Source organism: Rhinopithecus roxellana, chromosome 6 (assembly GCF_007565055.1).
Source record: "Rhinopithecus roxellana isolate Shanxi Qingling chromosome 6, ASM756505v1, whole genome shotgun sequence".
NCBI lineage: Eukaryota > Metazoa > Chordata > Mammalia > Primates > Cercopithecidae > Rhinopithecus > Rhinopithecus roxellana.
The window spans coordinates 96,936,274-97,007,422 of record NC_044554.1 but is presented as its reverse complement, the minus strand read 5'-3'; the positions used below and the strand labels follow the sequence as shown (position 1 = coordinate 97,007,422).

Sequence of the window (71,149 nt, the reverse complement as noted above, 5' to 3'; positions counted from 1 at the left end):
AAAAAAGGAAGAAGTAGTTTCACTCTTGTCACCCAGGCTGGAGTGTGATGGCATGATCTCGGCTCACTGCAACTTCTGCCTCACAGGTTCAAGCAATTCTCCTGCCTCAGCCTCCCAAGTAGCTAGGACTACAGACGCCCACCACCATGCCTGCCTGGTTAATTTTGTATTTTATTAGAGATGAGGTTTCACCATGTTGGTCAGGTTGGTCTTGAACTCCTGACCTCAGGTGATCCACCCCCTTGGCCTCCCAAAGTGCTGGGATTACAGATGTGAGCCACCGTTCCTGGCCTTTAATTTTATTTTCTATAGAGAGGGGTCTCATAATATTGCCCAAGCTGCTCTCAAATTCCTGGCCTCAAGAAATCCTCCCACCTCAGCCTCCTGAGTAGCTAGGACTACAGGAGTGCACCACCATGCCCAGCTAATTTTTTTTTTTTTTTTTTTGTAGAGATGGGGTTCTCATTATGTTGCCCAGGCTGGTCTTGAACTCCTGGGCTCAAGTGATCCGTCCTCCTGCCTCAGCTGCCCAACGTGCTGGGATTACAGGTGTGAGCAAACATGCCCAGCCTAATATTATTAATACATCATGGCTGTTCATATTTATAGGATGCATGTGAAATTTTGTTACGTGCATAGAAGTGCGATTGTAGGACCCAAGGGAAAAGCTTCTGTTTTACCATCTGAAGGTTTGCTGATAAATCAGCTCACAAAAGGCAGATTAATTGGGAAAAAAGGCGTACAAATTCCATTACGCGTATACGGGGAGAACCACAGTGTGATTACCCACCACCCCAAAGGCGTTCAGAAGCTTATATACTATCTTTTTTTTTTTTTTTAAGTAGAGACTGGGTTTTCGCCATGTTGCCAGGCTGGTCTCGAGCTCCTGCACTCGAGTGATCCTCCCCCTTGGTCTCCAAAGAGCTGGGATTACCGCCATGAGCCACTGTGCCTGGCACTATATGTGTGTGTGTGTGTGTGTGTATAGATATATGTACACACACATATGAATATATAGATATATATACACACACACACCATCTTGCAGTTACAAGAAGAATAGGGGTTCGGATCCTGGTAAAACAGATTATGGGAGGGGGAAGAAAGAGGAATTCTATTGAGGGGACATAAAGGATTACTGGGGACTAGGCAGAGTGGCTCACACCTGTAAACCCAGCACTTTGGGAGGCCAAGGTGGGCAGATCACTTGAGGTCAGGAGTTCGAGACCAGCCTGGCCAACATGGCGAAACCCCGTCTGTACTCGAAACACAAAAATTAGCCAGGCATGGTGGCACGTAGATTAAATCCCGGCTACTCAGGAGGCTGAGGCAGGAGAATCACTTGAACCCAGGAGGAGGAGGTTGCAGTGAGCTGAGATGGCGCCACTGCACTCCAGCCTGGGTGAGACTCCATCTCAATAAAAATAAAAATAAAGTATTAGAGGCCAGGCGCGGTGGCTCAAGCCTGTAATCCCAGCACCTTGGGAGGCCGAGACGGGCGGATCACGAGGTCAGGAGATCCAGACCATCCTGGCTAACACGGTGAAACCCCGTCTCTACTAAAAATGCAAAAAAACTAGCCGGGCGAGGTGGTGGGTGCCTGTAGTCCCAGCTACTCGGGAGGCTGAGGCAGGAGAATGGCATAAACCCGGGAAGCAGAGCTTGCAGTGAGCTGAGATCCGGCCACTGCACTCCAGCCTGGGCGACAGAGCAAGACTTTGTCTCAAAAAAAATAAAAATAAAAATAAAGTGTTACTGGGGAGAATGAATGGATTTAGGAGCAGAGATTAACTTGTACATAATTCTCTTTGGAATTTCAATGAGCCTGCAGGAGACATTATCTTGCGGAAGAGTCTGTTCAGGTGTGTTTCCATTCTTGATTTTATAGAAAAGGGAAGAAAAAAAACAATTGTTTTCACTGGGCGAGTGGGTCTGGAGCTGAGGCAGAGAAAGTAACTTCAGCTTCATCCTGTGCTGTGGGAGAAAAGGTGGTCTTTTAGACACAGTTTATCGTTACTGCTGCTTTTCCTGTGTTTGGGCTATACCTTCCTGCTTCTTTGAAGGGTGGGTGGACCAGAGTTTGTAAGTCAATTTGCATTAGCTGTGTGATCTGGAGCAAGCTACTGTTGTCAGAGGAGTTTGAACCAGAGTGACTCCATCTTGAACAGGGGGTGGGTAAAATGAGGCTGAGACCTGCTGATAGTGACAGGAGGCAGCCAAGTGCCTAGGCCATTGGGGGGGGTCCCCAGTGAAACCCCACCTCCAACCCCGAAGATAGTTTAAAGCCTGAAACTGAAGCTACGAGTTAAAACCTCAGATGGGATTGAGAGCTTAACTTCCTGTTTGTTGTGCTTTGCTCTGATCCCCACCCTTCACCTATGTTACATATACCCACCCTTTCCTACTTGGTTTTCTACTCTTTCTTTTTTTTTATTTTTCAGACAGAGTCTTGCTCTGTCGCCCAAGCTAGAGTGCAGTGGTGTGATCTCGACTCACTGCAACCTCTGCCTCCTGGGTTCATGCCGTTCTCCTGGCTCAGTCTCCCGAGTAGCTAGGACTACAGGTGCCCGCCACCACGCCCAGCTAATTTTTTGTAGTTTTTAGTAGAGATAGGGTTTCACCGTGTTAGCCAGGATGGCCTCAATCTCCTGATCTCATGATCCACCCGCGCTGGCCTCCCAAAGTCTCGGGATTACAGGCGTGAGCCACCGCCCCTGGTGGTTTTCTACTCTTTCATGTCCACCTTTGAGTAGTGTCTTTGCTTTAACTCACCTCATTAGCATAAACTCCAGTGTGATTGAAAGGACTCGTTACAAATAACAAAAGACCTGGACTTAAGGGATCCCTCAAGCAAGCCTCAGCCTCCTGAATAGCTGGGACTACTCCTTTTTGCATACTCACAAGCCAATCAGCACACACTCCCCAACCTGTGCCTATAAAGGCCCCAGACTCAGTCAGTAGGGGAGGAGACAGCCTGACTTTGGGGAAGGCAACCTGCACTTCCCATCCCCTCTCCAGCTCCCCTCTCCACTGAGCGTCGCTGTCATTGCTCAGTAAAATTCTCCACCTTCACCATCCTTCAATTGTCCATGTAACTTCGTTCTTCCTGGATGCCGGACAAGAGCTTGGGACCCCGCGAATGAGGGTACCCAGAAAGGCTGTCACGCTGGGCCTTTGCCCTCACCGGTGGAGGGCAGCTGTCCCCATGTGATGACGCAAGGGGCCAGCTGAGCTGCTGACATGTCACCATCTGTGGACGGCAGAACTAAAGCTGCACAGTAATAACACCCGCTCTGGGGCTCCAGGGACACAGGCACCCTCACCTAGGCGTGGCTGCATTCCCCTCAAGGTGACGTGCCGGCTCTGGCTATGGGCCCTGCACAGAGTTTGCTCCTGTGTTGGTGCCTGGAGAGGCCAGCCGGCCGGATCCCACACTTGCTCACTCGTGTGCTCCCTCCTGCAAGGGGTTGAGCACAGCGGGCTGAGTAGATGGAGCATCCCTTCCATGAGTTTGGCGAAGGGGGCCTGGAAAAACCCTGCATCACTACTGAGCTACAGTCCCAGGAGGTGAGGCATTTGCAGTCACAGGATGACACAGGAGGGTGGCACAAGACACAGGTGACAAAAAACCTTGCTGATAAAACAGGTTGCAGCAAAGAAGCTGGCCAAAACCCACCAAAACCAAGGTGGCGATGAAAGTGGCCTCTGGTAGGCCAGGCGTGGTGGCTCAATGCCTGTAATCCCAGCACTTTGGGAGGTTGAGATGGGCGGATCACCTGAGGTCAGGAGTTCGAGACCAGCCTGGTCAACATGGTGAAGCCCCGTCTCTACTAAAAATACAAAAAATCAGCCAGGCGTGGTGGCACATGCCTGTAATCCCAGCTACTTGAGAGACTGAGGCAGGAGAATCACTTGAACCCAGGAGGCCAAGGTTGCGGTGAGCCCAGATCGTACCATTGCATTCTAGCCTGGGCGACAAGAGGGAAACTCTATCTCAAAAAAAAAAAAAAAAAAAAAAAAGAAAGTGACCTCTGGTCGTCCTCACTGCTCATTATATACTAATTATAATACATTAGCATGCTAAAGACACTCCCACCAGTGCCATGACAGTTTAGAAATGCTGTGGCAACATCAGGAAGTTACCCTATATGGTCTAAAAAGTGGAGGAACTGGCCAGGCACAGTGCTCATGCCTGTAATCCCAGCACTTTGGGAGGCCAAGGTGGGTGGATAGTGAGGTCAAGAGTTTAAGACCAGCCTGGGCAAGATGGTGAAACTCCATCTCTACGAAAAATACAAAAATTAGCTGGGCATTGTCGTGGGTGCCTGTAATCCCAGCTACTCAAGAGACTGAGGCAGGAGAATCACTTGAACCCGGGAGGCAGAGGTAGCAGTGAGCTGAGATTGCGCCATTGCACTCCAACCTGGGAGACAGAGCAAGACTGTCTCAAAAAAAAGTGGGGAGGAACCCTCAGTTCCAGGAATGGCCCATGCCTTTCCCAGAAAACTCATGAATAATCCACCCTTGTCGGGCATGTAATCAAGAGATAACTGTAAAAAATAGCCAGCCAGCAACCCTAGGGGCTTCTCTGCCTATGGAGTAGACATTCTTTATTCCTTTACTTGTTTTTGTTTGTTTTTTGAAATGGAGTCTCACTTTTTCATCCAGACTGGACTGCAGTGGCACAATCTCGGCTCACTGCAACCTTCACCTCCCCAGCTCAAGTGATTCTCCTGCCTCAGCCCCTTGAGTAGCTGGGATTACAGGCGTGTGTCACACGCCCAGCTAGCTTTTGTATTTTTTAATGGAGACAGGGTTTCATCATGCTGGTTAGTCTGGTCTTGAACTCCTGACCTCAAATGATCTGCCCAACTCGGCCTCTCAAAGTGCTGGGATTACAGGTGTGAACCACTGCGCCCAGCCTATTCCTTTACTTTCTTAATATACTCGCTTCCAGTTTACTCCATGGACTCGCCTGGAATTCTTTCTTGTGTGAAATTCAAGAACCCTCTCTTGGCTGGGTGTGGTGGCTCAGACCTGTAATCCCAGCACTTTGGGAGGCCAAGGCGGGTGGATCATGAGGTCAGGAGTTTGAAACCAGCCTGACCAACATGGTGAAACCCTGTCTCTACTAAAAATACAAGAAAATTAGCCAGGCGTGGGGGTGCACACCTGTAATCCCAGCTACTCAGGAGGCTGAAGCAGGAGAATCGCTTGAACCCGGGAGGCAGAGGTGGCAGTGAGCCGAGATAGTGCCATTGCACTCCAGCCTGGGCAACAGAGTGAGACTGTGTCTCAAAAAAAAAAAAAAAAGGCCGGGCGCAGTGGCTCAAGCCTGTAATCCCAGCACTTTGGGAGGCCGAGACGGGCGGATCACGAGGTCAGGAGATCGAGACCATCCTGGCTAACATGGTGAAACCCCGTCTCTACTAAAAAATACAAAAAACTAGCCAGGCGAGGTGGCGGGCACCTGTAGTCCCAGCTACTCCGGAGGCTGAGGCAGGAGAATGGCATAAACCCGGGAGGCAGAGCTTGCAGTGAGCTGAGATCCGGCCACTGCACTCCAGCCTGGGTGACAGAGCGAGACTCCTTCTCAAAAAGAAAGAAAAGAAACGAAAAGAGAAAAGAAGAAAAGAGAACCCTCTCTTGGGGTCTGGATTGCAACCCCTTTCCAGTAACAGTGTGAAAGAAAAATCAAATCACTAGACCCCAAACTCACTATGTCAAAGGGAAAAGCTAAGCTTAGTAATGGAGTCGTGCAGGAAACTGCATTTTCTTTTGTTCCTAACCAGATGGCTGCAAGATTGAAGGCCACATATCTCCCCAGGTGGCCTCCCTCACCCTGACCATGTAAACTCAGCTTACCTTCACAGGTACAGGACAAATAAAGAATGGAAATCTGGCCAAGCGTGGGGGCTGACACCTGTAATCCCAACACTTTGGGAGGCTGGGGTGAGAAAATTGCTGGCGCTCAGGGGTTGGAGATCACCCTGGGCAACACAGTGAGAGCCTGTCTCTATGAAAAAGATTTAAAATTAGCCTGGTGTGGTACTGCACAGCTGTAGTCCCAGCTACTCAGGAGGCTGAAGTGGGATTATTGCTTAAGCTCAGGAGGTCGAGGGTCCAGTGCACTCCAACCTGAGCAACAGAATAAGATCCTGTCTCAAAAAAAAAAAAAAGAAAAAAAATCATGGCCGGGTATGGTGGCTCACGGCCGTAATCCCAGCACTTTGGGAGGCCAATGGATCACCTGAGGTCACGAGTTCAAGACCAGCCTGACCAACATGGTGAAACCCCGCCCCTACTATATACAAAAAATTAGGCATGGTGGCACATGCCTGTAATTCCAGATACTTGGGAGGCTGAGGCAAGAGAATTGTTTGAGCCGAGGAGGCAGAGGTTGCAGTGAGCCAAGATTGAACCGTTGCATTCCAGCCTGGGCAACAAGAGCGAAACTCTGTCTCGAAAAAAAGGCAATTTTTTTTTTTTTTTTAAATCATACTTCCTCGCTGGGTGCAGTGGCTCACACCTGTAATCCCAGCACTTTAGGAGGCCGAGGTAGGCAGATCACAAGGTCAGGAGTTCGAGACCAGCCTGGCCAAAATGGTGAAACCCTGTCTCTACTAAAAACTACAAAAATCAGTCAAGCATGGTGGCGCACGCCTGTAATGCTAGCTACTCAGGAGGCTGAGGCAGGAGAATTGCTTGAACCCGGGAGGCAGAGGTTGCAGTGAGCTGAGATCATGCTACTGCACTCCTGCCTGCAGGACAAAGCGAGTCTCTGTCTCAGAAAAAAAAAAAAAAAACTAAAAAGTCATACTTCCATACTTCCACCCACCCTAAGACAAAAACATAATTGACTTCTTCCTATTCTCTGTGTTTACTTTATCTTGTGTAAAATACAGATATACTCAGCACCAGATGAATTCATAATTGACTGTTCTTTTTTCCCTCCTTTCACGTGTTAAAAGAAAAGCTTCAGCCAAATTAAATTTAAAGGTGTTTAATTGAGCAATGAACAATTTGTGAATCGGGCAGCCCCCAGAATCACAGCCAATTCAGAAAGACTCCAGTGCAGCCACGGGATGGAAGAAGATTTATAGACAAAGGGAAACAACATACAGAAATCAGTGAGGTACAAAAAACAACTGGATTGGCTACAGGTCGGCATTTGCCTTATTTGAATACGGCTCAAACAGTTGGCTACATCTGATTGGCCAAAACTCAGTGCTTGGCACAGGTGTGGGCTATGGCCGGGTTACACCTCCACTTGTTAGAGTTCACAATAGGCAGCTTTAGGCTAAACTTGATTAATATATGTAACATGTGGATTCAGTGATCCTGAGTGAAAGCCTCACTACCTTCCCTCCTTTTTCATTTCTCTCCTCCTTCCCCTCCTGCCTGCTCTTTCTCCTTTAAATATTGAAGTCCTCAAAACTCTCTGGAAAAGGCACAGGTCACAGATTTTTCTGTGGCTTGGGTCTCTTTTTCCTGGGCATGTCCTCAACCTTGGCAAAATAAACCTCTAAATTAATGAGTCCCCTCCTCTCCCCTCCTCTTTCCTTCCCTTCCCCTTTCTTTGAGAGAGGGTCTCACTCTGTCATCCAGGCCAGGGTACAGTGGTGCAGATGATAGGGACGGGGGCAGGGAAATTCTGAGCAGAAGAGGGTGGGACCCCAGAGAAGGCCCCACCCTCAAGCTAAAAAACCCGGAACTGCAGCCCAAAGTGAGAACTGACATTCCTGCTTTCTTTTTCTTCCTCTTCTTTTTCTTTCTTTTTTTTTTTTTTTTTTTTTTGAGATGGAGTCTCCCTCTGTCGCCTAGGCTGGAGTGCCATGGTATGATCTTGGCTCACTGCAACCTCTGGGTTCAGGCAATTCTCCTGCCTCAGCCTCCCTAGTAGCTGGGATTACAGGCACCCACCACCACACCTAGCTAATTTTTGTATTGTTATTAGAGAAGGGGTTTTGGCCGGGCGCAGTGGCTCAAGCCTGTAATCCCAGCACTTTGGGAGGCTGAGACGGGCGGATCACGAGGTCAGGAGATCGAGATCATCCTGGCTAACACTGTGAAACCCCGTCTCTACTAAAAAAATACAAAAAACTAGCCGGGCAACGTGGCGGGCGCCTGTAGTCCCAGCTACTTGGGAGGCTGAGGCAGGAGAATGGTGGGAACCCAGGAGGCGGAGCTTGCAGTGAGCTGAGATCCGGCCACTGCACTCCAGCCTGGGTGGCAGAGCAAGACTCCATCTCAAAAAAAAAAAAGAGAGAAGGGGTTTCACCATCTTGACCAGGCTGGTGTTGAACTCCTGACTTCATGATCCACCCTCCTTGGCCTCCCAAAGTGCTGTGATTACAGGCATGCGCCACCACGCCCAGCCAACATTGCTGTTTTCCTGCTTGAATGCTGCCTTTTCCAAAACCACCCTTGACCTGCCCCGCCCCCAATCCTGTGCCCATAAAAACCCCAGGCCTAGCCAGCAGAGAGAGGAGAAGCAGCTGGACGTCAAAAACCATGGTTGAATGTCAGAGATAAATGGCCTAACTTCAGAGGGACAGTTTGCTGGAGTAGCTTTGGAGGAGTATGGCCAGGGACAGCTGGACTTCAGAGAAAGATTACCTTCCTGCTCTATCCCCTTTTCAGTTCCCCTTCCCGCTTAGAGCCACTTTCATCAGCAATAAAGTCTCCTGCATTTACCATCTTCAGTTCGTTTGTGTGACCTCATTCCTCCTGGACACTGGAAAAGAACTTGGGTGCCATGAGTGTGGATGCAAAAGGCTGTCACACTGATTGATCCTCTACTGAGCTGTTAACACTTAAGCCATTCACAGACAGCAGAGCTAAAAGAGTACTGTAACACTGCCTCTGGGGCTTCAGTAGTCTCAGGCACCCTCCACTAGACGCTGTCATGGGGCTGGTATGGAGATGGCACTTGCTGGCACCTAAAAGTGCTCACCCCATCTCCTGCACCTGCTCACCTGTGCTTCCTCTCCTGTGAAGGGTGGAGTAGTGAGTGAGTGGAGTTCACCCCCACTGGCACCAAACCAGCTGGCTAGTTCCAGCGCCCATGCACTCCAATTCCTGCCCGCTAAGGGGTCAGGTGATAATCCTGCTTCACAATCACAGCTCATTGCAAACTCCCGCCTCCCAGGCTCAAGTGATCCTCCTGCCTCAGCCTCCCAAAGCACTAGGATTGCAGGCAGTCGAGTCAGTCATTTTCTTTGGTTTACACTACTTTACCTCCCTGAGGCTTATTTTCCCCAAATGAGAGGTAGAAACTGCTCTGTTGGGAGGATTAAATGAGATATGTCTCACATTTTTGTTGAAAACTGGACATTTTATTTTATCTTATTTTGCTTATTTTTGAGACAAGGTCTCGCTTGCTCTGTCACCCAGGCTGGAGTGTAGTGGTGAATCTTGGCTCACTGGAACCTTAACCTCCTGGGCTCAAGTGGTCCTCCTGTCTCAGCCTCCTGAGCAGCAGGGACTACAGGCTCCAGCCACCACACTTGGCTAATTTATTTTTGTATTTATTTTCTGTAGAGACAGAGTCTCACTATGCTGCCTAGGATGGTCTGGAACTCCTGGGCTCAAGTGGTCCTCCTGACTCGCCCCCACAAAGTGCTGGGATTACAGGTGTGAGCCATGGCACCCAGCAAAAACTGGACAGTTTAGCCGGGCGCGGTGGCTCAAGCCTGTAATCCCAGCACTTTGGGAGGCCGAGGCGGGCGGATCACGAGGTCAGGAGATCGAGACCATCCTGGCTAACACGGTGAAACCCCGTCTCTACTAAAAAAATACAAAAAACTAGCCGGGCGAGGTGGCGGGCGCCTGTAGTCCCAGCTACTCGGGAGGCTGAGGCAGGAGAATGGCGTAAACCCGGGAGGCGGAGTTTGCAGTGAGCTGAGATCTGGCCACTGCACTCCAGCCTGGGTGACAGAGCGAGACTCCTTCTCAAAAAAAAAAAAAAAAAAAAACTGGACAGTTTAGATCATGTATTGTAATTCTAAATTCTGATGTCCTGGTGGTAGCTGTTGCAGATTTTGACATTGTTGTCGTTTGCTGGTTGTCTGGTTGGTTAAAAACTTGAAGCCACTAAAGGAAGTCTCTGTTTTGTTTTGTAATTCTTGCTTTTATTATCAAGCCCGGCTTCCTAGGGGCCCATTTCTGAATCAGCATTGCTTAGTACCCAGCCATTGTTTGGTCAGAAGGTTTCCGTAAACACCTTGCCCCACTAAGCCTTCCTTGGTCAAGAGGACCTGTGGGGGGGCTGGGGCATATGTTAAATTATTTCCTCAAGGGCATTGACATTTCTTTTTTTCTTTTTTTGAGATGGAGTCTCTCTCCATCACCCAGACTGGAGTGCAGTGGGGAGGTCTCAGCTCACTGCAACCTCCACCTCCCACGTTCAAGCGATTCTCCCGCCTCAGCCTCTCGAGTAGCTGGGACCACAGGCGCCCGCCACCATGCCCAGCTAATGTTTGTATTTTAGTAGAGATGAGGTTTCACCATGTTGGCCAGGCTGGTCTGGAACCCCTGACCTCAAGTGATCCACCCGCCTCAGCCTCCCAGAGTCTGGGATTACAGGTGTGAGCCACTGCAGCCAGCGTCTCTTTTTCTTTTCTTTTTCTTTTTTTTCTTTTTTCTTTTGAGATGGAGTTTCGCTCTTGTTGTCCAGGCTGGGGTGCAATGGCATGATCTCGGCTCACTGCAACCTCTGGCTCCTGGGTTCAAGCAATTCTCCTGCCTCAGCCTCCCAAGTACTGGGATTACAGACATGCGCCACACGCCTGGCTAATTTTTTGTATTTTTAGTAGAGATGGGATTTCACCATGTTGACCAGGCTGGTCTCAAACTCCTGACCTCAGGAGATCTGCCCACCTCAGCCTCCCACAGGTATGAGCCACCATGCTCAGCTTTATTTTATTTTATTATTTTATTTTATTTTTTGAGACAGAGTCTCGCTCTGTCACCCAGGCTGGAGTCCAGTGGCACAATCTCGGCTCACTGCAACCTCTGCCTCCCAGGTTCAAGCGATTCTCATGACTCAGCCTCTCGAGTAGCTGGCATTACAGGTGTGTGCCACCACACCCAGCTCTTTTTATTATTATTATTATTTTTAGTTGAGTCGGGGTTTTGCCATGTTGCCCAGGCTGGTCTCGAACCCCTGACCTCAAGATATCCACCCGTCTCGGCCTCCCAAAGCGCTGGGGTTACAGGCATGAGCCACCACATCCGGCCTCTTATTTTTATTTTTATGGATACATAGTAGGTATATGTATTTATGAGGTACATGAGATATTTTGATACAGGCATACAATGTATCATAATCACATCAGGGTAAATGGGGTATCCATCACCTCAAACATTTATCATTTCTTTGTTACAAACATTCCAATTATGCTCTTCTAGTTATTTTTAATTGCATAATAAATTATTGTTGACTGGCCGGACACGGTGGCTCACGCCTGTAATCCCAGCACTTTGGGAGGCCAAGGCGGGTGGATAACCTGAGGTCTGGAGTTTGAGACCAGCCTGACCAACATGGAGAAACCCTGTCTCTACTAAAAATAAAATTAGCCAGGGTGTGACGGCGCATGCCTGTAATCCCAGCTACTCAGGAGGCTGAGGTAGGAGAATTGCTTGAAGCTGGGAGGCGGAAGTTGCAGTGAGCTGAGATCGCGCCATTGCACTCCAGCCTGGGCGACAAGAGCGAAACTCCACCTCAAAAAATAAAAAATAAATAAATAAATAAATAAATAATTGTTGACTGTAGCCACCCTGTTGTGCCATTATACTAGCTCTTATTCATTCCAACTATATTTTTGTATGGCATTGCTTAACTGTAAACTCTTCATGTGCTTCTGTTTTTCATTTATTGTCTGAGAATCCCTTGCAGCCTGGTGGCATATAGTTCTCCCATTCCTCACTTTCTTTTCTTCCTTAGGAATATCTTGGCTAGGTGCAGCGGCTTACGCCTGAAATCCCAGCACTTTGGGAAGCTGAGGCGGGAGGACTGCTTGAGGTCAGGAGTTCGAGACCCGCCTGGGGAAAAAGTAAGATCCTGTCTCTATTTAAAAAATAAGAATAATGGCCAGTCTTGGTGGATCACTCCTGTAATCCCAGAACTTTGGAAGGCAGAGGTGGGAGGATCACTTGAGCCCACGAGGTTGAGGCTGCAGTGAGACAATCTTGTTCTGCCACACTCCAGCCGGGTAACAGAGTGAGACCCTGTCGCAAAACAACACAATTAAGAAGAAAAAAAAAAAGAATATCCTTATTTCTGACTTGGGGGCTTGCAGGTGGCTGAACTATTTCTGTGGAATGATCTGGAAACCTACACATATGTGAAGCCAGGTCAGGGCTTTGAATTGTTCGAATTATCAGGCTGAGGCAGGCAAGTTTGTCACTCCTTGAGGTAGATGAACTCATGATCTCCAGTCTACCCTTTCACAGACAGTGTAGTTTTTCGAGGATCACATTTCAAAGGGATCTCAGGAACAATTTCCATTTGAACTGGGTCCAGATACAATTTCCATTTGAACTGGACCTCCATGTAGCAGTCTCTCATTGTTTGAGGTATCACCCAGAGTTCTTTGTCTCACAACCATGAAAATTAAGGAGCTTGAGCACCAAGGATGAGGCTGGAGTGAAAGTTTAATAAGCAAAAGAAAGCTCTCTGCCATGGAGAGGGGGCTGAAAGAGGTCTTCTTTTTTTTTTTTTTTTTTTTTTTTTGGAGACGGAGTTTTGCTCTTGTTGCCCAGGCTGGAGTGCAATGGCACAATCTCAGCTCACTGCAACCTCCGCCTCCTGGGTTCAAGTGATTCTCCTGCCTCAGCCTCCTGAGTCGCTGGGATTACAGGCGTGCGCCACGATGCCCAGCTAATTTTGTATTTTCGGTAGAGACAGGGTTTCTCTATGTTGGTCAAGCTGGTCTCGAACTCCTGACCTCAGGTCATCCGCCCATTTACAGGCGTTAGCCACTGCCCCCAACCAAAAGAGGCCTTTTTTTTTTTTTTTTTTTTTTTTTTTGAGATGGAGTCTCGCTCTGTCCCCCAGGCTGGAGTTTGGTGGTGCAATCTCAGCTCACTGAAAGCTCCACCTCCCGGGTTCACACCATTCTCCTGCCTCAGCCTCCTGAGTAGCTGGGACTACAGGTGCCTGCCACCACGCTCGGCTAATTTTTTGTATTTTTAGTAGAGATGGGGTTTCACCGTGTTAGCCAGAATGGTCTCGATCTCCTGACCTCGTGATCTGCCTGTCTTGGCCTCCCAAAGTTCTGGGATTACAGGCATGAGCCACCATGCCCAGCCGAAAGAGGCCATTTTTACAGTGGAATGCAAAAGCTTTTATGAGAAACCGATGAGGGCTGGGCATTTCATTTGCATAAGGTGTGAATTTCTGCTAGCACCACCCCATCCTCCTAATGCGCATGGAGACCCTTAGCTTAATTTACTCCATATTGCTTTGTTTTTTTTTTTAATTAGCCATATTTTGCAAAAAAGAAAAAAGTGCATATGTCCTATAATGTCCTATTTTATCTGGTAACTCTAGTCTAGGGCCTCATCTCCTGTCCTGACACGGGCATTAAAACAAGCTCCTGGTCACTGACCCTCAGTGACCGTTCAGAGCAGAGACATGATCAATTCATTGCCTATTATCTGTGGCGTTTAGTTTCCTCTTTGTTTCTGGATTCCTAGGATTTCCCTTTCTTTCATGGGAGCTCAGCTGGGCATTGAAAATAATTTTTTTTTTAATTGCATTAAACATTTCAAAGAGTTTTAATAGGAAAGTTTTCTGGTTCTCCCTGCCTGCCAAATCAGAAACATATGGAGACGTTTTTCAGTACATGTTTCATAGCCCTTCTTTCTCTGCCAAAATTCTGATATAGCCCCCTAGAGAACAACAAAATCTGGATGGAGTTTGGGCCAGAATTGGGGTGGGGGTACAGATTGGCTCCTATGTGCTTGGAAAATAACGCACAACCCACTTTCCCAGTGTTGATTCAATTCTTTGTGTCTTAGATGTTTTTTCTCATTTTGTTTTGTTTGAGACAGGGTCTTACTCTGTCGCCCAGGCTGGAGTACAGTGGCACAATCTTAGCTTACTGTAGTCTTGGCAACCCCGGGCTCAAGCCAGCCTCCCGCCTCAGCCTCCTGATTGGCTGGGACTATAGATGCGCACCACCATGCCCAGTTAAGTCTGAGACTTTTGTTTCCCCAATGTCTAACACACTTTCATGGCCCATAGAAGATACTGAGTGAATGAATGAGGAATGCATGAATGACTCTTGGCAGACACTTCATGGTCAGCATAAAAGAGGGAGAAAGCTGACTGGGTGCAGTGGCTCACACGTGTAATGCCAGCACTCTGGGAGGCTGAGGCCAGTGGATCACCCTAGGTGAGGAGTTCAAGACTGGCCTGGCTAACATGGTGAAAACTGTCTCTACCAAAAATACAAAAAATTAGTCGGGAGTGATGAGAAGCGCCTGTAATCCCAGCTATTCAGGAGGCTGAGGCAGGAGAATCTCTTGAATCCAGGAGGCAGAGGTTGCAGTGAGCTGAGATCATGCCGTTGCATTCCAGCCTGAGCAACAAGAGTGAAAGTTTGTCTCAAAAAAAAAAAAAAAAGCAGGGGGAGGGGGGGATAAAGCTTATCGTGCATGTCTAATATATGACCAAACTAGATGGTTCCTGATACAGCAGAACACATAGTAATTGCTCAAGAAAGGTCATTACCCAGCAGAGCACAGTGGCTCATGTCTGTAATTCCAGCACTTTGGGAGGCTGAGGCAGGAGGAATCATTTGAGGCCAGGAGTTCAAGATCAGCCTGGGCAACATTATGAGACCCCCATCTCTACAAAAAAGTTTTTACAAATTAGCTGGGCATGGTGGGGCGTGCCTGTAGTACCAGTTACTTGGGAGGCTGAGGTGGGAGGATCACTTGAGCCCAGGAGTTTGACGCTGCAGTGAGGTATGATCGCACTGCTGCACACCGGCCTTGGTGACGGAGTGAGACTCCACATAAATAAATAAATAGAGGAACTCGCCCATGGGCTCCCATGGGCTGAGCCAGGTGCGCAGCACTGTACTCCAGCCTGGGCGACACAGCGAGACCCTTCTCAGAAAAAAAGAATCTTTTTTTTTTTTGAGATGGAGTCTCGCTCTGTCGCCCAGGCTGGAGTGCAGTGGCGTGATCAGGGTTCACTGCAGCCTTGTGCTTTTTGATGTTGTTGTTGCTCTTAGCTTCTTTGTTTGTGTTTAATGCTAGAAGATTTTCTCCAGCAGAGAGCTGGGGTCATCAGCGGGGAAAGAGAAAAAAGGAGAAAGGGCTCAGGTACTTGATACTTGATCACAGTCACGACATTCTCTAATGGAGAAGGCAGGGGCTTGATTTAAATAAGGCTGGGCACGGTGGCTCACGCCTGTAATCCCAGCACTTTGAGAGGCTGAGGTGGGCAGTTCACCTGAGGTCAGCAGTTCAAGACCAGCCTGGTCAACAAAATTTGATTTAAAAACAGAGATGACTGATGTTCATGGAGAAGGCACTGGCCAGGAACAAATCCCCATTCTCACCCTTGAACCCTCCAAGAAGCTGGTGGTTGATAGTTTGTCGGTAGTGCTGCTGTCCTTTCTTCAACCAGGGAGGGGTTCACAAAGTCGAGTGTAAGGCTGGAGCCCTCCTTACAGCTCTCATATTCCCTCTTACCAGCCCCTGTCCTCACATGGCTGGGATCTACCCAAGCTCACATCCTTCCTTAGTGTCCACAGAGAGCCTGCAGGGCACAGACAAGGTCATCCCTGCCCCACAGGCACTCCCGATCTGTTTGGCAGGTCAAAAGGAAATCCATATGGCCCTTGAGAACTTGTTGAGAGACAATAGTTGCCACTGGGAAGGGGAATTGGATGGCCTGTCGCCCAGAGAATGAGGGAGACAAACTTTTTACCATATATCTCTGGAAGGTTTTTGTTATTTGTTTTTTTTTAAGAGACAGAGTCTCACTCTACTGCCCAGGCTGGAGTCCGGTGGCACAATCTTGGCTCACTGCAACCTCCGCCTCCTGGGTGCAAGCGATTCTCCTACCTCAGCCTCCTGAGTAGCTAGGATTACAGGTGCCTGCCATCACACCCATCTAATTTTTGTATTTTTAGTGGAGATGGGGGTTTCACCATGCTGGCCAGGCTGGTCTCGAACTCCTGACCTCAAGTGATCCCCCCGCTTCGGCCTCCCAAAGTGCTGGGATAACAGCCATGACCTCAGGGATAGTTTTTGAATCTTGCATATTGTGCAAGTAAACTTACTTTTATTTTTTTGAGACAGAGTCTTGCTCTGCTGACCAGGGTGGAATGCAATGGCGCGATCTCGGCTCACTGCAACCTCCGCCTCCCGGGTTCAAGCGGTTCTCCTGCCTCAGCCTCTTGAACAGCTGGGACTACAGCTGTGTGCCACTACACCCAGCTAATTTTTGTATTTTTAGTAGAGACGGGGTTTCACCAAGTTGGCCAGGCTGGTCTCAAACTCCTGACCTCGTGATCTGCCCGCCTCAGCCTCCTAAAGTGCTGGGATTACAGGTGTGAGCCACCGCACCCAGACCTAAACTTACTTTTAAAAATAAAGGCCAGGTGCGGTGGCTCACGCCTATAATCCCAGCACTTTGGGAGGCCAAGGAGGGCAGATCACCTGAGGTCAGGAACAAGTAAAATTAAACTATAAGGCTGGGCATGGTGGCTCATACCTGGAATCCCAGCACTTTGGGAGGCTGCAGTGGGAGAATGGCTTGAGCCCAGGAGTTGGAAGCTGCAGTGAGCTATGATTGCATCACTGCACTCCAGACTGGGCGACACAGTGAGACCAAAAACACCAAACAAAAAAAGGACAAAAACAGCCCTTTGGGGTTCTGTCACTCAAAGTTGTCCTGATCTGGCCGGGTGCTGTGGCTCATGCCTGTAATCCCAGCACTTTGGGAGGCTGAGGCAGGTGGATCACCTTGGGCCAGAAGTTCGAGACCAGCCTGGCTAACATGGTGAAACCCCATCTCTACTAAAAATACAAAAATTAGCCAGATGTGGTGGCACACGCCTGTAATCCCAGCTACTTGGAGAGACTGAGGCAGAAGAATTGCTTGAACTGGGGAGGCAGAGGTTGCAGTGAGGCAAGATTACGCCACTGCACTCCAGTCTGGGCGACAAGAGCCAGACTCCGTCTCAAAAAAATAAATAAGTAAAAACAATAGGCCGAGCATGGTGACTCATGCCTGTAATCCCAGCACTTTGGGAGGCCAAGGTGGGCAGATCACCCGAGGTCAGGAGTTTAAGACCAGCCTGGCCAACATGGAGAAACTTTCTTGCTACTAAAAGTACAAAATTAGCCGGGCGTGGTGGCACATGCCTGTAATCCCAGCTACTCGGGAGGCTGAGGCAGGATAATTGCTTGAATCCGGGAGGCAGAGGTTGTGGTGAGCTGAGATTGCACTACTGCACTCCAGCCTGGGTGACAAGAGTGAAACTCTGTCTCAAAAAAAAAAAAGTTCTCCTGATCCTACTCAACTTTGTGCCCCACCCCCAAACTGGAAATGGGCAGGGCCTATTCCAAAACCCTGAGGCTTCCTCTCCAGCCTGGCTGACCTACAGGCTGGATAACCCATTCATCAGCCACTTCCTAGGTCCAAATTCAAGGTATGGAATCCAGGCCAACCACTTCCTTCTATCTTGACCTCCATCAAGGACCTGGGAGACCTGGACAAGAGCAGGGCTAGAATGCAGGTTCCAGGTGCTGGGATTAGGTTATGACCTGAGCCTTCCCAGCTACTAGGACAGTGATGAATTCCTCCTTCCTTTCTAAGGCTGCCCAACCCAATATGAAAGCCTCTAGCCACATGTGGCTACTTAACCTTAAATGAAAAGTAATTCAAATGAAATATAATTGAAAAGTCAGTTCCTCAGTCACACTGGCTACATTTCTCAGTGCTTGATAGCTCAGCGAATACCTCCTTGTGTATTTCTGATTTTGCCTGCAAAATAATCTGGGCCAGGCGCGGTGGCTCACGCCTGTAAACCCAACACTTTGGGAGGTCAAGGAGGGCAGATTACCTGAGGTCAGGAGTTCGAGACCAGCCTGGCCAACATGGTGAAATCCCGTTTCTACTAAAACTACAAAAATTAGATGGGTGTGGTGGCGCACACCTGTAATCTCAGCTGCTCAGGAGGCTGAGGCAGGAGAATAGTTTGAACCTGGGAGGTGGAGATTGCAGTGAGCTGAGATTGTGCCACTGCATTCCAGCCTGGGCAACAGAGCAAGACTCTGTCTCAGAAAATAAACAAACAAACAAACAAATAATCTGAACATTTTTTCCATCACAAAATCCTTAAAATTGTCAATGAAAATGTAAGAAAATTTTATTTCAAATTCGCAGTTGCATTTCCAAGAAAGAAAAGGAAATCTCCAAAGGCAGAAATGAGAAAAAAACTGATCCATGCAAAGAACAACTGGTGAGCTCTCATTGCTTCTGCCCTGGAGTCAGGATGGGGTGAGCAATCAGGACTTATGTTTTGTGTATTTCTTTATTATTCTTGTAAGACAGGGTCTTGCTCCATCACCTAGACTGGAATGCAGTGGCACGACCATAGCTCACTGCAGCCTCAAGCTCTTGGGCTCAAGCGATCCTCCTGCCTCAGCCTCCTGATTAGCTGGGACAACAGGTGTGCACTAGCACAACTGGATAATTTTTTTAAGTTTTTGGAGAGATGGGGGTCTTACCGTGTTGCCTGGGGCTGGTTTTAAACTCATAGTCTCAAGCAATCCTCCTGCCTCTGCCTCCCAAAGTGTTTGGATTACAGGTGTGAGCCACTGCACCTGGCCAGGGTTTGTGTTTTATTTATTTATTTATTTATTTATTTATTTATTTATTTATTTATTTATTTTGAGATGGAGACTTGCTCTGTCGCCCAGGCTGGAGTGCGGGTGGCGCAATCTCGGCTCACTGCAAGCTCCACCTCCCGGGTTCATGCCATTCTCCTGCCTCAGCCTCCCGAGTAGCTGGGAATACAGGCGACTGCCACCATGCCCGGCTAATTTTTTTTTTTTTTTTTTTTTTAGTAGAGACGGGGTTTCACCGTGTTAGCCAGGATGGTCTCCATCTCCTGACCTCGTGATCCGCCCGCCTCGGTCTCCCAAAGTGCTGGGATTACAGGTGTGAGCCACTACGCCCGGCCATGTTTTATTTTTATTTAATAATTAATTTATTTTTTGAGACGGAGTCTTACTCTGTCCCCCAGGCTGGAGTGCAACGGTGTGATCTCAGCTCACTGCAACCTCCGCCTCCCGGGTTCAAGTGATTGTCGTGCCTTGGCCTCCTGAGTGACTGGGATTAGAGGGACGTGCTGCCACGCCCAGCTAATTTTTGTATTTTTAGTAGAGACAGGGTTTCATCACATTGGCCAGGCTGGTCTTGAACTCCTGATCTCAGGTTATCCACCTGCCTCAGCCTGCAAAAGTGTTTGGATGACAGGTGGGAGCCACTGTACCTGGCCAGGGCTTGTTCTAAATCCCATGTGGGGTACGGGAGACAAGCCCAGGCCCACCTAAGGTACAGAGTTAGAACTGCGATCACTTCATCCTTCAGGAGCCACACCCTCACCAAAAGGACTGAAACTGTCCCCACAGGGTTGACAAGAACTGCAGGCCTGGTTCTGGACAGAAATATTGTTATAATTAGCATCCTTCAGGTTGCACTTTGGCCTACTTCCTTGTTGCTAAATGTCACGTAGCACTAGTTCCTGACCATTGCATCCCATTGTTCCTACAGACAGGATCTCTGATGCTAAGATCATAAGGCTTACTGTAAAGATCGCTTAAGATGTTTTTCAGGCCCCAAATTCCTGTGAAATAGCTCACACCAACCAGTTTGAAGATCGCCGCAGAGAAACGGTATCAGCACAGAATACAGCTTCTTCCTGGGCTGGGGACAGTGACTCATGCCTGTAATCACAGCACTTGGGAGGCAGAGGTGGGAGAATTCCGTGAGCCCAGAAGTTCGAAACCAGTCTCTGCAACACAGCCAAGACCCTGTCTCTACCAAACAAACAAACAAAAAAATTAGCTGGGTGTGGTGGTGCAAACCTGTAGCCTCAGCTATCTGGGAGGCTGATGTGGGAGGATCGCTTGAACCCAGGAGGCAGAGGTTGCTGTGAGCCATGATCACACCACTGTACTCCAGCCTGGATGACAGAGTGAGATTCAGTCTAAAAAAAAAAAAAAAAAAAAAAAAAAAAAATTAGTGTGGTGACACATGCCTGTAGTCAACTATTTGGAAGGCTGAGGTAGGAAGATCACCGGAGCCCAGGAGGTTGAGGCTGCAGTGAGCTAAGATTGCTAAGATCGTGCCCTGCACTTCAGCCTGGGTAACTGACTGAGACCCTGTCTCAAAAAATCCAACAGAGGCCCGGCGTGGTGGCTCATGCCTGTAATCCCAGCACTTTGAGAGGTCAAGGCAGGCGGATCATGAAGTCGAGAGATCGAGACCAGCCTGACCAACATGGTGAAACCCCGTCTCTACTAAAAATACACAAATTAGCCTGTAGTCCCAGCTACTTGGGAGGCTGAGGCAGGAGAATCGCTTGAATCAGGGAGGTAGAGGTTGCAGTGAGCCGAGATCGCGCCACTGCACTCCAGCCTGGGCGACAGACCAAGACTCTGTCTCAAAACAACAACAACAACAGCAAAACACAGCTGCTCCTCTCCCTGTCCCAATGACTTCACTCTGTACTCTTCAACCAATCAATGACCTCCACACTTCAGCCTACTCCAAGACCTGGAATGGCCCCAGTCCCAAACTCCTGAGGAGGCGGATTTGAGGTTTCTTCCCATCTCCTTGTTTGGTGATTTTATGATGAAACACTTCTTTCTCTTTTTTTTTTTGAGACTGAGCCTCGCTCTGTCACCCAGGCTGGAGAGCAGTGGCACGATCTTGGTTCACTGCATCCTCCGCCTCCCGGATTCGAGTGATTCTCATGCCTCAGCCTCTTGAGTAGCTTGGACTATAGGCCTGTACCACCACCCTCTGCTAATTTTTGTATTTTTAGTAGAGACAGGGTTTCACCACGTTAGCCAGGCTGGTCTTGAACTCCTGACCTCAGGTGATCCACCCCGCCTCGGCCTCCCAAAGGGCTGGGATTACAGGCGTAAGACACTGCCCCCGGCCTGAAACTCCTCTTGCAACCTGGCATCTGGGCTTATCGACTTGCTGTAAGCATCAAACAACAGATCTATTACAGCTACAGGAGCAACTTGAGAACATGTACCCATCTACATGGAGAAGTGACAAGCAAGCTTGTCTGTTTCAGCCTGAGAATTCAAAACTCCTAAGCAAAGGAGAATAACTTGGAGCAATCTAAGGCCTGTGATGTAAGGAGGCCCAGAGAGACACGTGAATGGGAATTCAGGCATGAGCCCCATACCTGCACCAACCCTCACCCCCACCCTCCCTCCCTAACCCATGCCTGGGAGGAAATTTTCTATTTATTTATTTGTTTGTTTATTTATTTATTTTTGAGACAGAGTCTTGATCTGTCACCCAGGCTGGAGCGCAATGGCACTATCTCAGCTCACGGCAACCTCCGCCTCTAGGGTTCAACCGATTCTTCTGCCTCGGCCTCCCAAGTAGCCAGAATTACAGGCATGGCACCACCACGCCCGGCTAATTTTTTGTATTTTTAGTAGAGACGGGGTTTCAACATGTTGGTCAGGCTGGTCTCAAACTCCCTACCTCAGGTGATCCTCCCGCCTCAGCCTCCCAAAGTGCTGGGATTAGAGGGGTGAGCCACCATGCCCGGCTATTATTTTTTTGGGACAGGGTCTCACTCTGTTGCCCAGGCTGGAGTACAGTGGCACAATCTCAGCTCACTGCAATCCCTGCCTCCTGGGCTCAAGGGATCCTCTCATCTCCGACTCCCGAGTAGCTCGAACTACAACTATGCGCCACCACACCTGGCTAATTTTCGTATGTTTTGTAGAGGCGGGTTTCACCATGTTGCTCAGGCTGGTCTCAAATTCCTGGGCTCAATTGATCTGCCCACCTCGGCCTCCCAAAGTGCTGGGATTATAGGCATGAGCCACCGTGCTGGGCCTGGGGCAATTGTTTGAAGTCATTTTGTTCCCAAGTTGCTGTCTCATCCATTATCTTTGTTTGTTTGATTGTTTGTTTGTTTGAGACAGAGTTTCGCTCGTGTTGCCCAGGCTGGAGTGCAATGGCCCGATGTTGGCTCACGGCAACTGCCACCTCCCAGGTTCAAGTGATTCTCCTGCTTCAGCCTCCCTCCTAGTAGCTGAGATTACAGGCACCCAACACCACGCCCAGCTAATTTTTTGTATTTTTAGTAGAGAAGGGGTTTCACTATGTTGGCCAGGCTGGTCTCAAACTCCTGACCTCAGGTGATCCATCTGTCTCAGCCTCCCAAAGTGCTGGGATTACAAGCATGAGTCACTTTGCCCGGCTCCATTATCTTTAAATTCTTGGAATCAGTGATATAAACAACAATGTGTAGCCAATCAATAGCTCACATTATTGTCATATAAATTCCTGGTAACTAATTTAGGAAACTGCCTCTTCTTTTCCATCAAAACCTTCTTGTGTTGGATTCCATGGTTCAGGCCCGTAATCCTAGCACTTCGGGAAGCTGAGGCAGGAGGGGGATTGCTTGATGCCAGGAGTTTGAGACCAGCCTGGGCAACATAGCGAGACCTTATCTTTAGAACAAATTGAAACATTAGCTGAGTGTGGTAGCATATGCTTATAGTTTGAGCTACTCAGGAGGCTGAGGCAGGAGGATCACTTGAACCCAGCAGTTGGAGGCTGCAGTGAGCTATGATGAGGCCACTGCACTCCAGCCTGGGCAACAGAGCAAGACCCTGACTCAAAAAAACCCTATCTGTGGCCAGGTGAGTTGGCTCATGCCTGTAATCCCAGCACTTTGGGAGCCTGAGGCAGGTGGATCACCTGAGGCCAGGAGTTCAAAACCAGGCTGGCCAACATGGTGAAATCCCATCTCTAATAAAAACACAAAAATTAGCTGGCTGTGGTGGCAGCCACCTGTAATCCCAGCTACTCAGGAGACTGAGGCATGAGAATCACTTGAACTCAGGGGGCAGAGGTTGCAGTGAGCCAAGATGGCACCACTGCACTCCAGCCGGGGTGACAAAGCGAGATTCCGTCTCAAAAAAAGAAAACGGCTTGGCGCCATGGCTCATGCCTGTAATTCCAACACTTTGGGAGGCCAAGGCAGGCAGATCACCTGAGATCAGGAGTTCAAGACCAGCCTGGCCAATGTGGTGAAACCCTGTCTCTACTAAAAATACAAAAATTAGCTGGGTGTGGTGGCTGGCACCTGCAATCCTAGCTACTTGGGAGGCTGAGGCAGGAGAATCGCTTGAACCTGGGAGGCGGAGGTTGCAGTGAGCCAATTGTGCCATTGCACTCCAGCCTGAGTGACAAGAGCAAGACTCTTTCTCAAAAAAAAAGAAAAAGAAAGAACGAAAGAAAAGAAAACATAAAACCACCTATTTGTAACTGCTACTTATCAGAGTGTATATTCAGGACAACTGGAATCTATGCTCCCAAGTTGTAACCCTCAAGCTTGGCCCAAATAAACTCTCTCCTTGTGTAAGTTTCTCCTCATTTCTTCCTTTTAGGTTGACACTCCCTCCCTTGCATCACATGGTTTCAGATATCTGTTGACTGGACAGGAGTGGTCCAGGAACTCCCTAGTCAACCACTGACAGAAATATTGAGCCCAGTTGTCAGAGGTGTTTGAACAAGAGCAGCTCCATCTTGAATAGGGGCTGGGTAAAATGAGGCTGAAACCTACTGGGCTGCATTCCCAGGAGGCTAAGACATTCTAAGTCACAGGAGGAGATAGGAGGGCATCACAAGATACAGGTCACAAAGACCTTGCTGATAAGACAGGTTGCAGTAAAGAAACCAGCCAAAACCCACCAAAACCAAAATGGTGACAAAAGTGACCTCTGGTCGTCCTCACTGCTCATTATGCACTAATTGGAATGCATTGGCGGCCGTGCGCGGTGGCTCATGCCTGTAATCCCAGCACTCTGGGAGGCCGAGACGGGCGGATCACGAGGTCAGGAAATCGAGACCATCCTGGCTAACATGGTGAAACCCCGTCTCTACCAAAAATACAAAAAATTAGCCGGGTGTGGTGGTGGGCGCCTGTAGTCCCAGCTACTCAGGAGGCTGAGGCAGGAGAATGGTGTGAACCCGGGAGGCGGAGCTTGCAGTGAGCCGAAATTGGGCCACTGCACTCCAGCCTGGGCAACAGAGCGAGACTCCATCTCAAAAAAAAAAAAGAATGCATTGGCATGCTAAATGACACACCCAACAGCGCCATGACAGTTTACAGACGCCATGGCAACGTCCAGAAGTCACCCCATGTGGTCTAAAAAGGGGAGGAACCGTCAGTTCCAGGAATTGCCTACCCCATTCCTGGAAAACTCATGATAATCCAACATTTGTTTAGCATATAATCAAGAAATAAGCGGTCAGGCATAGTGGCTCATGCCTGTAATTCCAGCATTTGGGGAGGCCAAGGTGAGTGGATCACTTGAGATCAGGAGTGCGAGACCAGCCTGACGAACATGGTGAAACGGCGTATCTACTAAAAATACAAAAATTGGCCAGGCATGGTGGTGCATGCCTGTAGCCCCAGCTACTAGGGAGGCTAAGACAGGAGAATCGCTTGAACCCGGTAGGCAGAAGTTGCAGTGAGCTGAGAAAGTGCCATTGTACTCCAGCCTGGGTGGCAGAGCGAGACTTCGTCTCAAACAAAAAAAGAAAGAACCATGAAAATAGCCAAGCAGGCCTGGCATGGTGGCTCACACCTGTAATCCCAGCACTTTGGGAGGCCAAGCTGGGTGGATCACAGGGTCAGAAGATAGAGACCATCCTGGCTAACATGGTGAAACCTCATCTCTACTAAAAATACAAAACTGTATCTGGGCATGATAGCACGTGCCTGTAGTCCCAGCTTCTCAGGCAGCTGAGGCAGGAGAATCGCTTGAACCTGAGTGGCGAAGGTTGCAGTGAACCGAGACCATGCCACTGCACTCCAGCCCGGGCGACAAAGCAAGACTCCATCTCAACAAAAAAGAAAAAAAAAAGCCAACCACCAGCCCTCGGGGCAGCTCTGCCTGTGGAGTAGCCATTGTTTATTCGTTTAGTTTCTTTTTTAAATTGTTATTATTATTATTGTTTTTTTAAACAGTCTCACTCTCACCCAGGCTGGAGTGCAGTGGCGCGATCTTGGCTCACTGCAACCTACGCCTCTTGAGTAGCTGGGATTACAGGTGTGCACCACCACACCAGCTAATTTTTGTATTTTTAGCAGAGATAGGGTTTCGCCATGTTGACCAGGCTGGTCTGGAACTCCTAACCTCAAGTGATCTGCCCGCCTTGGCCTCCCAAAGTGCTGGGATTACAAGTATGAGGTTACCATGCCGGGCCCCTTTAATCTCTTAATAAACTTGTTTTCACTTTACTGTATGGACTTGCCCCAAATTCTTTCTTGCATGAGACCCAAGAACCCTCTCTTGGGGTCTGGATAGGGACCCCTTTCCAGCAGTACAATCTCGTGATTCCAGGCAAAGCATACAAAAGCTCTGAAGTCATGTTCCCAACATCAAGGCTGCAATGGATTCTATTTTTTATTTTTTTTTTCTTTTTTTGAGACAGAGTCTCACTCTGTTGCCCAGGCTGGGGTGCAGTGGCACGATCTCAGCTCACTGCAACCTCTGCCTCCTGGGTTCATGCGACTTTTCTGCCTCAGCCTCCCGAGTAGCTGGGCCTACACGCCTGCACCACCACACCTGGCTCATTTTTGTATTTTTAGTAGAGACAGGGTTTCACCATATTGGCCAGGCTGGTCTTGATCTCCACCCTCCTCAGCCTCCCGAAGTGTTGGGATTACAGGCATGAGCCACTGCGCCTGGCCAGCAATGGATTCTATTGGAGGAAAAGAAAATCAAGAACCATCCACTTTGATGAGCTCACCTTAAGAAATGTCGGCCGGGAGCGGTGGCTCAAGCCTGCAATCCCAGCACTTTGGGAGGCCGAGACGGGCGGATCACGAGGTCAGGAGATCGAGACCATCCTGGCTAACATGGTGAAACCCCGTCTCTACTAAAAAATACAAAAAAAACTAGCCGGGCGAGGTGGCAGGCGCCTGTAGTCCCAGCTACTCGGGAGGCTGAGGCAGGAGAATGGCGTAAACCCGGGAGGCGGAGCTTGTAGTAAGCCGAGATTGCACCACTGCACTTCAGCCTGGGCGACAGAACGAGACTCCGTCTCAAAAAAAAAAAAAGAAAAATGATTTTGGCCGGGCGCAGTGGCTCAAACCTGTAATCCCAGCACTTTGGGAGGCCGAGACGGGCGGATCACGAGGTCAGGAGATCGAGACCATCCTGGCTAACATGGTGAAACCCCGTCTCTACTAAAAAAATACAAAAAACTAGCCGGGCGCGGTGGCGGGCGCCTGTAGTCCCAGCTACTCGGGAGGCTGAGGCAGGAGAATGGCATAAACCCGGGAGGCGGAGCTTGCAGTGAGCTGAGATCCGGCCATTGCACTCCAGCCTGGGCGACAGAGCGAGACTCCGTCTCAAAAAAAAAAAAAAAAAAAATTTTATAAGGCCAGGCAAGGTGGCTCACGCCTGTAATCCCAGTGAAGTGGCATCGCTGTCTGTAGTAAATGCCCAAGTTCATTGTCTCACACCAAGGAAGAGAGTCAAGGACCCGATACACAAGAAGTGAGTTTAAGAGCGGATGGAACCTCTGCCTGGCTGGTGCCATGTTGCCTGTTCCTTACTATACACATGGTTGAAAAGGGAAGATGGAGCCTCCATGTTGAACATGCTTGTAGCCTTTTCCTTTTGGCACAGTTGCAGGCATTCACTCATGCAAGCTTCCAGCTTGCTCATCTGTGTCTGCAGCTCGATTCTACAGGCTGCTCTTTGTTAGAAAAGAAATTATTTTGGCCAGGCGCGGTGGCTCACACCTGTAATCCCAGCACTTTGGGAGGCCAAGGCAGGGGGATCACCTGAAGTCAGGAGTTCGACACCAGCCTGGACAACATGGTGAAACTCCATCTCTACTAAAAATACAAAAATTAGCCGGGCGTGGTAGCTCATGCCTGTAATCTCAGCTACTCGGGAGGCTGAGGCAGGAGAATTGCTTGAACCTGGGAGGTGGAGGTTGGAGTGAGCTGAGATTGCACCACTGCACTCCAACTTGGGCAAAACTCCATCTCAAACAAACAAACAAAAAAATTAAAAAGGACAAGAAATGATTTTGGCACTGCTTTTTATTAAAAGGGAAACCTTACCAAGGACTTTCTTACCCTCTCTGTCTGCCTAAATAATTTCTTTTTAACTCCTGTATCACCAGCGCTTTGGCAGGCCAAGCCAGGAATACTGCTTGAGCCCAGGAGTTCAAGACCAGCCTGGGCAATGTACGGAGATCTTGTTTCTACAAAAAATTTAAAAATTAGCTGGGTGTGGTGGTGTGCACCTGTGGTTCCAGCTACCCAGGAGGCAGGAGATCACTTGAGCCAAGGAGTTCAAGGCGACAGTGAACTATGATTGTGCCACTGCACTCGAGCCTGGGCAACAGAGCAAGATCCTCTTTCTCAAAAAAATAATAATAATAATTTATAACAGTGTTTACCTTGGTGGGAAGGAGCGTAAGAGGGCCTTCTGGGAGTCCTGATAATGTTCTGTGTCCTGGTGGAGATGCTGGTTACATGGATTTATTCTGTTTTTTAAAACTTAGGGAGTTTGCGTGATATGTACACTTTTCTGGATGTTGTAACCCAAGGAAGTAACTTAACAACCAATTAAAATAAAAATAGTAGGAATCAGAATGCTAAAAGAACAAGACATTGTGGGTAGCTGGGGAAGGTAGTTTTGTAGAAAAACTAAATAGAACTTTTAAAAATAAAAATGAGCCACGCACAGTGGCTCATGCCTGTAATCCCACCACTTTGGGAGGCCAAGGTGGGTGAACCACCTGGGGTCAGGAGTTTGAGGCCAGCCTGACCAACATGGGAAACCCTGTCTCTACTAAACACAGAAAATAAGTGGGGTGTGGTGGTACATGCCTGTAATCCCAGCTACCTGGGAGGCTGAGGCAGGAGAATCGCTTGAACCTGGGAGGCAGAGGTTGCAGTGAGCCAAGATTGCACCATTGCACTGTGGCCTGGGCAACACGAGCAAAACTCCATCTCAAAATGAATAAATAAAGAAATGAAATAAAAATAATAAAAATGGTGATGAAGGACTGGCACACTGGCTCACGTCTGCAATCCCAGCACCTTGGGAGATTGAGGCTGGTAGGTTGCTTGAGTTCAGGAGTTTGAGACCAGTCTGGGCAACATGGTGAAACCCTGTCTCTACCAAAAATACAGAAAATTAACTGGGCATGGTAGTGTGTACCTGTGGTCCCAGCTACTCAGGAGGCTGAGGTGGGAGGATCGCTTGAGCCCCGGAGACAGAGGTTGCAGTGAGTCAAGATCATGTCACGGCACTCTAGCCTGGGTGACAGAATGAGACTCAATCTCAATAAATAAAAACATAAATAATAAATAAAAGCATTTTTAAAAAAACATGAGGGAGCGGAGAAGGAGTTGAAAAACTATTGCTCACTTATCTCTCACACATTCTTTCTAAAAGAACTGTAGGCTGGATGCACTGGTTCATGCCTTTCATCCCAGCACTTTGGGAGGCTAAGGCGGGCAGATCATGAGGTCAGGCATTTGAGACCGGCTTGACCAACATGATGAAACCCCGTCTCTACTAAAAATACAAAAATTAGCCAGGCGTGGTGGTGCACACCTGTAATCCCAGCTACTTGGGATGAGGCAGAAATTTTAAAATAGTAAGTACTGCATTTATTCACTCCAAGAAAAGTAAAAACTAAGGTACAGAATGTGGCAAGGCAAGGGTTAAAAGGAAAAAAAAAAAGACCCACGTTTTCCTCTGCCTCGCAAGCTCACTTCAAGGACAGTTATAAGGCTGTCGGAATAGCCAAGACCAAAGGAACAGGCTCCAGACAGCGCCCCCTTCCAGACCAAGGTTGAAGGAAAAAAAGAGGAAGACAGATTTTTTTTTTTTTTGAGACAGAGTCTCGCTCTGTGGCCCAGGCTGGAGTGCAGTGGCGCGATCTCGGCTCACTGCAAGCTCCGCCTCTCGAGTTCATGCCATTCTCCTGCCTCAGCCTCCCGAGTAGCTGGGACTATAGGCGGCCGCCACCACGTCCGGCTAATTTTTTGTATTTTTAGTAAAGACGGGGTTTCACCGAGTTAGCCAGGATGGTCTCGATCTCCTGACCTCGTAATCCGCCCGTCTCAGCCTCCCAAAGTGCTGGGATTACAGGCGTGAGCCAGTGCGCCCGGCCAGGAAGATAGATTCTTTTACTGTTCCTCCTTTCCCAGGCTTCTTAAGCATGATTATGTTTTACAAATGTCTGTATTTAGCGAGTTCTTGTTTTTCTTTCAACGCAGCTACAAGGTCACTAGCTATGCAAGGTCACAAGTTACGTGATGCTACAGATTACGTGACCTGTCAATGTGTGATTAACTGCTTTTGTTTTGCTTCTGTAAGGCCGCTTATAAAAACCCCGTTCTTTGTTTAATGCTCAATTTTTTGGATATGAGTCCACAGAGCTGGTGTGTACCTAAAATAAATAACAATCCTCCTGTACTCCGTATTGGTCCCTCCGTTCCTCAGTTTACCACAACAGGGAGGCTGAAGCAGGAGAATCGCTTGAACCCAGGAGGCGGAGGTTTCAGTGAGTCAAAATTGCGCCACTACACTCCAGCCTGGGCAACAGAGTAGACTCCTTCTAAAAAAAAAAAAAAAATTGTAGGCAGGTATGCTGACTACCTGGGTAATCATGTAACCACATCATTTGTACATGCCTCACATCATGCAATATACTCATGTAACAAACTGCACATGCATCTCCTGAATCTAAAATAAAAGTTGAAATTTGTATTAGTCCACTTCCATACTGCTCTGAAGAAATACCTGAGACTGGGTAATTTATCAAGAAAAAGACATTTAATGGGACTCACAGTTCTGCATGGCTGGGGAGGCCTCACAATCATGGTGGAAGGCAAAGGAGGAGCAAAGGCATGTCTTACATGGTGGCAGACAGGACAGTGTGTGCAGGGGAACTGCCCTTTATAAAACCATCAGATCTTGTGAGACTTATTCACTATCATGAGAACAGCATGGAAAAACCTGCCCCCATGATTCAGTTACCTCCCATCGGGTCCCTTCCATAACACGTGGGGATTATGGGAGCTACAATTCAAGATAAGATTTGAGATTTGGGTGGGGACACAGCCAAACCATATCAAAATTATTTTTAAAAAGTAAAATAAATTTTAAAAATTTATTTCAGGCCGGACATGGTGGCTCACGCCTGTAATCCAAGCACTCTGGGAGGCCAAAGTGGGCAGATCACCCGAGGGCAGGAGTTCGAGGCCAGCCTGACCAACATGGGGAAACCCCGTCTCTACCAAAAATACAAAAATTAGCCGGGCGTGGTGGCATGTGCCTCTAATCCCAGCTACTCAGGAGGCTGAGGCAGGAGAATCACTTGAACCCAGGAGGTAGAGGTTGTAGTGAGCCGAGATCACGCCACTGTACTCCAGCCTGGGTGACAGAGCAAGACTCCATCTCAAAAAAAAAAAAAAAAAAAAAAGTGATATAGGTTTAATAGGATTCTATCAGGAGAAAGAAAGAACTGGACTCACTGCAGCCTCCAACTCCTGGCCTCAAGTGATCCTTCCACCTCAGCCTCCTAAAGTGCTGAGATTACAGATGTGAGCCACGGAGCCCGGCCTACAATTCTTCTAGAAAGGATTTGTGACAGATAAATAATTTCAGGTTTCTATGAATACATTTTTCATTATTGAAGGATGATTAAGTTGGGTATAGAGTCTGTGGTCCAGCATTATTTCCCCATGGAATTTGTATGATGTTATTCTATTGTCTTCTGTTGTTACTGTTTCTGTCATCGTCAGTCTTATGGGCAGGTACACAGCATTTGTTTTCACTCTAGTAGCTCTAAACATTTTTCTTTTTGTCTTTATTCTGCCTTTTTTTTTTCGAGACAGGGTCTCACTCTGTCACACAGGCTGGAGTGCAGTGGCACAATCCCAGCTCACTGCAACCTTCACCTCCTGGGTTCAAGTGATTCTTGTACCTCAGCCTATCGAGAAGCTGGGACTGTAGGTGTGTGCCACCACGCCTGGCTAATTTTTGTATTTTCAGTAGAGGCGGGTTGTTCTGTATTTTCATCATGATGGTTCTAAATATAGACAGGCTGGGCACACTGGCTCATGCCTGTAATCCCAGCATGTTGTGAGGCTGAGGCAGGAAGATCATTTGAAGTCAGGAGTTTGAGACCAGCCTAGGCAACAGGGTGAAACTTCACCTCTAGGAAAAATCAGAAAATTAGCCTGGCATGTTGCGTGCCTGTGGTCCCAGCTACTTGGGAGGCTGAGGTGGGAGGATTGCTTGAGCCTGGTAAATCAAGGCTGCAGTGAGCCATGATCACGCCACTGCACTCAGCCTAAGTGACAGAGCAAGACCCTTTCTTAAAAAAAAAAAAAAAAAATTTAGCAACAATTTAAATTAATTATGAATAAGTAAAAATGAGATGTATTTCTTTTAGAAGGGGTGATCTTAAAAAAATGAAGCACATGAAGCCAGGTGTGGTGGCTCATACCTGTAATTTCAGAGCTTTGGGAAGCTGAGGCAGGAGAATTGCTCAAGGCCAGGAGTTTGAGACCAGCCCAGGCAAAATAGCAGGATCCTGCCTCCACGAAATGAAAACATTAGCTGGGTGTGGTGGCGTGCACCTGTAATCCCAGTGACTCAAGAGGCTGAGGCGGGAGAATTGCTTGAACCTGGGAGGTGGAGGTTGCAGTGAGCTGAGATCACACCACTGCACTCCAGACTGGGCAACAGAGTGAGACCCTGTCTCAAAAAAGAAAAAAGAAAATCTCTGAATCCATGTATGACCTGGAAGCCTCCCTCAAAATCCTTCCTTCAAGTTGTCCCACCTTTCCAGACAGAACCAACATACACATTACATGTATTGATTGATGTTTCCCTATAACTTATGTCCCTGTAAAACGTATAAAATGTGTAAAATCAAGCTGTAACCAACCCACTTTGGGTACATGTTCTCAGAACCTCCTGGGATTGTGTCATGGGCCTTGGTCACTCATATTTGGCTCAGAATAAACCTCTTTATTTTTATTTTTATGTATTTATTTGAGACAGGATCTCACTCTGTCACCCAGGCTGGAGTGCAGTGGCACCATGTCGTCTCACTGCAACCTCTGCCTTCAGAGTTCCAGCTATCCTTCCACCTCGGCCTCCGAGTAGCTGGGACTATAGGTATGTGCCACCACGCCTGGCTAATTTTTTTTCTGTAGTGACAAGGTCTCATTATGTTGCCCATGCTAGTCTCAAACTCTTGGATTCAAGTGATCCTCCCACCTTGGCCTCCCAAAGTATTGGGATTACAGCAGTGAGCCACCATGCCCAATTTCAGAGACAGAAATATATATACACATATATATATATCTGAATATATATATATATGAACATATACATATATATATCTGAGAATAGATATATATATCTGGATGGAATCTTGTTCTGTTGCCCAGGCTGGAGTGCAGTGGCGTGATCTTGGCTCACTGCAACCTCTGCCTCCCGGGTTCAAGCGATTCTCTTGCCTCACCCTCCCGAGTAGCTGGGATTACAGGCACGTGTCACCACGCCCGGCTAATTATTTTATTTTTAGTAGAGACGAGGTTTCACCATGTTGGCCAGGCTGGTCTCCTGACCTCATGATCTGCCCGCCTCCACCTCCCAAAGTGCTGGGATTACAGGCATGAACCACCACCATGCCGGGCTAATTTCAGATTTTTTTAGATAACAGCCATATTATATCAATAAAACACCAACATTTCAGCACATTAAAACAGCATGAATAGTGAAAATTGCTATCACAATTATTATTCCCACTTTATAGACAAAGAACAGAGAGATTAAGCAATTTGCTGGAGGTCACACAGTAGCAGTAAGTGGATTGGCTGGGATTTGAAGACAGGCAGTTTGAAATGCAAGCCCACAGGCTTCATCGCTGCAACAAAGGCTTCCCGGAGAAAGTGTTATATCTGAGTTGGGCCTTTGAGAGCCACCCCGGGGCTCAAGGGAACTGGCGAAGCCTGGAATATCCACTCTGGGGAAGGGCTTAGGGAACAAATTATTATTTATTTATTTATTTATTTTTGAGGCAGTCTCGCTCTGTTGCCCAGGCTGGAGTGCAATGGCGCCATCTTGGCTCACTGCAACCTCCACCTCCTGGGTTCAAGCGATTCTCCTGCCTCAGCCTCCCAAGTAGCTGGGATTACAGGCGCCTGCCACCACACCTGGCTAGTTTTTGTATTTTTAGTGGAGATGAGGTTTCACCATGTTGGCCAGGCTGGTCTTGAACTCCTGACCTCATGTGATCTGCCTGCCTCGGCCTCCCAAAGTGTTGGGATTACAGGCATGAGCCACGGTGCCTGGCCAGGGAACAAATTATTAATAGGACCAAAGCTCATGAGGATAATCTCAGGAGAGGCTGACATTTAACTGTGCCATGGAAGCAGTCACAATGTATATAGAACTTTCTGGGATTGGCCTCAATCCTCTGCATCCCAGGTGGAGGTGGGCTATATGCTGAAGACCAAAAGAAGGGGGAAGTCCCTATAGAGGGTCTAGGAGTGTGGCCCAAAAGACTGGCCCCAGCTGCTGGCTGGGGAGAAAGGCGGATTAAGCCAGGAAGGAGGGGATGACCTGTGATTGATCCCAGTGCTGAGAAAGCCCCAGCCTCCCTAGAAAGTCTATTTTTTTTTTTAGACGGATTCTTGCTCTGTCACCCAGGCTGGAGTGCAGTGGTGCGATCTCGGCTCACTGCCACCTCCATCTCCCAGAATCAAGCGATTCTCCGGCCTCAGCCTTCTGAGTAGCTGCGACTACAGTTGTACACCACCAAGCCTAGCTAATTTTTGTATTTTTACCAGAGATGGGGTTTTGCCATGTTGCCCAGGCTGGTCTTAAACTCCTGGCCTCAAGTGTTCCACCAGCCTCAGCCTCCCAAAGTGCTGGGATTACAGGTACGAGCCACCACGCACAGCCCTCCTTTTTTCTTTTTTTTTTTTTTTTGAGACGGAGTCTCCCTCTGTCGCCCGGGCTGGAGTGCAGTGGCCGGATCTCAGCTCACTGCAAGCTCCGCCTCCCGGGTTTACGCTATTCTCCTGCCTCAGCCTCCCGAGTAGCTGGGACTACAGGCGCCCGCCACCTCGCCCGGCTAGTTTTTTGCATTTTGTTTTAGTAGAGACAGGGTTTCACCATGTTAGCCAGGATGGTCTCGATCTCCTGACCTCGTGATCCGCCCGCCTCGGCCTCCCAAAGTGCTGGGATTACAGGCTTGAGCCACCGCGCCCGGCCTATTATGATGTTTTTTGATGGGATCTCATTCTGTGGCCCAAGCTGGAGTGCAGTGGTGTGATCATGGCTCACTACAGCCTCAACACCCTGGCTCAAGCGATCCTCCCACCTCAGGCTCTCCCAAGTAGCTGGGTCCACAAGCATGTGCAACCACACCTGGCTAATTTTTATTTTTTGTAGAGGTGGGGTCTTACTATGTTGCCCAGGCTGGTCTCCATCTCCTGGGGTCAAGCAACACTCCCACCTTGGCTTCCCAAAATGCTGGAATTACCCACCACGCCCCGATTTTTACTTTATTAATGACAAACTGCACCCCTTCTCCCACGTGTAAGGTCCTGTGGGACGCAAACTCCTTAACATGGCTCCTGTCCTTCAAGATCTCACCCTGAAGTAACTTTGGACTGGGACACTTTGGAAGAAAAAAAAAAATGTAAGGCCACTCAGGAATAAATATTAACGTTTCCCTTTTTTTTTTTTCCCCCCCCGAGACAGAGTCCAGCTCTATCACCCAGGCTGGAGTACAGTGGCGCAATCTCGGCTCACTGTAAGCTCCGCCTCCCGGGGTTCAAGTGATTCTCCTGCCTCAGCCTCCTGAGTAGCTGGGGTTACAGGCGCCTGCCACCACGCCCAGCTAACTTTTTGTATTTTTAGTACAGACGGGGTTTCACCGTGTTAGCCAGGATGGTCTTCATCTCCTGACCTTGTGATCCGCCTGCCTCGGCCTCCCAAAGTCCTGGGATTACAGGCATGAGCCACCGTGCCCAGCCTTTTTTTTTTTTTTTTGAGACGGAGTTTCGCTCTTGTTGCCCAGGCTGGAATGCAATGGTGCAACCTCAGCTCACAGCAACCTCTACCTCACAGTTTCACGTGATTCTCCTGCCTCAGCCTCCCAGGTAACTGGGATTACAGGCATGCACCACTACACCCAGCTAATTTTTCCACCCGCCTCAGCCTCCCAAAGTGCTGGGATTACAGGCGTGAGCCACTGCGCCCAGCCCTTAATGTGTCCCTTTAGTCAAATGCAATTTGATGCATTTTAAGAATAATGGAGTAGCCGGGTGCAGTGGCTCACGCTTGTAATCCCAGCACTTTGGGAGGCCGAGGCGGGCGGATCACCTAAGGTCGGGAGTTCGAGTCTAGCCTGACCAACATGGTGAAACCCCGTAAAAAAAAAACAAAATTAGCCGTGCATGGTGAACAGTGCCTGTAGTCCCAGCTACTCAGGAGGCTGAGGCAGGAGAACTGCTTGAACCTGGGAGGCAGAGGTTGCAATGAGCCAAGATGGCACCACTGCACTCCAGCCTGGGCTGGAGTGAGACTCCATCTCAAAAGAAAAAAAAAGTAAAAAAAGAGTAATGGAGTGGCCAGGCATGGTGGCTCACGCCTGTAATCCCAGCACTTTGGGAGCCCAGCACATTGAAACCCCATCTTTACCAAAAATACAAAAATTAGCCAGGCATGGTAACGCACACCTGTAATCCCACCTACGCAGTGGCTGAGGCAGGAAAATGGCTTGAATGCTGGAGGCAGAGGCTGCAGTCAGCTGAGATCACGCAGTCCAGCCTGGGCGACAGAGCGAGACCTTGTCTCAAAAAAAACAAAATAAAATAAAAATGAGTAATGGAGTGGCTGGGTGCGTGGTTCCCCTCTGTAATCCTGTAATCCCACTACTTTGGGAGGCCAAGGAGGGAGAATAACTTGAAGTCAGGAGTTCAAGACCAGCCTGGGCAACATGGCAAGACCCATCTCTACCAAAAAAAAAGAAAAAGTAAATCAAATAAGAGTAATAGAGTAATGGGGGCAGGAGTATGGAGCAGGGGTCCAAGTTTAAACTGTGCAAGGAGAAGAAACCATTGGAGCCATGTGCTTCGGTCAAAGCTACGTGACTTTGGGCAAGTCTCTTTCTCTCTGGGCGGTTCCACAGCTGTTAAACAGGTTTGGAAATAATTATCTACGGGCAAAGCACGCATAATGGTGCCAGACACCTTGGCAGGTCCCCAATATATATTGTGTGCCAGAAATTTTACAAATATTTACTAATTTGAATCTTTACAACACTGAAGAGGTAGTTGACATTATCCCTTTATATAGATGAGAAAACGGACATATTAAAGCAGGTAAGCAACATCCTTGAGGTCACTCAGCCAGTAAGAGGTTCACTGAGCCTAGGTTCAATCTAGGTCTATCAGGCAGCAAAGTGTTTTATTACTTGGGAAGCAAAAGGCACAGAAAAACGAATAAGTGAGTTCAACACCATTAATTCATGAATTGATAGTGCTCTGTCAATCTTAATATTGCTATGAAGGAGAAGATACTCAAATATAAAAGTTGGAAGGGCACAGTGGCTCAAGCTTGTAATCCCAGCGCTTTAGGAGGCAGAGGCAGGAGGACTACTTAAAAGCCAGCAGATCGAGACAAACCTGGGCAACATAGTAAGACTCTGTCTCTACAAATAAATGTTTTACAAAGCAAATTAGAGCCGGGAACAGTGGCTCATGCCTGCAATCCCAGCACTTTGGGAGGTCAAGGCGGGTGGATCACTTGAGGTCAGGAGTTCAAGATCAGCCTGGGCAACATGGTGAAACCCTGTCTCTACTAAAAATACAAAAATTAGGCCGGGCGCGGTGGCTCAAGCCTGTAATCCCAGCACTTCGGGAGGCCGAGACGGGCGAATCACGAGGTCAGGAGATCGAGACCATCCTGGCTAACATGGTGAAACCCCGTCTCTACTAAAACAAAATACAAAAAACTAGCCGGGCGAGGTGGCGGGCGCCTGTAGTTCCAGCTACTGGGGAGGCTGAGGCAGGAGAATGGCGTGAACCCGGGAGGCGGAGCTTGCAGTGAGCTGAGATCCGGCCACTGCACTCCAGCCTGGGCGACAGAGCAAGACTCCGCCTCAAAAAAAAAAAAAAATTAGCCAGGTGTGGTGGTGCACGTCTGTAATCCCAGTTACTCGGGAGGCAGAGGCGGGAGAATCGCTCGAACCCAGGAGGTGGAGGTTGCAGTGAACCGAGATTGCATCACTGCACTCCAACCTGAGACTTCGTCTCAAAAAAAAAAAAAAAAAAATGGAAATTAGGCGGGGTACTGCCCGCCTATAGTTCTAGCTACTCCAGAGGCCAAGGCGGGAGGATGGCATGAGCCCAAGAGGTCAAGGCTGCGGTGAGCTGCCATTGTTCCACAGCAGTCCAACCTGGGCGACAGAGCTAGACCCTGTCTCAACAACGAACAAATAAATAAATAATAAAAAGTAATGGCCGGGCGCGGTGGCTCAAGCCTGTAATCCCAGCACTTTGGGAGGCCGAGACGGGCGGATCACGAGGTCAGGAGATCAAGACCATCCTGGCTAACACTGTGAAACCCCGTCTCTACTAAAAAATACAAAAAACTAGCCGGGCGAGGTGGCGGGCGCCTGTAGTCCCAGCTACTCGGGAGGCTGAGGCAGGAGAATGGCGTAAACCCGGGAGGCGGAGCTTGCAGTGAGCTGAGATCCGGCCACTGCACTCCAGCCCGGGCGACAGAGCGAGACTCCGTCTCAAAAAAAAAAATAAATAAAAATAAAAAATAAAAATAAAAAGTAATGGTTAAGCGTAAGACACCTAGGTACACATTACAAGACAATTCTATGAGGTTCTTTTAAAGTGTGCCTAGATAATTAAGGTTTGTCAACATTGTGGACCCACAATTACCACCATATCAATCACAAACCTGGAAATTTACCCGTGTAATTAATTCCCACTGCACAACCATGTTTTGTTATTGCCAGATGATGGAATCCACATCAGTATCCAATTCTTTTTCCAAGGCAACGACTTCCGCAAAAAACCGAGATGTGCAGTCTCTCTTGCTAAGCCACCGACCACCTATACTCTCTCCTCTCAAAACCCCCCAATACCAGTCAGCGAGGAAGCCCTGAAAGGCAGGATTCGAGTCTGTATCCCACAGCCTCGCACCCCCTTCCGGGGCATCCTCATCGTGTGGCCAGCTCCTGCCTGGAGAAGGAGGTGGCCTTTACTTGGGTGTCATCCGGGGACCACTCGCGGGTCCAAACGTGACAGGCCTCCGCGGTCCCTGCCAGGTCTGGAGGCCGAAAGGCAGGGTTCCAGGCGAACCGGAGAGGGAGTTCCCCGCCGACTCTCCCGGAAGGCCGGCGCGCACGGGCGGGGCGCGGCGGGGATAGGAGGCAGCGGCGGGCGCAGCCTCAAGGCCAGCACATAATGGGCCGCGGCAGCGGGGCATGCGTCCAGCTGGGGCGCCGCCGCACCACGTGGGCCGCAGAGCGCAGGGCGCTAGCAGCTGCCCGTGGGCCCAGGGCCTGGTGCGGCGCGGCGAGCGTCCGTGCGTGCGCGCCCGTGCGCGCGTGCCTGCGTCCGAAGAATTTGCGATCAGGCGGCGCGGCGGACAGCCCCGGCGGCGGGGCGGGGGGGAGTTATATTGCGGGGTCCTTCCTCGCTCACCCTGGTTCCTCTCGGAGCGGAGACGGCAAATGGCGGACTTCGATACCTACGACGATCGGGCCTACAGCAGCTTCGGCGGCGGCAGAGGGTGAGGCGAACGTGCGCGGGCCCCGGCGAGGGCTGCGGGACCGGCGGAGTCGGGGCCGTCAAGGTGGCGGCAGTCCTGCGCTCAGCCGGGGCGGCGGGAGGCGGGGGCCTCCCCGGGGGCCCGCGGAGGCCTAGGAGCGGTGCCTGGAGGGCCGGGGCCTGGAAATGGCGCGCTCGGAGACGGGGCGGCGGCGGCTGGGTGCTCGGGGTCTTGCGCGCGGGACGGATCCCTTCCACTGCTTCCCGCCAACGACAACGTGTCGGTTTTGCCCTGCCTCGGCCGCGGCAGCTCCGAGTGCCCGGAGACGAGCGCCCGCCTCAAGCCCCATCCCCCCTACGGTAGGACAAGAGCGGGGCTGAGCTGCGGCGCCGGGGTGCGGACCACACGGCCTGTCCCGCTCTGGTCCTGGCCTCTTTTGCGGCCCTCCGTTGTCTGCCCGCTCTGCAGGCCCCTGGCCCCTTCGCCATGAGGCCGGCCGACTGGGGAAGGTCGGAAGCCAAAAGGAGCAATTCCCTTCCCCTTACGTGTGAGGCAGGGATTTGGCGGCTCTGGCCCGGGGATGGTACGACTCCCTGCGGGCGGGGGGAGACCGAGGAAACAAATCCATCGTAGCTTCTTTGTGTTAATCTGTCTTGGGTCACAGTGCCTTGACAGGTGCTACGTGCTCTTTGGCACAATTTTATTTCTCCCTGGTTTCTCCCTCTGACCTGGAGAAGAAACCGCATTTAGCCTCGTCCTGATCGTTGTCAAATGCAGACAACTATGTATATTTGAAACACCTTGCTTAAAAGAAACATCTCTGAATAGACAGCTCTTGGTGTTTAATTTCCAGGAATCTGCACTTTAAGAAAAAAATACAAGTTGCCTCGTTAGAATATAGGCTATGAACATCTTGCTATTTGTCAAGGACACACTTAGGCTTTGTGTTTTCTTGTAGAAAGGATTACTTTCCCAGGATAACAACACAATAGTACACACTGAGGTGTTCGGTCTCCTGGGGTGCAGTCCAGAAGTATCTTTGTTTGTTGAAGAATGATCACTTTTAATACCTTGGTTTGAGAACGGCTCAAACAAAAGCTTGTTTCAGTGCAGGAGTGTAGCTAATATTCATGATGCTGTAACGTGGAAGTGTGTTGGGGTAGGTGGAGCTATTGTCATTCCAAAGAACATTTTATTTGCTAATAAAAAAAGAAATAAATGTTGGATGACATGATATTATCGCCTTTGGGGTAGGTTTCTAGACATCAAATTTGTTCTCAAGTCATTTCGAAATTTAATAACTAGGGGTTTTTTTTTTTTTTTCTAATTCCAAAAAACGTTCACAGCAGTACCCAGAAAAATTCTTAAACAGCGTGGTCAATTTAAATTTTAGTTGCATTGGAACTACAGTAAGGTGGCCTTGTTAAACTGAGTGTGGGGATTTAAAAAAAAAATATTCCTTCAGACACATTTGCCAGCTCTTCTGGTGTCAAATTTTAACATTTGGGGAGTGCCTGGAACAATCAGAAGTAAATTTCTGTTAAGATGCTATTAATTTCAAATATCCACAGGCAAATGAAAATATTAGCCATTTGCCCCAGGTATACTCCAGAAACTGACAGGAAAGTCTCCTAGGTAGCATCATTTAAACTTCCTAATAGAAAGTCTCTTTACTGTTAAGCATCTTCTATGTCTGACTTGGAATTTTCTATTTGGCTTCATATGCATGTAAAAGTACGTAAAGTATTGCTACTTTTAAAAGTAGTTTTAAAACCCTGTTGGTGAATTTATGTATTCATTTATACATATGTTTTTGTGGGTTTTTTTATTGTTTTTGTTTTCTTTTTGGAGATGGAGTTTCGCTCTTGTTGCCCAAACTGGAGTGCAATGGTGCGATCTTGGATCACTGCAACCTCTGCCTCCTGAGTTCAAGCGATTCTCCTGCCTCAGCCTCCCGAAGTGGTGGGATTACCGGCGTGAGCCACCTCGCCCAGCCTCAACTGTTTTAATTATGTCCACATGAACAGATGTCACTGCTTTATAGTGCTTAAGCATCATAGAAGATTGCCACCTATGGAAAGCATTTTTAATACTGCTTTGTTTGGTACTTGTGTAGGCACCTTCTCCCTTGTCTAAAATGCCTCAGACAGGCTAATACATCTCACCTCTAAATCACTTGGGTCACAGGTGAAAGAAATGGTAGGCCTGAACTCTAAAAACAGTTGTAATCTTAAAACATAGTTTGGTAATTACCCATCCTCGTGAGTTTATTTTGTAGTTGTGTTTAATAACCAGTGCAGTTGTCAGGAAACAGTATTGAACCACTGCTTTTTTCCCCCGAGCCTATAAAGGCATGTCCCCAGCGGCCAGGGAGAGAATCAGGGATTGCATTGTTCAGCAAGCAAATCAAAACAAAATTCCAAATGATCAAGAGTTGATTGTACCAGATCTTGAATGGACTTTGTTTTGCAGTTTGCTAGATTATCTTTGTGAGGTTCCAGTTTCTCATTTGCCATTGGCAGTAAAGTGCAGAGTAATACTGATTTTACATTTCTAATTGCAACAAAGCTATGGGTCCTTAGTGGAAAACCACCAATCCTGAGAATTAGGGTGGAACTTGGAGGTGGCAAGAATTGAGGTGGCTGAAATGGTGCCATCTAAAAACTGACAAAACTCCAAATTTATTCTTTATCAAGATTCAGTTAGGGAGTTTAAAATTCTTTTTTAAATAGAGATGAGTTTCACTATGTTGCCCAGGCTGGTCTTGAACTCCTGGACTCAAGCGATCCTCCCACCTCCGTCTCCCAAAGTGTTGGGATTACAGGCATGAGCTACCATGCCCAGCCTAGGAGTTTAGAATTCTAACCTTTGAATCTTTAAGCTTAGCATCTCTGTGTAAATTTCTGAACATATTTTTATCCAAATTTTTTATGGTGGTAAACTACACATAAAATGTGTCATTTTACCCATTTTTCAGTATACATTTCAGGGGTATTGAGTGTATTTGTAATGTACAAATAAACACCACTGTCCAGCTCCTTAACTCTTCAGCTTGTAAAACTAAAACCCTGTCCCCTTTGAATAGTAATTCCCTATTGCCCTCCTTCCCTGAGGTCCCTGGCAGCCACCATTCTACTTCCTGTCTCTAAGCATATTTTAAGACATACATAAAGGAAGGAAAGCAGTGTATAAAAACTACAGCTAGTTTTCACTGATGCTAGGGCCTGTAAAGCTGTTGAAAAGCTTATTTTAAAATGCTGTTTACCTGTCAAATGTCAAGTCGTTTGGGTTGTTTATCCTTCTTTCTTCACTCCAAGTGTTCCATTGCTTAATTCCGAACCATTATCCTCTGTGAAAAGTGTTAACCAGAATTACTGGGATTTGCTAAGAGGTCTCTGCTAAGAGGTTGATGCAAAAGCCCTGGCTTTGGAATAAGGCAGACCAGAGTTTTATCAGTTCAGCCATGTGTTAGTTGTGTGATCCGAAGTAAGTTCCTTCACCTCTCTGAGCCTCATTTTCCCCACATATGAGTTAGAAACATTTATCTATTTATCTATCTATATCTATCTATCTATCTAATCTATCTAATCTCTTCGTCTGTCACCCAGGCTGGAGTGCAGTGGCAGGCATAGCTCAGTGCAGCCTTGACCTTCGAGGCTCAAGCCATCCTCCCACCTAAGCCTCCCAACTAGCTGGGACTGCAGGGTGCGCCACCACACCCAGCTAATTTTTGTGTTTTTTTGTAGAAACAGTGTCTTTATGTTGCCCAGGGTAGTCTCAAGCCCCTGGGCTCAAGGGATCCTCCTGCCTCAGCCTCCCAATGTGCTGGAATTACAGGTGTGAGCCCCAGTACCCAGCCTACAATTTATGTTTCTTTTTTTTTATTATTTTATTTTTTTTATTTTTTTTTATTTTTTTTTATTTTTTTTTTTTTTGAGACGGAGTCTCACTCGTCGCCCTGGCTGGAGTGCAGTGGCGCGATCTCAGCTCACTGCAAGCTCCGCCTCCTGGGTTCACACCATTCTCCTGCCTCAGCTTCCCATGTGGCTGGGACTACAGGCACCCGCTACCACGCCCGGCTAATTTTTTTTGTATTTTAGTAGAGACGAGGTTTCACCGTGTTAGTCAAGATGGTCTCTATCTCCTGACCTCGTGATCCGCCCGTCTCGGCCTCCCAAAGTGCTGGGATTATAGGCATGAGCCACCGCGCCCGGCCACAATTTATATTTCTGTTAGAAATTAAGCTTAGTGGCTGGGTGCAGTGGTTCATGCCTGTTATCCCAGCACTTTGGAAGGCCGAAGCAGGTGGACCACTTGTGGCCAGGAGTTCAAGACCACCCTGGCCAATGTGGCAGAACCCCATCTCTACTAAAAATACAAAAGGTAACGGGTGTGGCGGCGCATACTTGTAATCCTAGCTGCTTGGGAGGCTGAGGCAGGAGAATGGCTTGAACCAGGAAGGTAGAGGTTGCAGTGAGCTGAGATCATGTCACTGCACTCCTCCAACCTGGGCGACAGAGTGAGACTGTCTCCAAAAAAAAAAAAAAGGAAAGAAAAGAAATTAAGCTTAGCGTTCTGGAAAGACTTCACAGTTTTAAGGAGTCTCCCTGGAAGCTTAGAACGTACAAAGCAGACTCTGAATGTCTGTCCAGGATCACACTCTGGTTTCCAGCTTCCCCTAGAAGGTTCAGGAGAGTATTTGCCACCTGGTTGCTTTTGCATCATGTGTAGCTGATTAGACCTGCACACTCGGGCACGAAATGAGTGTGATTGCGTGATTTTGATAGAACCTAGTGACAGCTGTGTGTGCGTCTAAGATTTCTTTTGTGTAAGTTGAATGTTCTTCGAAGTTTCCCTATGTCATGTTTTATGTGATTTTCCGTCTTGATCAGGACCTTCCGAAGGTGCTCAAGTATGTGACTGCTCCATGGATGAAAAGCCTCTGGTTAAGCCTGGCCCTCCAGTACGGGGCTAGGGGGGCCGTCACCTCCCTTTGTTCTACACACTCTTCCCCTGTCTTTCATGCGTACTCACATTTTTGGAGCCTTCTAAATGTCTGGCTTAATAGGATACAACTGGTTTGTTATACCTGCATCTGTCTCCACTCTTGGAATGTGTTACTTTGGTTGACTTTTGTGGAGCAGCTTAATCCTTGCACAGATAAGTAGTTGGAAATGGGAGAAGTAATCAGGTAATTCTGGATATTCATATTTGATTCTATACCATAACTCAGTAAGCAGTAGTTTCTGTGAAGGTTAGTTGCAATGTGGAACCTGAAACCTTATCAATAAACTCTTAATACTTTTACATTAAAATTCATCATTTGACCAGGCATGGTGGCTCACTCCTGTAACCCCAGGGCTTTGGGAGGCTGAGGCGGGCGAAGCACCTGAGGTCAGGAGTCTGAGACCAGCCTGACCAACATGGCAAAATCCCATCTCTACTAAAAACACAAAAATTAGCTGGGCGTGGTGGTGGGCCCCTGTAGTCGCAGCTATTTGGGAGGCTGAAGCGGTAGAATCAGAATCGCTTGAACCTGGGAGGTGGAGTTTGCAGTGAGCCCAGATTGCACCACTGCACTCCAGCCTGGGCAACAGGGTGAGACTCTGTATCAAAAAAAAAAAAAAAAAAGTCACTTTATCTTGTACTCTGTCTGACTGGATCCTTTACCAGTGCATACATTTGTAATGTGTTGGTGATTTGGAAAAGTCCTGTTTACTGAGCCAGGCAGAGCCATGCAGATCTTCCAAATGTTGATACCATTTTGTTATACAGTATCAAAGTCACATTCACCATAGATGTTAGAAAAGTCTGTGAATATTGAAAGGCTGTCAGGCTTATGTTGATGGATACAGGTTTTCTGAAACTCTTGCTTGAAAGCTTGACTTCTACCATTGGCAACAAATACTGTTACTTTGGCCAGGCGCCATGGCTCATGCCTGTAATCCCAGTACTTTGGAAGGTCATGGCGGGAGGACACACTAGCCCAGTCTGGACAAGGTCTTTTCAAAAATAAAATTAGCTGGGTGTGGTGGAGTATGCCTATGGTCCCACCTACTTGGGAGGCTGAGGCTAGAGGATCACTTGAGTCCTGGAGGTTGAGGCTGCAGTGAGCAGTGATTGCACCACTGCACTCAAGTCTGGGCGACAAAGCAAGACCCTGTCGCAAAACAAACAAACAAAAAAACCCAAATACAGTTGTTTTACTTCAGGGAACAGACTAACTTCATTTTTAAAAAACTAATACCCATGTCTGAATAACCATAGTTTGTTGTCGCTCCCTTCAGGTGAAAAATGCTGTTCTATAGAAAGAACAGCTAGTTCAGCTTGTAGCTCAAGCGCTTTTCCTGGAGCAGCCATCATGCTTGTGTATGCAGGAGAAGTGCTTTGCATGTTTCATAACATAGGGTATTAAAAAGTGGGTCATGATTCATTTTTACTGCTTTACCAAGGATGTTCCTAATTGAAGCTGTGATTTTTCTTCCTGTTTTAAATACTTCAAGTGCATTGTGGAAAAGCATGAGTAATGCAGTTTGGTGCCCCTGCCTTGGTTTGTATTAATGCAAAGACCTGTTGTGAGATCAGTATAGGTCTTTGCTTTATAAATGTGGACTATTGTGAACCATTCTGGGAACCATATTTTAAGGCATCAGTACACTGGAGCCTATGAAGAAGAAGGTGATAGTCAGGATGGCCAGGCTCTGAAACTTCATCTTAACAGGAAGGGCTGCGCAGCTTCAGTGTTGAGGACCTTTGAAAGAAGCCTTAGCAGCAGTGATACAGCAGCTCTTAAGTCTCTGGGACTGCTGAATGGAAGAAAGGTGTGGCCCTTGAGGCGAGAATAGGACCAAAGGATTACATCTTGGCCTTCTTCAGAGACTGCACAGATGTAAAGAAGTGTTGCTTGAGCTAAATAATTGTTTTTTAATAGGGACAGGGTCTTGCTGTGTTGTCCAGGCTGGTCTCAAGCTCCTGGGCTCAAGCAATCCTGCCTCGGCCTCCCAAAGTACTGGGATTACAGATGTGAGCCACTGTGCCCATCCCTAAATAATTTTTTGTTAAGGGAAGAATATCAAGGGGTCTAGATTGGACAGGAATTTTCTAGTCCTTCACTTTTCTTTTTTTTTTTTTTTTTTTTTGAGACGGAGTCTCGCTCTGCTGCCCAGGCTGGAGTGCTGTGGCCGGATCTCAGCTCACTGCAAGCTCCGCCTCCCGGGTTCACGCCATTCTCCTGCCTCAGCCTCCCGAGTAGCTGGGACTACAGGCGCCCGCCACCTCGCCCAGCTAGTTTTTGTATTTTTTTAGTAGAGACGAGGTTTCACCGTGTCAGCCAGGATGGTCTCGATCTCCTGACCTCGTGATCCGCCCGTCTCGGCCTCCCAAAGTGCTGGGATTACAGGCTTGAGCCACCGCGCCCAGCCTTTTTTTTTTGAGACGGAGTCTCGCTCTGTCGCCCAGGCTAGAGTGCAGTGACCAGATCTCAGCTCACTGCAAGCTCCGCCTGCTGGGTTTACGCCATTCTCCTGGCTCAGCCTCCAGAGTAGCTGGGACTACAGGCACCCGCCACCTCGCCCGGCTAGTTCTTTGTATTTTTTAGTAGAGACAGGGTTTCACCGTGTTAGCCAGGATGGTCTCAATCTCCTGACCTCGTGATCCGCCCATCTCGGCCTCCCAAAGTGCTGGGATTACAAGCTTGAGCCACCGCGCCTGGCCTAATCCTTCACTTTTCTAACATTTAAAAGTTAATCTTAACATTTTAATATGTAAACAAAGGTAGAGACTAGTATTTGGAACTCTAATGTAGCCATTATTTAGTTTTCTCTTTTTTTTTTTTTTTTTTTGAGACAGTCTCACTCTGTCACCCAGGCTGGAGTGCAGTGGCGAAATCTTGGCTCACTGCAAGCTCTGCCTCCCAGGTTCATGCCATTCTTCTGCCTCAGCCTCCCGAGTAGTCAGGACTACAGGCATCCACCACCACGCCCGGCTAATTTTTTGTATTTTTAGTAGAGACGGAGTTTCACAGTGTTAGCCAGGATGGTCTCTATCTCCTGACCTCATGATCCGCCTGCCTCGGCCTCCCAAAGTGCTGGGATTACAGATGTGAGCCACTGTGGCCATAGTTTTATTTTTACTGTAATAAATATACATAACATTTTACTATTTCAACCCCCCCCCCCCCGCTTCCAGGCTGGAGTGCAGCGACACAATCATAGCTCAGTATAACTTCAAACTAGCCCGGCCAGTCCTTTTCTTTTTTTTTTTGAGACGGAGGCTCGCTCTGTCGCACAGGCTGGAGTGCAGTGGCGTTATCTTGGCTCACTGCTCACTGCAACCTCTGCCTCCCGGGTGCACGCAATTCTCCTTCCTCAGCCTCCTGAGTAGCTGGGATTACAGGCACCTGCTATCACACTTGGCATTTTTAGTAGAGGCGGGGTTCAAGCATGTTGGCCAGGCTGGTTTCGAACTCGTGACCTCAAGTGATCCGCCTGCTTTGGCCTCACAAAGTGCTAGGATTATAGGCTTGAGCCACCCTGCCCCTTCCCAGCTAGTTTTTTTTTTTTTTTTTTTTTTGTAGACTCCGGATCTCCCTTTGTTGCCTAAGCTGGTCTTGAACTAGCCTCAAGGGATACTCCCGCCTTGACCTCCTAAAGTGCTGGGGTTGCAAACATGAGCCACCACGCCCAGCCTCAACCTTTTTTTTTTTTTTTTTGAGGCGGAGTCTCGCTCTGTCGCCGGGGCTGGAGTGCAGTGGCCGGATCTCAGCTCACTGCAAGCTCCGCCTCCCAGATTTACGCCATTCTCCTGCCTCAGCCTCCCGAGTAGCTGGGACTACAGGCGCCCGCCACCTCGCCCAGCTAGTTTTTGTATTTTTTTAGTAGAGACGAGGTTTCACCGTGTCAGCCAGGATGGTCTCGATCTCCTGACCTCGTGATCCGCCCGTCTCGGCCTCCCAAAGTGCTGGGATTACAGGCTTGAGCCACCGCGCCCGGCCGCCTCAACCATTTTTAAGTGTACAATTTAGTGGCATGGAATACCTTCATAGTGTTGTGTAACCATTGCCACTATCTAGTTCCAGAACCTTTTCATAATCCAAATAGAAACTCTATACCCATTCAACAACTCAATTCCTTTCCCAGTTTTAACCTCATAAACATTTTGGCTATTTCTGTTACATCTGTCTTCCCTGGTGGAGGTGTGGGCTAGGATAATTTAAGGCTAATCCTAGCCACCTATCATTCTAAAATAGTTTTTATTTATTTAATTTTAATCCTCATCTTTGTGTTGGTAAGTATATTACATGCTTCAGAGCAATTTTTGACTACCGTAGTAGATATATAGTTTTGTTTCTTTTCTTTTTTTTTTTTTCTGAGACAGTTTTGCTCTTGGTGCCCAGGCTGGAGTGCAATGGCGCGATCTCGGCTCAACAACCTCCACTTCCTGGGTTCAAGCGATTCTCCTGCCTCAGCCTCCCGAGTAACTAGGATTACATGCATGCACCATCACGCCCGGCAAATTTTGTATTTTTAGCAGAGACAGGGTTTCTCCATGTTGGTCAGGCTGGTCTCGAACTCCTGACCTCAGGTGATCCGCCTACCTCAGCGTCCCAAAGTGCTGGGATTACAGGCGTGAACCACCGAGCCCAGCCTTTTTTTTTTTTTTTTTTGAGATGGAGTCTCTGCCTCCCAGGCTGGAGAGCAGTGGCACGATCTCAGCTCACTGCAGCCTCCGCCAACCCCATCCCCCGCCCCTCCAAACCGGGTTTAAGCGATTCTCCTCCCTCAGCCCCCCGAGTAGCTGGGATTACAGGTGCCTGCCACTGTGCCCAGCTAATTTTTGTATTATTAGTAGAGATGGAGTTTCACCATGTTGGTCGCCCAGGTTGGTCTTAAACTCCTGACCTCGTGATCTACCTGCCTCAGCCTCCCAAAGTGCTGGGATTACAGGCGCGTGAGCCACCACACCCAGCCTCTTACATGCTTTTCATACTTGAGTATGTTTCTAGCAGATAAGGGCTTAGTTTTTTGGTTTTTTTTTTCTTTAACCAACAGGTTTTCCAGTATCCAGTGTTCAGTTTTTCCCAGTTTTTGCAAAGATGACTTTGTATATTTGGATTGTTTGAATATGCAAAACATTACAGAAAAATGTAGAAAATTTAAAACATGAACCAAAGCATAATATAGTGACCTGTTCTGTATACCCATTACCTACTACTCTTTGTTTTTAAGTGACTGCTCTTCTCTATACTGTTATGGTTTATAATAGGTAGTATAAATGGTATTTATCAAATAAAAGGCTTGACCTTTGAGAGCTTAACCATTTTTGATGATTGTCAAAATCCCAAACGTTACCTGTTTGTAGATATGGGGTTTTGCCGTGTTCCCCACGCTGGTCTCAAACTCCTGAGCTTAAGTGATCTCCCTGCCTTGGCCTCCCAAAGTGCCAGGATTGCAGGTGTGAGCCATGGCGTCTGCCCAGTCATTTTCTTTGGTTTACGCTACTTTACCCTCCTGAGCCTTACTTTCCCCAAATGAGAGCTAGAAACTCCTCTGTTGGGAGGACTAAATGAGACGTGTCTCATAATTTGGAGGAATGGTCTTGCCCTGTTGCCCACTTGACAAGTGATTCTCCCACCTCAGCCTCCCAAAGTGCTGGGACTACAGGCCGGAGCCACATGCCTATGCCCAGCCTTGAGCACTCGACTTTCTGTTGCATCTACTTACTGGATCACATCCCTACCCTCATAACATCTACTCTTTACATTGGCTTCTTTTTATAGTTACCCTCTCAGTCCCCTTTGACACCTACACATCTTTTCTGTCTCATCCTAAGGGTTCAGTATTGGCCCCATCTGCCACCTGGAAGTGGAGTCCCGCTTCTGTTGCCCTCTGCTGTGCCGTATATCCTGGCTCCCAACTGCTCCATCGCGGAGAGACTGTTCTCATTGCTGTCTCCTGGATTTTTTGCAGTCCTTTGCTTGTGATGTGATTTCTCCTTTCCAAGTTACCAGCTCCTTGAGGGCAGAAACTGGGTCTTAAGTTTGTGCCTTCTCTACACTCTCTCCACCCTTTGTAGACATGAAGATATGTGGTTGATTTGAGTAAGGAAAAGTGATTCGCCTGTCAAGGATTTTAGTCACACTTGGAGCTGAGAGTGGGATTTCCTAAATTACTGAGGCTGTAATTGACTACGTTAATCTTTCATAATCAATAGACTGTCCCTAATGGGCAGTAGAAAGGACACCGCTTAGTAGTGGCAGGGAGTTTCCAGCACAGACCTTGACTTCAGGTGTCCTGAATTGACACGCTCTGCTGATCTGTTCCTGTTCTACACACACTCCTGCCAGCCCAGTGTAGCCTCAAGCCTGTCGGTCTACCCAGGAGCATGGTAGAATTGTTAAACTTTTACATAGCACTTGGTACTTATGAAATGTTTTTATGGTCAGTTTTAAACTTTATAAAATCAATGTTTGAAAAATAATAGGCAAGAAAACGTAGGTACAGAGGTAATTTGGCAGAGGCCCTCCATCAAGCTCGCTAAGGTGTCAGGTGCATCTGTTCTCCCGTGTTGTTACTGATGTGTAGGAAGGTGCTGAATTTCACAAAGCACAGCTTGTTTGTTTAGATAGTAATCTCCCAAACTTGAATCTCGTGAAACATGTCAGATTAGCTCAGCGTTTTCTGACATTTGATTTTGTAAATGAATTGGTGGGTAACAGATCTGTGTCATCCTATGTGATGGACACCCTGGGGTTTGTGTCTCAAGTGACTGTCACACAGTGGACACTTCATCCGTGCTAGCTTGAGTGAAGTCTACCTCCATGGCCCAGCCCCGCTGCCCCTGGTGATTTCATTGAATGGGATGAAAAGGTAAAAAGTGCCTAAGACCTGGAGAAGGGACTACATCAGGTAGGGTGTGGTAATATTTAGGACTGTTTTGGTAATTATTGAAAAGTCTAGGGTATTAAGCCACTGGCGGTTTTGTGAGGCACGAGTAAGTTGAGCAATTTGGTGGGCTTTGGTGTATCTTTGCTCCAGAATTATATCACCAGTTAGCTGTTAGGTGCTGCCATTTGGCAATGTGCTAATTTTTCAAAAACGGATTGCCCCAAACTAGATTTCTCTATCTTTTCCAAAGCCAGAGCCACCTTCCTATCCTAGTGCATTTTTAGCAGTGCCCCATCATCTTAATGGCATTCACATGGGCTTCCTATGCTCAATCAGGGGTCAAGTCTGGCCTGATCTCAGTTCCACCGTTCCTCTACTCTGTAAGTTCAAGCACAATTAGCAAGCCTTCGCACCTCCATTTTCCTTACTCAGCAACTACATCAAACACTGAGAGTTTTTCATCTCTCTTCATCCTCACCCTCCTTTTTAGTTTTTATGTATATGTTACACATTTATACACAGAAACATATCTGCATATATACGTGTTTTATATGCCCCACACAGCTGTGAGCTGCTTACATACAAAGCAGTCTTTAACATCATTACACATTGCTAGATGTTTAATGTTGAGTAATGAATTTAAAGTTTTTTTTTTAACATTCACCCTCTGTTTTTATGGTTTTCGACACGTTTATACTGTGTCTTGTTTTTCGTTTGTTTGGGTTTTGTTGTTGTTGTTGTTGTTTTTGAGATGGAGTCTGGCTCTGTAGCCCAGGCTGGAGCGCAGTGACACAGTCTCAGCTCACTGCAAGCTCCACCTCAGGCTCTGAAGTAGCTTGGGATTACAAGTGTGTGCCACCACACCCGGCTAATTTTTGTATTTTTAGTAGAGACAGAGTTTCACCATGTTGGCCAGGCTGGTCTTGAACTTCTGGCCTCAGGTATTCCGTCCACCTTGACCTCCCAAAGTGCTGGGATTAACAGGCATGAGCCACCGCGCCTGGCTTTTTTTTTTTTTTTTTCTTTCTATAGGAGACAGTCTCTGTCACCCAGGCTGGAGTGCAGTAGTGCCATCACAGGTCACTGCAGCAACAACCTCCTGGGCTTAGGTGATCCTCCCATCTCAGCCTGCCAGGTAGCTTGGGACTTCCAAGTGTGGACCATCACTCCCGGCTAATTTTTTGTATTTTTTATAGAGATGGGGTCTTACTGTGTTGCCCAGGCTGGTCTTGAACTGCTGACCTTAAGTGATCCTCCTGCCTCAGCCTCCCAAACCGTTGGGATTACAGGCATGAGCTACTGGGCCCGACCTTATACTGCAACTCATGTATTTATTATCCAGTGCTAAATAGTATCTTATTGAAAATATTTTAGGATTTATAGTTTTGGAGATACCAGCGATAAAGTACTATTGGGAAGGTTATTGAAATGCAAAATAAGTCACATTTGCTAGACCCGGAAAGATGGGAGAAGTGGGCAGGTAGGATGCAGTTCACTTACAAACCTGTTTTCTGGTGGTCTTAGAACAGAACGTGGAACTTCCTGTTGGAAAGTACCAGAATTGTGAATTTGGAAACTTAAAATTTTTTTTTTACCATCTAAGAATCATCACAGCTTGGTTGACCCTTCTACTTTAGAAACATGCTTTTTTTTTTTTTTTTTTTGAGACGGAGTCTCGCTCTGTCGCCCGGGCTGGAGTGCAGTGGCCGAATCTCAGCTCACTGCAAGCTCCGCCTCCCGGGTTTATGCCATTCTCCTGCCTCAACCTCCCGAGTAGCTGGGACTACAGGCGCCTGCCACCTCACCCGGCTAGTTTTTTGTATTTTTTAGTAGAGACGGGGTTTCACCGTGTTTGCCAGGATGGTCTGGATCTCCTGACCTCGTGATCCGCCCGTCTCGGCCTCCCAAAGTGCTAGGATTACAGGCTTGAGCCACCGCGCCCGGCCAGAAACATGCTTTATTGAATAGTGCTTGTCTGCAAGACACCTGGAAGTTCTTCAGGAAGAAGTGGAATTTCCGTTGTGTTTCTAGCAGTATGTAGATGAAAGACCCAGTTGCCCTCTGAGATGCATATTAATATTTCCCCTGCAAAGAGGGTGACTTTGAGCAGGTCTTTGGTTGTCGTGAAGGATCTCATTTATTCGAACGCATTTCCCGTTTAGGAAAAAAAACTGCAGCTGGCTGCCAGCACAGTATCCTTGGAGCAGACAGGAAATGGGTTAAATGTCTGTTTCAAAAAAAAAATCACCCCCTTAATTTTTTTTTTTCCTCCTGAGTTTTCCAAATGTTTTATTTTGAAAATTTTCAAGTCTACAATAAGGTTGAAATAATGGTACAATTAGATGATGCTGGTGAATGCAGAAGTGACTATTCTGCCCTGTTTGCGAAATCCTTGCTGTATACCTGCACACATGCCCTTTATGCTGACCTGCTTGAAAACAAATGTTGGCTGTCTTGGCTTTCCACTCCTAACGACTTTGAGTCTCTCCTGGGGCATTCCCATGGCAATATCATTTTGATACAATCATCTAGTTATACTATATTCTGATTTATTTATTTATTTATTTATTTATTTATTTCCTTTCTTTCCTTTCTTCTTTCTTTTCTTTCCTTCCTTTCCTTTTCTTTCTTTCTTTTCTTTTTTTTGAGATGGAGTTTCGCTGTTGTTGCCCAGGCTGGAGTGCAGTGGCGCGATTTTGGCTCACTGCAACCTCCACCTCTCGGATTCAAGCGATTCTCCTGCCTCAGTCTCCCAAGTAACTGGGATTACAGGCATGCGCCACCACACGTAGCTAATTTTGTATTTTCAGTAGAGACGGGGTTTTACCATGTTAGGCTGATCTTGAACTCCTGACCTCAAGTGATCCACCTCAGCCTCACAAAGTGCTGTGTTAGGATTAACTCAATTTTACAAATAAATAAAGCTTAGAGAAGTTGAAAAACTTCTCAAGGTCATATGCTAGTACGTGACAGAGGCTGGATTTAAACCAGTACCTATGCAGAGTAAACGACGCTTGATACAGCTGAGGAGACGACATTGAGGTTGAAATGGATTGGTAATGCACGCCATGTATTTGAGGACCCTGTGAAGTATTGCATGAGAGTGTTATGTACGTCAGTACTTGCTGTGTAACATATAAAATTTTTATTAGGACATTCTTATGCCCATAATCAGGCAATAAGGAGAAATAAATAAATAAATAAATAAATAAATTTATTTATTTATTTGAGACGGAGTCTCACTCTGTCGCCCGAGCTGAAGTGCAGTGACATGATCTTGGCTCACTGTAAGCCCCGCGTCCCAGGTTCAAGCTATAGGAGAAATAATTATATTATGTGTGAATGTGTTAAACTTAAGCAACTTCAGTAATCCTTCATCTCAGTACAACATTACTTCTAGATGGTCCATTTCTGTATTTCTTAGCACCACGGTGTGTGAAGGAGGGTATTTGCTTAGGTTTTAGGACATAAATACTGCAGATACAGATTCTGAGTGACTAGGAGAGAAGCAGTTGTCTTAGGAAGGTATGTTATGTTTGGGTAGGGCACGGTGGCTCACATCTGTAATCTCAGCACTTTGGGAGGCTTGAGGCAGGCAGATCACCTGAGGTCAGGAGTTGGAGACCAGCCTGGCCAACATGGTGAAACCCCGTCTCTACTAAAAATACACAAATTAGCCAGGTGTGGTGGCACATGCCTGTAATCTCAGCTATTCAGGAGGCTGAGACAGGAGAATCTCTTGAACCCGGGAAGCAGAGGTTGCAGTGAGCTGAGATAACTGCAGCCTGGGCAACAGAGTGACAGTCTATCTCAAAAAAATTTTCTTTTCCTTTTTTTTTCTTTCTCTGGCCATTCTCTATAACATAGTCTTTTTTTTTTTTTTTAATTTGAGACGGAGTCTCACTCTGTTGCCAGGCTGGAGTGCAGTGGGATGATTTCGGCTCACTGCAACTGCCACCTCCCCGGTTCAAGTGATTCCCTTGCTTCCGCCTCCCTAGTAGCTGGGACTACAGGCGCGCACCACCATGCCCAGCTAATTTTTGTATTTTAGTAGAGACACGATTTCACCATGTTGGCCAGGATGGTCTTGATCTCCTGACCTTGGGATCCGCCTGCCTCAGCCTCCCAAACTGCTGGGATTACAGGCGTAGCCCCCGCGCCCAGCTATAACAGTCTTATGGTGCATTCGAGCAGAGTGCCTCACCTGGGGCGTTGCGTTGGTGGCGTAGCTCAGCGGAAGACTACTTTACTTGTTTTGCTTGTTCCACGCTGGGCACACTTGAATCTGTTTGTCTCCCCTCATAGGTCCCGCGGCAGTGCTGGTGGCCATGGTTCCCGTAGCCAGAAGGAGTTGCCCACAGAGCCCCCCTACACAGCCTACGTAGGAAATCTACCTTTTAATACCGTTCAGGGCGACATAGATGCTATCTTTAAGGATCTCAGCATAAGGAGTATACGGCTAGTCAGAGACAAAGACACAGATAAATTTAAAGGTGAGTTTGGAGGATTCTTACTGCATATTACTGTAAGGGGGTGGGGGAGGATGGGAAGGGGTTCTAAATAAAAATAGATTTGTGAGCCAGAGGCTCCAATCAGGAAAGTATTTTAAGCATTTGCCTGGTCTACATAGTTGAAAGAAGCATAACTCTTCAACTCATAGCTCTTCAGTTCACTTAGGGGAAAATGTTTTGTACACAGTGTAGTTCGTAGAAATACATGGCGTATGCCCAGGTTTGTGAGCCTGACCTCTACAGCAGTCCTGTCTGCCAGTAAAGGAGTTCCCCAAGAGAGAGAGGAATAGCACTGAGGACTCTTAGGCACATTTCTCCTGGAATGACTCGTAGATTTTTCTTGGTAGTTATCCTGTCATCCAGTTGTCATAAAACCCAGAAGAAAAGAAGCTAGCGCTGTCAGTGTGCATTTGTAAATTTGGAGAGTGTGCTTGGGAGGACTGGCTGAGATTTCAGATGTGGTGTCTATAGGTTGTGTGTCTGTAGGGTGTGGGAGCAAAGAGCAGGAAGAAGGGATCCGTGCAGCAGTCTCCTGCCTGCAGGGCTTCCTGAAGGAAGTGTGCCTGCTTCGTAAGTGCACAGTGCTAGATCTCAGGATGTTTGGCCCGCATAATCCACCCAAAAGCACATCTGTGACAAGTATGGGGTAACTTATGGCCAGGAGCTATGCCAGCAGTCGAGAAGGCCTTGCTGACCTGGGTGGTTTTGTGTGTCGGTGGCATTCTTAATCTTTTTGACTTGAGAATCTGAAGCCACATGTAGTGTGTAATCAAACAGTGAAAGCAAATATGTTAGTTACATTTGTGAAAGTAAGCTCCACCAGTTTGCTTGCTAGCAAGCATTAGGAATTAAACTTTGGGTAGGAGTGTGTGGGTGAGCCTAGCCTTTGGGCTGGTTCAGTCGCTGCAGGCTTTGGAGTTTGGCTCATAGAGGACCATCTTCACTTGAGCAGCTCTAGAAGATGAGGTCCATGATAGGGCGTCTGTTGCCTCTGTGAAGTCAGGGATAGTTTTCTCCATTATTCACAATACTGAATCCACTTAGGGAGGAAAGCTGGGGGGACATCCCTCCAGCCAAGGCAGTATGTTTTTTGTTTGTTTGTTTGTTTGTTTGTTTTTTTGAGATGGAGTTTCGCACTTGTTGCCCAGGCTGGAATGCAGTGGCGCAATCTCGGCTCACCACAACCTCCACCTCCCAGGTTCAAGAGATTCTCCTGCCTCCGCCTCCCTAGTAGCTGGGATTATAGGCATGTGCCAGCACGCCCGGCTAATTTTGTATTTTTAATACAGACGGGGTTTCTCCATGTTCGTCAGGCGGGTCTCGAACTCCCGACCTCAGGTGATCTGCCCGCCTCGGCCTCCCAAAGTGCGGGAATTACAGGCATGAGCCACCGTGCCCGGCCTCCAAGGCAGTATGTTGTTCACACACAGTTGGTAAACGGGAAGTTTGGACTCAGGCCTTCAAAGCACTTGCGGTCTAGTGGGCTTCAAAGGTGAAGTGTGATTATTAAGTTATTATACAGGGCAAGGATGCTGGGGGAGAGGGCATGCAGCGTGCAGTACCAGCATCTGGGGAGTAATGAACTGGATTTAGACTGCAGACAGCAAGGAAGGGGCAATGTCAGACCCTTGGCATCAGGGACACAGGTTGTCAGTAACATGTCCTTGGACCCAGGCCATCTGTCTTTTAATTAACATTCAGAGAAGAATGCCCTAGTTGCCAAGGATATGTTTTTAGCCTTGTGAAGCAAATTTGATATCAACTACCTGAGTAGTAAGTTAAATCGGCACTTTAAGCCTCTTTCTTCAAAGAATTTTAGGTACCAAATTTGAAATCTGTGAAATCTCATCCTCACTTAGATTGAATAGTCATTCAGGAGTCAGAAGAGCTCTGCAAATGGCCTGAGAAAGGTTTGAATATTATGGTTGAAATAAGAAGAAAGCTTTCTAGAAACGCAGCTGCTATTTCAGTGCATGTTCAGTTAGCATTTTCTGACTGATAGAATAGAATTGAGAGGGAGGAATGCCAGTCAGGTTCTATCTGCTGATAGTAAAGTGTGCTTCTTCAGGCTCTCCTAGTCTGCCAGCATCTAGACAACAGATTGGTAGTTGTGATGTGGAGAAATAGTATGAATAGGATCTTCCCACATCTTTAACCCAGAATTACTTGAGGAAATCGGGGTTTTTTCTTTTCCAGGATTCTGCTATGTAGAATTCGATGAAGTGGATTCCCTTAAGGAAGCCTTGACATACGATGGTGCAGTAAGTATCCTCAGGTTTTCTCTGTCAGAACAGTTGAGATTCTCTTCTTTGCCAATACTTACACTCTTTTCCCCTTATCATTAGCTGTTGGGCGATCGGTCACTTCGTGTGGACATTGCAGAAGGCAGAAAACAAGACAAAGGTGGCTTTGGATTCAGAAAAGGTGGACCAGATGATAGAGGTGATTGGTTCTTCTAAGCTGAACATAAAGACTTACAGTATGCCTACCAATTCCAGCTCCTGAACGTTCCTAGTAGAACTCAATTATCTCATAGGTGTGATAGGTTCTTGTGAGCTCTTAAAAGTTTGCGTAAAATCCTAGAAAGAACGGCTGATGCTTCTGCAAGCCTGGTTTTTGTTTTGTTTTGGTGTGGTTTTTTTCTGTTGGAAGCAAAAACTCTTAAAATGATTTCACTGAACCTTCCACCACGTGAGTTGTATGTCTTCCAAATGAATTTTTCCATGTTTGCACAGCAAGGTAATGACACGACCTCAACTTTATTTTATTTATTTATTTATTTTTTTTTGAGACGGAGTCTTGCTCTGTCGCCCGGGCTGGAGTGCAGTGACCGGATCTCAGCTCACTGCAAGCTCCGCCTTCCAGGTTCACGCCATTCTCCTGCCTCAGCCTCCCGAGTAGCTGGGACTACAGGCGCCCGCCACCTCACCCGGCTAGTTTTTTGTATTTTTTAGTAGAGACGGGGTTTCACCGTGTTAGCCAGGATGGTCTCGATCTCCTGACCTCGTGATCCTCCCGTCTCGGCCTCCCAAAGTGCTGGGATTACAGGCTTGAGCCACCGCGCCCGGCCTCAACTTTATCTTTTTTGTGTATCCTCAGGAATGGGTAGCTCTCGAGAATCTAGAGGTGGATGGGATTCCTGGGATGACTTCAATTCTGGTATCAGTATTTAAAGCATCACCACTTAATTTTTCCTAGGGGCCTTGCTGCTGCTCTCTGTTTCTTGTGAGTAGTTCGCCTGGCTGGACTACTTATTTAGTTGCTTTAACAAATAACTCTCCTGCATGGTGCCCAGGCGTGCAAGTAAGCCTCTGTTAGAGCCTGTGGGGGCAGGACTTGAAGGCTCCACACTGTGGGCAGGTGAGCCCCACGCACATTGTGTGGTCACCTTTGTTAGCCTGCAGCTCCTGGGTCCTTGATCTCACTCAGCAGTCTTTCTCAGACTCTCGCCCAGGGAAACTCCTCGGTGGTTTTGTGTATGGCACCAAGAGAAGTACTGTTCCTTCTAGAAAACATAGGATAGAGGTTTGGGCTCTTACATGGTAAAAGGTCATGCTGATGGCCTATTTTTTTCTTGGAGGATTGTGGGGAGGTCCAGTCCCTTCATGGTGGACATGATCCATTTCGCCGTTCTCTCTCTTAGCCAACCCGGGCAGACCAGCTGGTGTCGTAGCACAAAGCATCAGTCTGCGCGCCAGGCGTCTGCTCTGCAGGGTGATTGATTTTCAGCATTTTTTTCATCTCTGTTTTCTGTTTTTTAATTACAAAAGGATAAATTTTTTTTGTATATACATGATAAAAACTTCAGTCGTAACGCAGAAAGGTAGGAAAAGAAACAAATTTGTTTTCTTTCCCACAAATTTGGGATGTGCTCTCATACTGTGCTGTATAGAAGGTCAGCACCGTCCCCCAATCAAAACAAAACTGGTGTAAAGTAATGGGTAAGTATGGGAGGGACTGGTGCACGTTGTCTTGTGAGTCTGAGGTTTTTAAAAACTCAGCTTTGGCTAAACAGGTGACTATCTGTTGAATAATATAGTTCTTAAAAGTCCTGTAGCCAGTCAGAAATGAGCTTATTCATAAAAGTGCAGTATGGTGGAGTCAGTCTGTAGTTTTATGTATAAGCTGGTCTCTGATTGAAACGTGCAGCAGCTGTCTTCTCAGAGCCAACCAGCAGCTCCGGGCACAGCCTTTCCCCTGACACTTTGGTATTTGCAGGTACTATAGACGTTGCCCACATCCTAACGTCTTTCTACCCTTGGCTTAGCCTGGCCACTGGCGCCCAAGCAGAGACACAGTGAACACGGCCATGGCCTTGCTGCCACCAGTTCCAGTGGGAACTGCAATGTTTTGGTGACACCTCAAACCTGATGTGGGCTCACTCGATAGAGTAATGGCTCATTTGATACTTTATACGTTATTTGTGAGAGTAGATCTTTTTTACTTTTTAATAGGATGGAATTTTTTTTTTAGTGAAACGTGCTCATTGTAAAAAACAAAATAGAGCAACAGAAAAGTACAAAGAAAGCAAAAACATTTCACCATCAGAAATAGCCAGTGTTAATCTAAGCTTTGTAAAGAAAACTCCGGGCCGGGCGCGGTGGCTCAAGCCTGTAATCCCAGCACTTTGGGAGGCCAAGACGGGCGGATCACGAGGTCAGGAGATCGAGACCATCCTGGCTAACATGGTGAAACCCCGTCTCTACTAAAAATTACAAAAAACTAGCCGGGCGAGGTGGCGGGCGCCTGTAGTCCCAGCTACTCCGGAGGCTGAGGCAGGAGGATGGCGTAAACCCGGGAGGCGGAGCTTGCAGTGAGCTGAGATCCGGCCACTGCACTCCAGCCTGGGTGACAGCGCGAGACTCCGTCTAAAAAAAAAAAAAAAAGAAAACTCCGAAGATTCTCATAATTATTTTGCTTCCTAGAAACCCACCAACAGATTTGATGAGAGATCCTTGTTCATGGCAGACCTCTCCTTTCCTGCCTAATTTCCCGCTGCTTAGTTCCTAGGAGATTTTGAAATGAGACTTTCACTTGGTGTTAATGCACACCGATATTTGTCTCTGCTGGGCTCTTGTGCACCATCACGCACCTGGACACACAAGTAGCAGTTGTGTTTATCTGCTTCACCGGCGTGGTGTGAGCTGATTTGTTTCATGCTGGACATTGGTGGTCGAAATCATTTAATCTCATAGTAAAGGGTGTAAACTTTGTACTCATGTGGAAGGGTACAGTTCACAGTTTAGTTTGGGGGAAACGTGAAGTTAAATGTTGGAATACTGACTAGGCTTGTTCACTGAACTGTGTAATGTGGTGGGTAAAAGACTGTAAAGGACCTTATACTCGACTATATGCCTCCCAGTGTATTTCCCCTAAAGCGGTGCTCCTATTGGTCTACATCTGTTTAGACTTGTTTTCATTACTTGGTTTGTTAAAATTGATATTATTTAACTCAGTCTCTGAACTGGGTGTGAGATCCCTTGATTGGTTTCCAAAACCCTTGCCACCTTTAAAGAATAGAAATCAGCCCCACCAGGGAGGGTGATGCAGTCGGCGCTTGCTCGTCCTTGGAGGTGGTTCTGTGGAGTTGCTAGAACACTGAATGAGGCACTGTGGCACTGCTCTTGTGCGCCTCGGAGCACATTTTCGTCAGCTGATCATACCTAACATTGCTTTATATGACTTTTTTTTTTTTTTTGGAGACCGAGGCTCACTCTGTTGCCCAGGCTGGAGTGCAGTGGCGCGATTTCGGTTCACTGCAAGCTCTGCCTCCCGGGTTCAAGCGATTCTCCTGCCTCAGCCTCCCAAGTAGTTGGGATTACAGGCACCCACCACCAAGCCCAGCTAATTATTATATGTTAAATAGAAACGGGGTCTCTCCATGTTGGTCAGGCTGGTCTCAAACTCCTGACCTCAGGTGATCCGCCCACCTTGGCCTCCCAAAGTGCTGGGATTACAGACATGAGCCACCGCGCCCGGCCTATGTGACCTTCATTTTAAAGACGCCTCATTTAATGTTAGTGTTGATTTATTTAGTAGTGTTAACATTGAACTCAGGGCCAGCTATAGTAAATAGTCTGTGATGCCATCATTTCAGCCTGTTAGAAAGCTTGTCCCACGCTGGTTTTGTCTGTAAGACACCTCACAGCCAGCCTGCACTTAGGAACAGCAGACGGCACTTCACACTGCACCTGGGGCCACTTTAGACAGCCATGTCACCGGAAAAAACCCAACACTCATCGTGAAAAGACTTGACAGTTAAGAACTGAAACAAGCAGAGCGTTGTCTTTTTCTGCCTCAGCTGGGATCGTCGCATCTGTGCAGGTCCAGGACTGATTGCAGAAATGCCGCTGGTATCCAGCTTGGGATTAAACATGAATTTTAGCAACTGGGTGGATTTGCAAATATGGAATCTGTGGATAATGAAAATGACTGTGTAGTGCATACCGTGGGCTCTGAGGGTTCTTCTCAAAGACGAGCTCCCTGAAAGCTTGGAGCCTTGGCACCACACTTGCAGAGTAGCAGTGGCCACCCCTGAGTGTGCAGCCAACAGCAGCAAGCTCATTTGTTTAATTACGTTTTAACTTCTTTTTGCCAGTTTTATTTTTTTTTCCCTTGAGACAGAGTCTCACTTCATCACCCAGGCTGGAGTGTAATGGCGCGATCTCGGCTCACTGCACCCTCCACCTTCTGAGTTCGAGTGATTCTCCTCCCTCAGCTTCCTGAGTAGCTGGAACCCCAGGCATGCACCACCATGCCCAGCTAATTTTTGTGTTTTTGTAGAGACTGAGTCTCACTGTGTTGCCGAGTCTGGTCCTGAACTCCTGTACTCAAGTGATCCTCCCACTCGGGCTCCCAAAGTGCTGAGATTACAGTCGTGAACCGCTCTTTTTACTAAATGTTAACCTCAGTAGTTATACAGTTAAAGCTTAGGTTTCACTTAAGTACAAGCCTAAAGGCCCCTTAAGACCATTGAGAAAATACTCTTTGCTCCTACACACCAGTGAGAATTCCAGCATTTCTAAATGAGATGCAGTTTACTTCTGCCAAGAGCCCACTTAGCAGGCACACAAATGAATGGGGAAAGAACGCTTTGCCCCGAGGAGGCACCGGTGGGGGTGAGGCCCTGTGCTGTCTGCTTATGCCCTCTGTAGGGCATGGCCAATTTTGGGGATAACTGCTTTGTTTACCACACAGGTGCTTTGCTTGTAGAATGGCCCACACCTGAAATGCAGCCAAAACAGGAAAATTGGGACTTTGTATTTTTATTTTGTCTTCATATAGCTTTTTCTTGTGATTTTTGTGTTCTAAGTTGTAAATACTTCTAAATTTCAGGTTTATCTTTTAAAATAACTGTATAGATTTATATTAGAAAATAGGATTCAACCTGCTTTGAGGCTTTCTTGTTTTACTTTAAGCCATATTAAAATACAGTTTCGTGGTATTAATATTTTTCTACTTTTCCTGCAAGCTGAACATGTAAACAGCTCATTTGTTTGCTCTCCTAAGATCCTGATTCCTTTTTCTTTGGGAAGTCTATTAGCACTGCCAGTACTCCACATTGGCATTTGGACCCATTTTTAACACACTTTATTTTGGAGATACTTCAGATACTGGACAAACTAAAGAATTTAAAATTAAACTCAAACAATTCCCAGAACGTTATTCTATAAGCAGCTTGGAGACGATAGTTTGAAAAGTATTTCAATGTCCTGTTTCTTCCTCAGGCTTCAGGGATGACTTCTTAGGGGGCAGGGGAGGTAGTCGCCCAGGTGACCGGCGAACAGGCCCCCCCATGGGCAGCCGCTTCAGAGATGGCCCTCCCCTCCGCGGATCCAACATGGATTTCAGAGAACCCACAGAAGGTACGGGCTCGTGTGTCAGTGGAGGGCATCTTGTCCTGATGGGATCATCAGGTTCACACTCCATGGGGCCTTGGCATTCCTGTGGCACACACTCCACGTTCACAGAGTTGTCGGCATAGATCCCCGCATTCTCCAGAATAGCAAGTTCACTTTGGTCATTAGAGCGTCTGCTGATGGGGTAGCAGGCCAGGTGAATTTTAGAAAGTGGGCTGGGTTGCTGACAGCAACATCAGCGTGATCGTTTTGCTGGATGTGGAATGGGATCCACACACTGACGGACTCTGCTTTTTCTCCTCCAGAGGAAAGAGCACAGAGACCACGACTCCAGCTTAAACCTCGAACAGTCGCGACGCCCCTCAATCAAGTAGCCAATCCCAACTCTGCTATCTTCGGGGGTGCCAGACCTAGAGAGGAAGTCGTTCAAAAGGAGCAAGAATGAGCCTGCGGCTGGGAGGGAATGGGGCGTGGGGGGTTAGAGCAGGACCACAGCCTGGTGAGTCCCCGGGCAGCCGTCCTGCAGCCGCCACTCCTGCACCTGCCATTGGCCTCCTCACAGCGGAAACACAGCTTGTGAGTGCATGTCAGCTGTTAACAAGTGGTTTTTAGTACATTCTGGGCTTTGCTGTATCTATCTAGTGCCTGTTTGTGCTTTTTTTTCTTTCTTCCGCTGCTTCCCCATTTTCCTTCTGTCCTTTTCCTCCTGCTCCTTGTTTTCCCAGCAGCACATGGGGTTCCTTGGAGGAGTGGAGGTGGGCGCCGTCGGGGGGGCGTTTGGGCTGCAGTGCTGCGTCATTTTTCTCCTTTGCTTTCTCGTTTTACTTTAGACAGTGGCCCATCTCCAGGCGTTTCCTTTCATTTCCTCAGTGCTTCTCTTCTCACCTGCATGTTGAGTTCTGTATTGCTGGGGCTTCCAACAAAAACCAGAGTCACTGACAGGGAACGGCAGGGACCTTGTTGGTATCTGGCTGTGATGAATATAGAGAATCGGAGGCACCTTGTTTTCACAACTAGGATAAAAATATCTGCAAGGTCCTTTCCATTCCTATTTGGAGGGAGTCCTGGCTCCATGACCCCCTCCGCAGTGAACTGTGCAAGCAGATAGGCTCACACGAGAAACAGTGAGACTGAAAGTGGGGGCCATAGAAGAGTGGTAGAGAGTCCACGGAGAAGATATAGTGAATGCTTGCATGCATTCACACGTGTTTGTTACTGCTCTTTCGAGGCGGTGGTCCAGCTAGTTCACTCCTTTCACCGGGCGCAGTCAAGGCTCCCCTCTCTGGCTGGGTGCAGTGAACGGCCAGCTGGATTCTTTTCTGCTGGGCCAAGGCGCTTTGGGGGTGGAGGGGGTGGTGCTGGCGCTGCGCTGGGCTGACTGCAGCGCTGACGCGGCGTTTCCCCCCATCCCTGTTGCCTGTGTGTTTGTGTTGATCTGTTCCTAGTATAGGCAACATAATGAGATACTGTGCTTCCCACCTCCCCTTCAGTTCAGAGCCAAAATGGGTCTAGAATCTGGCACTTTACTCATTTCTTTGATTAAATTAAATTGTACTATGCAGAGCTGTCAGGAACCTTCAGATAGCCGTAGAGGACTGCAGCTGTCTAGGTCTGTGGCCACATCTTGGGGACACACTGGATTGTTCCCATGTGCAGGGTTCAGCACTTACCTGGGAGTGCTAGGGGTTAGGCTTTTGAGCTTGAACCCCTGTGTGTGAACAGATGAAAAATCCTTCAGTACCGAAGTCCCAGTCTGTCCTATGGGGAGCAGTTTGGGGGCGGCCGGCAGCAGGAGCCTGGGGAAGAGGCCCTCGCCAGGTGATGGCCGGGCCAGGGTGGCCTGGGGCGCCCAGCGGAGTGTGCTTAGTAGTTGGTCACCAGCTGTCACCCTTGGCTTTTCCTACTGTGTCTTTGTTAAAAGGCCTCAGCAATCCACAGAACTCACTCTCTCCTTCCTTCCACCTGTCAGCTTCTCTGCTTCCAAGATAAGAACCATTTGTGTAACACCAATACTCAACTTCAGAAAGACATGCATTATGTGGTTGCAATCAACCCCGATGCTTTCAGATGACCTACTTACATCTTCAGTGTGGATAAGATAAAGAACAAAACAAATGCATCTAAACCTCTGGGCAATCCAGTTGACTTTTAAATGTAAGAATGGAATTCCAAACACTTAACACATTCAGCTATATGACAGAAAGTAAATCTATGGATATGGTATTTTGTGAATGATCTTTTAAATAAAAGAAAACCTTACGTAATATTTAATGCTTGCCTTTATTTTTGAGTTCTTTTTAGCTGCTCATGGAATGTAACAATTTTAAATTTGGGAAGCCCTACTGAAATGGAAGAGTCTACTGTAATTTTAATTCTGGGATGAGTGAAGTTATTTTAAAAGCTGGTGATGATTAGAAATAGGATGCCAGTTTTTTCCCCTCACTTGCTAAAAATGTCCTTTTTCCAACCAGGCAGAAACCTTGAAAGTCTGGCTGTTTTTGGTTAGGTAAAGAAACATCATTTTTTTCCCAAGATGGAAGAAATCAAGCATTTACACAACATGTGGCTTTCTTTTAACAACTGCTTGTAAACGGGATGTTAGGTGCCCCTCATGGCTAGGAGGGCTGCTGCTTCCTAACAAGCAGATCCTGATTCTGGGGAGGTGCTCCTGTACTTTCGCCGTTGGGTAGTGTTAAAATTGACTTAGTAGACAAGAGCTGAGTGGGCAAGGTGTGGGGCATGGGTGCATGTTTGGCAAAGCCCTGGCTGGCTTTGGAAGGGCCTGGCCAAGGCAGACCTCGCCTACCTTGAGGTAGGAGCATTGTCCAGTAATGGAGGGCCCTGGACCACGACTCAATTTTAGTAAGGTGGGCAGGTGCTGTTCAGGTGGGGTCCTAGAGTAACCCTCCTGCCTCAATTGCTTCCTACCCAAGATTAGGTGGTAGAGAGGACTGGTGTTTCAGAGACAGGGTCTCCCTCTGTCACCCAGACAGGAGTGCAGTGGCACAGTCATAGCTCACTGCAGCCTCAACCTCCCCAGCCTCCTGAGTAGCTGGTACTAATACCCCACCAATTTTTTTTTTTTTTAAGGTGGATTCTCGCTCTGTCGCCCAGGTTGGAGTACAGTGGTGTAATCTCAGCTCACTGCAAGCTCCGCCTCCCTGCTTCACGGCATTCTCCTGCCTCACCCTCCCAAGTAGCTGGGACTACAGGCACCCACCACCACACCTGGCTATTTTTTTGTATTTACTAGTAGAGACGGGATTTCACCATGTTAGCCAGGATAGTCTCAATCTCCTGATCTTGTGATCCACCCGTCTTGGCCTCCCAAAGTGCTGGGATTACAGGCATGAGCCACCGCACCCGGCAGCCCCACCAATTTTTTTAAGTTCTTTGTAGAGATGGGGGTGTCTTGAACTCTTGGCCTAAGCCTTCTCCTGCCATGGCCTCCCAAAGTGCTGGGATTACAGGTGTGAACCACCACTGCTGGCAGAAGGAAGAAGTCTGGGTCTCCTATCGTGATTCATAATGTCTTGTCTCTTCGTGGATGTCTTAGCAGGAGCCAGAGTGGGACGTGTGCACTTGAGCAGGGTGGCAGGATTGTTATCTGGCATCCACTTTTAATTTTTTTTGAGACAGAGTCTCTCTGTCATCCAAGCTGGAGTGCAGTGACGCGACCTCGGCTCACTGCAGCCTCTACCTCCCAGGTTCAAGTGATCCTCCTGTCTCAGCCTCCCAAGTATTAGGGACTACAGGCACCCACCACCATGCCCAGCTAATTTTTGTATAGTAGAGATGGGGTTTCACCATGTTGACCAGGCTGTTCTCAAAGTCCTAACCTTAAGTGATCCACTTACCTCAGTCTCCCAAAATGCTAGTATTACAAGCACAAGCCACCATGCCTGGCCCTGACATCTATTTTCAGTTGGTGATTTCTAGGGAATAGCCTGGTTTTCTCAATGAAGGACATTACTTAACGGAGATTAAGTCTAGAACAAGAAGAGCTGATTAACCTAGAACATGGGTTGACCTCACCTGTAGGGTGGTGAAACGTCCTAAAACCTGAAGGAAGACTGCCCAGGGAGCAGGTTACTGGGGCCAGGCTCACTGGGCTTCTCTCAAGTCGGACCCTGGCCACATCTGGATGGTTTAAGATGTTATTTTATTTTGTATTCATTTTTCTTTGAGACAGAGTCACACTCTGCCACCCAGGCTGGAGTGCAGTGGTGTGATCTCAGCTCACTGCAACCTCCACCTCTTGGGTTCAAGTGATCCTCCCACCTCAGCCTCCCTAGTAGCGGGGACTACAGGCGCATGCCACCACGCCCAGCTAATTTTTGTGTTTTTAGTAGAGATGGGGGTTTCACCATGTTGGCCAGGCTGGTCTCGAATTCCTGACCTCAGGTGATCCACCCGCCTCAGCCTCCCAAAGTGCTGGGATTACAGGCGTGAGCCACCGCACCTGGCCTATTTCAATTTTTGTGGAGGTTTCACCGTGTTGCCCAGACTGGTCTCAAACTCCTAAGCTCAAGCGATCTTCCTACCTTGGCCTCCCAAATTGCTAGGATTACAGTCATGAGCTACCACACCAGGCCAATATTGAGATGTTTTAAGTCATTTTCTCATTTGTGAGGTTGAAGGACTCATAAACACTTCCAGTCTTGAGTTTTCCTGGGCTGGGTGTGGTGGCTCACACCTGTAATCCCAACACTTTGGGAGGCCGAGGTGGGCCAATCACGAGGTCAGGAGATCAAGACCATCCGGCCAATATGGTGAAACCCTGTCTCTACTAATAATACAAAAATTAACCTGGTGTGGTGGCGTGCACCTGTAGTCGCAGCTACTGGGGAGGCTGAGGAAGGAGAATTGCATGAACCCAGGAGGCAGAGGTTGCAGTGAGCCGAGATTGTGCCATTGCACTCCGGCCTGGGCAACAGAGCAAGACGGTCTTTTTTTTGGAGGGCGGGGGGGGACAGTCTCACTCTCACTCACCCAGGCTGGAGTGCGGTGATGGCAATCTCAGCTCACAGCAACTTCTGCCTCCCAGGTTCAAGCTATTCTGCCTCAGCCTCCCGAGTAGCTGGGACTACAGGCACATGACGCCACATGCAGCTCATTTTTTGTATTTTGGTAGAGACGGGGTTTCACCATGTTGCCCAGGCTGGTCTTGAACTCCTGATCTCAGGTTATCCGCCTGCCTCAGTCTCGCAAAGTGCTAGGATTATAGGTGTGAGCCACCATGCCTGGCCGCTGGACAGTCTTCAAAAAAGTCGGCTGGGCGCGGTGGCTCACGCCTGTAATCCCAGCACTTTGGGAGGCCGAGGCGGGTGGATCACGAGGTCAGGAAATCGGGACCATCCTGGCTAACACGGTGAAACCCCATCTCTACTAAAAATACAAAAAAATTAGCCGGGCGTGGTGGCGGGTGCCTATAGTCCCAGCTACTCGGGAGGCTGAGGCAGGAGAATGGCATGAACCCGGAAGGCAGAGCTTGCAGTGAGCTAAAACTGTGTCACTGCACTCCAGCCTGGGTGACAGAGTAAGACTCCATCTCAAAAAAAAAAAATCTTCCCTTTTCATGTTTTGGTCATGAAAGAACACAAATAATGAATAATATGTACTTAAAATTATAACGTACTCAGCTCTTCCCCATCTGTAAACACCCTGTAACTCCATAAAATACTAAATATACAAACCAAAGCACACTATTTCACTCTGGCAGGCTCTTCAGTACTCGGTTTGGACACTGCAGATAACCTGTACCCTGTTCTTTCCTTCACCGTGGGAGACGAGGTAAACGGCTGAGCTTGTCCTTCTAATCAGGATTGGAACGGGGGGATCAGAGGAGCATTTCAGGTAGTCCCGAAATTCTTTAAATTGCACCTAGATTCCTTGGAATTGGTAGAAGTCTTTCTAATGCATGATACTCTGTTTGAAGTTAAGAATATGCTCACCAGAGGCTTGGCGAGGTGACTCATGCCTGTAATCCCAACACTTTGGGAGGCTGAGGCAGATGGATCAGTTAAGGTCAGCAGTTCGAGACCAGCCTGGCCAACATGACAAAACCCCATCTTTTACTAAAAATATAAAAATGAGCTGGGCGTGGTGGCTTGCAGTTCCAGCTACTAGGGAGTCTGAGGCAGGAGAATCACTTGAACCCAGGAGGCAGAGGTTGTGGTGAGCCAGGATTCTAAGAATACAAAAAGTTAGCCAGGTGTGGTGATGGACGCCTGTAGTCCCAGCTACTCAGGAGGCTGAGGCAGGAGAATCACTTGAACCCGGGAGGCAGAGACTTCAGTGAGCTGAGATAGCGCCACTGCACTCCAGCCTGGGCAACAAGATCGAAACTCTGTCTCAAAAAAAAAGAATGAATAAGTGATTAAGACCTACTATTTCATAGCACAACAGGGTGACTGGAGGCAATTATGTCTTAATTGTATATTTAAAAAATAATGTAATTGGATTGTTTGTAACTCAAAGGATAAATGCCTGAGGGAATGGATGCCCATTCTCCATAATGAGCTTATTTCATATTACATGCCTGTATCAACACATATGTAGTCCATAAATATATACATCTACTATGCACACACACACACACACAAATTTCTTGCTTTTGAGACAGTCTGCTCTGGAGTGTTATGGCACAATCTCGGTTCACTGCAGCCTCCACCTCTCAGGTTCGAGTGATGCCCCTGCCTCAGCCTCCTGAGTAACTAGGATTACAGGTGCCCACCACCACGCCCAGCTAATTTTTGTGTTTTTAGTAGAGACAAGGTTTCACTATGTTGGGAGGCCAAGGTGGGAAGATGGCTTGAGGTCAGGAGTTTAAGACCAGGGGGCCTAGCCTAAAATTTTTTTTAAAAGACGATGATAAAATATATACAATATAACAGGCCTGGGCATGCGTGGTGGCTCACGCCTGTAATCCCAGTACATTGGGAGGCCGAGGCAGCCAGATCACCTGAGGTCAGGAGTTTGAGACCAGCCTGGCCAACATGGCGAAACTCCGTCTCAACTGAAAATACAAACCTCACCACAACCTCCGCCTCCCAGGTACTAGCCATTCTCCTGCCTCAGCCTTCCAAGTAGCTGGGACTACAGGTGTGCACCACTACACCCGGCTAATTTTTGTATTTTCAGTAGAGACAGGGTTTCACTATGTTGGCCAGGCTGGTCTCAAACTCCTGACCTTGTGATCCACCCACCTCAGCCTCCCAAAGTGCTGGGATTACAGGTGTAAGCCACCACACCCGGCCAGCTCTACTTTTTTTTTGTACCCACTAACCATCCCCACCTTCCGCCACAAGCCTCTACTACCAGCCTCTGGTAACCATCCTTCTAGTCTCTTAAGTCCATGAGTTCACTTATTTTGACTTTTACATCCCACAAATAAGTGAGAACATGCGATGTTTGTGTTTTTGTGCCTGGTTTATTTCACTTAACATCATGATCTCCAGTTCCATCCATGTCATTGCAAATGGCAGGATCTCATTCTTTTTTGATGGCTGCATAGTACTCCTTTGCGTATAAATACCACATTTTCTTTTTCCATTCTTCTGTTGATGGACACTCAGATTTCTTCCAAATCTTGGCTGTTGTGAACAGTGGTGCAGTAAACATGTCAGTGCAGGTATCTCTTCGATGTACAAATTTCCTTTCTTTGGGGTATATATCCAGCAGTGGGATTGCTTGATCATATGGTAGCTCAATTTTTAGTTTTGTGAGGAACCTCCAAACTGTTTTCCATAGTGGGTGTAGTAATTTATGTTCCCACCAATAGTGTACA

General features: G+C 47.7%; 1 protein-coding gene across 1 annotated transcript; it reads left to right on the top strand.

Moving 5' to 3' along the window:
- The first annotated feature begins 38,879 nt into the window (after positions 1-38,879).
- Positions 38,880-65,631, top strand: EIF4H (eukaryotic translation initiation factor 4H). The gene is made up of 6 exons (XM_030932289.1): positions 38,880-39,126; positions 55,296-55,483; positions 57,698-57,762; positions 57,847-57,943; positions 63,229-63,366; positions 63,666-65,631. The coding sequence occupies exons 1-6, from the start codon at positions 39,068-39,070 to the stop codon at positions 63,803-63,805; spliced, it is 687 nt and encodes a 228-aa protein (XP_030788149.1). The 5' UTR covers positions 38,880-39,067; the 3' UTR covers positions 63,806-65,631.
- The last annotated feature ends 5,518 nt before the right edge of the window (positions 65,632-71,149 follow it).

Bases quoted from the DNA above. Each gene is read 5' to 3' on its own strand.
- EIF4H (XM_030932289.1), top strand. From the start codon at position 39,068: ATGGCGGACTTCGATACCTACGACGATCGGGCCTACAGCAGCTTCGGC. The intron at 57,944-63,228 runs GTGATTGGTTCT...TTTCTTCCTCAG, and splicing joins AGGTGGACCAGATGATAGAG to GCTTCAGGGATGACTTCTTA. The intron at 63,367-63,665 runs GTACGGGCTCGT...TTTCTCCTCCAG, and splicing joins TTTCAGAGAACCCACAGAAG to AGGAAAGAGCACAGAGACCA.